The 72,089-nt window shown below is 32.5% G+C and overlaps 3 protein-coding genes and 1 long non-coding RNA gene across 4 annotated transcripts; all 4 read right to left on the minus strand.

Annotated features, from left to right (window-relative positions):
- Window positions 1-33,809: 33,809 nt before the first annotated feature.
- Window positions 33,810-35,059, minus strand: LOC115694768 (ABC transporter A family member 1-like). The gene is made up of 4 exons (XM_030621854.2): window positions 35,046-35,059; window positions 34,548-34,675; window positions 34,353-34,457; window positions 33,810-33,983 (listed from the first exon to the last, which is right to left on the minus strand). Exons 2-4 carry the CDS (start codon window positions 34,626-34,628, stop codon window positions 33,810-33,812), a joined length of 360 nt encoding a protein of 119 aa, XP_030477714.2. The 5' UTR covers window positions 34,629-34,675; window positions 35,046-35,059.
- Window positions 35,060-36,087, minus strand: LOC133038769 (uncharacterized). Its single transcript, XR_009688282.1, has 3 exons — window positions 36,002-36,087; window positions 35,840-35,905; window positions 35,060-35,700 (listed from the first exon to the last, which is right to left on the minus strand). It is a non-coding gene; the product is annotated as an uncharacterized LOC133038769 (long non-coding RNA).
- Window positions 36,088-46,328: 10,241 nt separating this feature from the next.
- Window positions 46,329-47,276, minus strand: LOC133039149 (uncharacterized). The gene has a single exon (XM_061117977.1). The coding sequence runs from the start codon at window positions 47,274-47,276 to the stop codon at window positions 46,329-46,331; it is 948 nt and encodes a 315-aa protein (XP_060973960.1).
- Window positions 47,277-68,630: 21,354 nt separating this feature from the next.
- LOC115695803 (uncharacterized) lies at window positions 68,631-71,475 on the minus strand. The gene has a single exon (XM_061117872.1). It carries the CDS (start codon window positions 71,349-71,351, stop codon window positions 70,779-70,781), a length of 573 nt encoding a protein of 190 aa, XP_060973855.1. The 5' UTR covers window positions 71,352-71,475; the 3' UTR covers window positions 68,631-70,778.
- Window positions 71,476-72,089: the final 614 nt, after the last annotated feature.

Raw genomic sequence — 72,089 nt, forward strand, 5'->3', positions numbered from 1 at the left:
TATCTTATGAGCTTCCACCATTGTTTCATAATTTGCAAGTCAAGTATGGTCGCCACCATTAGGGTGATCCATACCATACAAAACACTTACAAACTACTTATCATGCGAGGTTAAACGGTGCGAAATTGCTAATGAACGTTCCTCCATTAGGGAGGATTACTCACTAAAACAAACGCGGTGTAAAACCCACAATGGAGATCGAATGTCTCTTGATAATAAAGCTCATTATTTAAAAAAAGTTGTATTTTCTTTTATTCTTTTTATTTATTCTATTTATTTTAAATATATATATTTATTTAATTAAAATTTCCAATTTAGAATGAAAAATTCTAAATATAAATTTTAATTTAATATTTATAAATTTTACTTAGATGGATATGAAAATAACATGAATTATTTCCATCTTAGTAATAATTTCCAATAAATATTTAGAAAAAAATATTTAAGTTGTTACAAAATTAATTTAAATTAATTTACAACTCAAATTTAATTTTCTATAAATATATATATTGCATTTCGAAAAATTAAAGTATATAAGAATACAATTTTCGAAAAATGCATATTAAAATAAAAAATAAATCCTGGAAAAATTATTCTAATTTAATGTTGGCCCAAAATTAATTAATAAAATTAATTTACAACAAAAAATATAATTTTCCTATTTAATTAAATATATATAAGAAAAATTTCAAATATTTAAGTATGATGATGAAAATCAACTTAAATATTAATTTTCTATTTAATTAAATACACTAGAAAAATACTTCAAGCAAAAATATCACCTATCTAGATTTTCCTTTGACTAATTAATTCAATTTCTAATAATATATTTTAATTCAATTTATTTTTAAATTAATCAATAAATGAAAAAATCATTGATTTAAGTTGATCCAAGAATTAATTAAAAGAAATAATTAATTTACAACTTAATCTATTTTTCAAGATAAAATTCGAAATTCTAGCATTTAAGAAATGCAATTTCGAAAATTGATTAATAAAATAAAGAAAAAATATATATTTTGAAAATTATTTAAATTTAGTTGAAAAAATAAATTTCAACTAAAAATAATTTTCTATTTAATTAAATGTCATGAAAAAGAAATATTTAAGTATGATGATAAAAATCAACTTAGATATTTAATTTTCAAATTAATTAAATGTATTAAATTCAAGAAATAAATAATTAAGTGTAGAGAATGCTTAATTATTAATCTCTAGTTTAATACTAGGAAAAATATACTTAAAATAAATTGTACCAAAATTAATTAATAAATAATTAATTTCACAATTTATAATATTTTCCTATTTAATATTAGAAATAATAAGTAGTCTAGTAATAACTATCTAGAAAATATCTTATTTGACTAAGTATCTTTTCCACAAAATTTGAAAAAATATCTAATTTAAGTTGTACTAGAAAAATCTAGAACTTAAATATTTTCAAATTTAAATTTAATTAAATATCAAAAATTAAGTTGTAACCACTTAATTTGAAAATATTCCATTTTAAGTTAATATTTGAAAAGATATTAACTTAAAAAAATATCTAAAGAATCTTAATAACCAATGCCTAAAATTCCTCAACTTAATTTTGAAATTTTGAATTCAAAAGATATTCAGATTTAAGTTGGTTAGTTGAAGATAACTAAATATCAACTTAAATAGGAATATTTAATGAAAAATTTAAATTAAGTTCCGTAAAGAATCTAGATGGTTATAATTCTATATTTAATTAAATACAAGAAAATACATATAGTTTAGCTTAGAATATAAAATTCCTTAAACTATATTTTTCTTAAATTAATTTCAAAATAAATGAAATTAATTATGTTGCTAATCAATTTTATTAGGTTAAACTAGTTTAATTAACCTAGTACGATCATTCAAATCGTGCAAATGGGCCTTCACAATTGGGGTGGTTTGTGTGAGGGGGTCTTTGGGTTCAGTATGTCGTACCCACTTCTATGGCTCCCAACTCTCACACAAGGCCCAAAAGAGAGGAATTTAACCTTAATAAGAACAACTGTTATTAATTGAATAAGCCCAAAACTAAATGGGCCTAAATAAAATCTATCAATGACTATGACATTTTATTTAGCAACATTAACCTATATGCATCTATAATAAAATTAAACACATAGGCTCACACAAGCACACTTTGGATGGGTCCTATCATGTTGCTAGGTCATACACAGATGAAAGAAGATTGTAAAATTTACCTGTTACAAATTATTAACTTGACCAAGGGAGCCATCAGATCATTAGATCTGGCAAAAAGTAACCATGGCTATTTGCAATCAAGTAATAATAGGTTTTAAAAACTTACACATAAGCTAAAACACATACTCCTGCAACAAGGTTAGTTGGATAGTTGGATGTAGGATTTATTTAATTTTAAATTAAATATTTAATTTCGAAAATAATTAATTAAATAAAAAAAATTTTCGAAAAATTTAAAAAAAATTTGAAAAATTCGAAATTTTTTTTTTTTTTTTTTTTTTTTAATTTAAATTTAAAATTAAACCTACAATTTTTGAAAAATTAGGTTTCAACCAACCTAAATATCATTTCAAAAATTTGCTAGCTACTTTTAAATTTTAAATGTTATTTTATAAATAAAAATTAAATAAAAAATTAGAAAAGATATAAATATCTTTTTCAAATTTTAAATGTAATTTAAATAAATAAAATAACAAAATTTAAAAAATTAGCAAAATATCTTATATCATTTAAAAATTACATGATTATAAATATCTTATTTTTAAAATTTAAAATAAGATAAGATATAATCAAATTTTAAAATAAGATAGATTTTTTAAGCAAAAAGATAAATACTAATACTATTCAAATTCAAATTACACTAATATCTTGAATTAAATTAAAAAAAATTTAAATTAATTCAAAATGATAATTAGAATTGAATTAGGAATAGTAATAGTATATATACAAAACCATACAAAAAATTGGAAGCTAATTCCATGAAAAAGTATGAAAAATTGAAGAAAATAGGAAAAATTCGAAACTGTACGGACAGTTCTGCATGATCGCTGCGAAACTATCAAGATGTATCGATTTTGTCAAATCTTCAAAAATTCATAACTAATTCAAATAAAATCCAAATTGAGTTCTGTAAAAGGCTAACTTGCTTAATTTTTTCCATACTATCCAATAAAAATAATGCCAGAACCGAAATAATAATTATTTTTCACGAAAATTTCACAATCATCAATCAATCATCAAATAACACTCAATACAACATGATACCATCCAAAGAACATACAAACAATCGTTTTAAAGTCCAAATTACATGTAAGTAAATCAATTACCATGGCTCTGAGGCCAGTTGTTGGAAATTATTTTACCAGGATCTTAGATCTACTCACAAGTATGTTTATTAACATCCTAAATATGAACTTTCTAAAACGATAAAATAAACACATATAAAGTTTAAGAAACCTTACATTGGGTGCAGCGGAATAATATGACTCCTTCCGTTCAGATATCTAGCCCTTGATTCCTTTCTGTAGCAGAGCATTATCAATATCTGAACCTGGATCTCTTTCTCTGAATCTTTGATGCTGAATCTCCTTTGCTGATGATCTTTCTTCACGATCTTCCTCACTATGATTGAGGTATCACTTGATGTGTGGGGGCACTACTCTAATCACTAAGAGAGGTTCGAAATATTGAGGAAGAAAAGAGAGAGAGAGTGGCGGCTAGAGAAGAGAGTGGAGGCTCAGGTTTTTCTGATTCAGAAAGTGTGTTATTTTCCTGAAGTCTTCACTATCTATTTATAGCATTCCTCTAGGGTTTGATTTGAATTATATGGCATTAAAATAATGAAAAAATCATTTAAAAAAGCTACAAAGGTGGCCGACCATACACTTAATGGATTGGGCCTTGGGCTTTGCAATTTTGCAATTTTAACACCTTTTGTATCTGATTTTCTCAAAAATGCCAATTTCCTAATTCAATCATTTAAATGCCAATTCTAACTATTTAATAACTATAAATAATTATTAAATAATATTGTCATTTATCATATTTATTAATTGAACCATACAAAGTATCATAATTAACAAATATGCCCCTATAAACTCTTTCTTTACAATTTCGCCATTACTTAGTGAAAATTTCACAAATAGACATAGTCTAATTCGTGAATTATAATTGATTAATCAAAACCAATTACATGAGTCTTACAAGCAATATTATCTCAACTAGTGGGGGGACCATGGGTCTATATAACCGAGCTTCCAATAAGTAGATCAAGAATTTAGCACTAAAATTCACTAACTTATTAATTCTTCGTTGAATCCACGCATAGAACTTAGAATTGCACTCTCAGTTATATAGAATGCTCTATATGTTCCACCATATAGACACATCATTAGTTATCCATTGTTATAATCCTAATGTGATCAATGATCCTCTATATGAATGATCTACACTGTAAAGGGATTAAATTACCGTTACACCCTACAATGTATTTATTCCTTAAAACACTTGACCCCGTATAAATGATATTTCAGCTTATGTGAAATGAGTACTCCACCATTTATGTTCGTTTGGTCAAGCTCGAAGGAGATCATCCTTTGCTTACTATTCGCCAGATAGAAGCTATAGATTCCATGTTTATGCCAGCGCTCCCACTCAATTGCACTACCGTGTTCCCAAAATGTACGTATCACCCTGACCTAAAAGTAGGCTTAACTAACAAATCAAAGAACACGAATAGCCTTTCAAGATTGAGCCTAATCATAACAGGATTAAGAACATTTGATCTAGGATCAACTAGGCGATATTGACTTGAATAGATATTACGGTAAGTTTAATAAATCTAAGTCAAAGTTCAATATCGGTCCCTTCCGATGCATACTCCATGCATCCAACCTGAGCTTTACTTTAACCAATGTTCTGGAAAGAACATAGTATTTCTCCAAATACAAGTAAACTCTTGTTGTAGATTATCATATCAGTAAAACCCTGTGTCTGATAAATCTAGGAAACTTTATTCACATAGTCATGTTTACTTTCCAATGTGTTGACGGCACAATAAACAGGATCAAGTATGTGAAAAGGGTTTCAGATGAATTTATACATTATGTACATATAATCATGAAATAAATCATGTGAACCATGCAACATTAAATGTTATTTCTGATCTATATTAATAAGTAAATCTGATTATATTGAAATGAGTTTTATTTAGGGCATAAAACCCAACAGGTTGGTCGCCTAATATTCATGTTGCGGGAGGATGCTTGCATTTGGTGGGAGATCGTGTCCCAAGGTCATGATCTGAATACATTAACTTGGGATACGTTCTGAACCCTGATTTATGAAAAGTACTACAACGAATCTATCCAACTGCTAAGGCAAAAGAGTTCATACAATTGGTGCAAGGTAGTATGTCGGTGACTGAGTATACCACCAAGTTCGACCGATTGGCTAAGTTTACTTTTGATGAAGTTGTCACTGAGGCTACTCGAAAGGCCAAGTTTATCCGAGAGGTTTGGAAGAACATATTGTTGGGTTTTATGCCCTAAATAAAACTCCATTTCAATGTAATCTATTTTATTTAACATCAATAAAGAAACAGAAGTATTTTTCATTCATTTGTGTATGTTTTGGTTCACTTTATCAATTGCTTGTCTATTTGATTTATAAATTCATCTTAAACCCTTTTCACATACTTGATCCTGTTTATTGTGTTGTCATCACATACTTGACTCATGTAATTGGTTTTGATTAATCAATTATAATTCTCAAGTTAGACTATGTCTATTTGTGAATTTTTCACTAAGTAAGGGCGAAATTATAAAGAAAGAGTTATTAGGGGCATATTTGTTAAGTATGATACTTTGTATGGTTCAATTAATAAATATGATAAATGACAATATTATTTAATAATTATTTATAGTTATTAAATAGTTAGAATTGACATTTAAATGGTTGAATTAGAAAATTGGCATTTTTTGAGAAAATCAGATACAAAAGTGATAAAACTGCAAAATTGCAAAAAGTGAGGCCCAAATCCAATAAGCCTTGGCCGACCACTTTTATAGGAATTTTACCTCTGATATTTTCATTATTTTAATGTCAAATAATTCAAACCTCACCCTAGTGGAATGCTATAAATAGGTAATGAAGGCTTCAGGAAAATAACACACTTTCATTCAGAAAAACCTGAGCCTCTCTCTCTACCTTGGCCGCCACTCTCTCTCTCTTCTTCCTTGAATATTTTGAAACCCCTTAGTGATTAGAGTAGTGCCCACACACAGCAAGCAATACCTCAATCATAGTGAGGAAGATCGTGAAGAAAGATTTTCAGCAAAAGGAGTTTCAGCATCGAAGATTCAGAGAAAGAGGTCCAGGTTCAGATCTTGATAATACTCTGTGACAGAAAGGATACAAGGGTTAGAGATCTGAACAGAAGGAGTCATTTAATTCCGCTGCACCCAATGTAAGGTTTCCTAAACTTTATATGTGTTTATTTCATCGTTTTAGAAAGTTCATATTTAGGGTGTTAATCAACATACTTGTGAGTAGATCTAAGATCCTGGTAAAATAATTTCCAATACATATTGCTTGGGATGTTATTGTATCTGCTAAATAACCCGGGGTTGTTCGATCCTATGTGCAAGTGGATTAGTTGGCCCTTGCTACTGAGAGTGTTGAAGATCAGATCCGAAAAAAGAGCAATATGAGAAGGGATTCTTGGAAGTTTCCTTCCAATATTGGTGCGAGAAGGGGTGTTGTTATTTTTATCACAGATTATGAGCATTAAAACACACATATTATATACTAATCATCAATACTCATAATCATCAACCAAGATCAATATTTTATTTAGAGCATCCAAAATACGATAAATACACATACCTCTCATTGATGATCCATCCATGTGAGCCATTTTGATTCCAAGAATCTCCAATGAGGATTAACAGAAACACAAAATTGAAATAATATTAGAGAGAAGCAAAATGTGGAGCTATATCCTCTTTTCTTCCTATGGTACTCTCATGTGCCTCTAACATAATAAATAATTATTAACTATCTCATTATATTTGTTGACAAATATTAAGCAAATAATTAATGATTGTGGTTATAAAAGGGAAATTTGTTAAAATATACTTAAAAATTTAGACTATTCTTTTAATATACCACCTTTAAATAAATACTCTAAGTATTCTCCAAACACCCTAAAACCCCAAAATAACCCCAATTCAAAAGCTCTCTTCCCCCCTCTCTCTCTGTTACTCCCATCCAGCCCCAAACCATTCAAGCCCCGACTGTTCACGAGCTCCGACCGACCAAGACGACCCACGACCGAGAAGACCCATGACGACTCGTGACGACCCACGAGAAGCACCCAAGACAACCCACGACCACCGCATTTTTTTTTATGGTTTCTAACCCATCTAGCGCTTGTTTTTTTTCATTTTTTTTCTGATTTTTGACGATGTCGCGAAATATCGCTAGATGTCGCGAAACATCGCGAAATCTTGAAACATCTCTAAATGTCTCCAATTCACAGCAATGCTTGTTTTCTGCATTTTTTTTCTTATTTTTGACGATGTCGCGAAACATCGCGAAATCATGAGAACATCTCTAAATGTCTCCAAATCACAACATCGCGAAACACATCGCGAAATATCGCTAAACATCGCTAAATATCGCTACATATCGCAAATCATCACTAAACTTCATCCTTGACCTTAGATTTGTTCTATCATTGCAAATAGATCGTTAAATATCGCAAAAAACTAGTAAACCAGAAGAAAAAAATGCAAAAAACGAGAGAAGTTTTTTTGAAATGTAAGTCGGCCGAACAACACTAGTTCCGGTGATGAGTCGTCCGACTGGTAGAGTATGTGCATGTGTGTGGTGTGAGTATCCTAGAGAGAGAGAGATGGATGTTTGGTTTTTATTTATTTAGGGGTAAAATTGGATGAGAAAAATGGTGTAAGTATATTTTGCATGATGCAAAATATGCTAGTATATTTTTAGTAAATAAATTAATTTTAAGCATATAATATCAAATTTCCCTAATAAAATTATATGTCTATAATCATATTAGTCTACTATATTCTTCCAAAAAAATATTAGTCTACTATAATAATTTCAACATAGGCACAACAAGTCGTGCTGATTCTCTCGTGGCCAAAAATTGGTGCCGATTCTATCAAAACATCCCTTACAGAAATTTCCTAATTTATATTATCAACAAAATGACATAAATCTTGAGTAATTACAATGACATTAACTTTCGTGCATGCAGGGCTTTAAACAAAATATAGAATATTTTGATACCCTCATTCACATTTTAAAATCAACCCATAATATAATAATCCTTTTCTATAATATAAATTCACGGTTAACAATTTTACAAAACTTAATATATAAGCAAAAATATACATAACACAGATATTCAAGATGCTGGCAGAATATATTCTATTTCTTTGTTTAATTATCATTTAATCTATGGTTTGCTCCAGTTCTTACTAGATTTAGAGTTGGTGAAAGTTAAGATTATTCTAACGTGCACTTTTATGGTTGTTTATACTAAATAAGTCGGTGCTTTTTAGAAAATAAAAAATTAATATAGGGTAAAAAAGACTAGTAAGGAGCATTAGATTCCTCAAATCAACATACAAAATAATGAATTAATTATTTTATCTTTTCATTGGTATTAAGACACCATTTTTATTTATTTATTTTTTTGAAAAGGTATTAAGACACCATTTTAGGTAAAGCTCAATGATCACTTTAGTGTTTAATTAGTGGAAAAATTACAACTAAAAGATATATAAATGTTTGACCTTTTGGGTGTGAATTGTGAAGTACTCAAAAATTAAGCTATGAAAAAATTATAAATTTAATACAATGGTCTAGATTATATTTGAACTAATTAGTATTAATAATATATATAGTTTGTCTGGCTTGATACTCAAATCTTAAGCCACTAGCTAGAGAGTTGAAAAGAACAGTATATAATGCACAAATTGAAAAGCTTATCTAATTGGTATTTTAAATATTCAGTGGAGAAAACATAAAGAAAAACAGTATATATCTTAACCCATAAATTGTTCAATCAAAACCACTAACTTCTATAAGAAGTTGTTGCCCAATTGGGCCACTAGTCTTTGCTCTTTAGTCTCACCATCATATAAATATAATTTTGGAAAGAAAAATATATTTAAAACTTGACCATCAAGATTGGATCACTGTGACAAGTGTGACATTAAAAGTAAAACAAAATTAATTAAATTTATTAATGTTAAGGTTATAAATCATGACTAGAAAGTTGGGAGTTAGGCAGAGAAGATTGTGTAACTAACAACGTCCTCTTTTATGAAGTTTGACTAGAAGATTAGAGTGTTTGGTATTGTTTTCTATTTTTTGTTTTCAAAAAATTATTTTTAGAAATGAGAACAAAAGATAGTTTTTGAAGTTTTTAAAAACAAGTCATGTTTGGATAGTGTTTTTTAAAAGCAATATTAACTAAAAGTGAGTTGGTTTTTAAAACAGAAAACAACATTTTGTTGTTTTCAAAATTCTTGTTTTTTGTCACTTTATTTTCTGAAAACTATTTTCAAAAAACAAGGCCAAACAAGCCAAATTGTTTTCAAAAAATAATTTTCTGTTTTTAAAAACAAAAAACAGTTTTTTAATTATGATGCCAAACATGCAATAAAATTTTATTTCAGTTTTAATTATGATGTAAAACTAACCTACACATTAATCAGGATGAGCCTGAGAATATATGGACCGCTATGTAAATTTTGGGATCCGCAGTATTGTATAATATGTAATATACTACAATTAATTAAGAGAAAATTATACTATATACTTCTTTTAATTTGATGTTTTTAATTTTTACCTTCTCTTTTAAAATCTATTATATTACCTCTTTTTTCAATCATTCTACTAATTTTATTCTTATTATTTCACGATAGTTTTCAATTTTTATTCTTCTCTAATTAAAATTTTACCCCAACTTTCTCACAAACCTATACATTCATCTACAAATAACATAAATCTATTTTGTTTGAAATTATGTCTTAGTTATGTGAGTGTGTGAGGATAATTTAGGTACAATACTTATAAAAAGAAGTATATTTGAATTAAATTTTATTTGGAGGTAAATTTGGTTAATGTATAAAAAATGAGTTTTTTTCAACTTCTCTCATCAATTAAGCTATGAATATTTATTATTTATGAGATACTTATTTTTACTTATATAAAAGTCTAATAAAACTTTTTATTTTTTCATTTGGGTCTTTAAAAAATGTAAGCCCTAAATACGGGCCTAGCCCGCCTATGTCCAATCCTGACATTAATTCTTCTCACTTTTTATACTTTATACTTTTCCCTTTAAGATAAAACAAATCACAAAAGAATTAATATATATTTGACGTGCATTAGAGAAAGATTTATTAATCAACCACCAATTAATAATATAAAGAGTAAATATTATTTTAGCTCCTGTGTTTTTCAAAAGTTATCAATTGGACCATTTGTTTTGTTAAATGATAAAATAAACCCTGTATTTTCTAAAATAGTACAAATAGGACCCTGAATTGATTTTTTATCAAAATAAAATTTAATTATAATCCGATCTAAAAGTGTTATGATAAAATTGTTTACGTTTTCTTTATCTGTTCGTATTAGGAATTGTTTTCAAGTTGATTATATTAAAAAAAAAGTTGTCAAAAATTAGGCTCAGGGTCCTATTTTTACTATTTTGAAAAATACATGGTCTATTTTGTCATTTAACAGGGTCCAATCGGTAACTTTTGTAAAATACAGGGTCCAAAATGGTATTTACCCTAATATAAATTAAATTAATATGAAAAAGTTGATGATATATGATATATCACATTTGATAAAATTTGGGATAAGATGAATGAGGTTCCATCTCAAAATGATTGACAATGGGAGGAGTAGCCCATTCATATTATATATATATCACAATTTATTTCCGCACATTAGCAATGTAGGACTAACTCTAATATACCCTCCTCACGTTTAGGCCTGGAAAGTGTGGGTATAATGAACGACCTTTAAGAGACCACAGGATCGAACATGACATTTGAAAGAATTCCACAAGGCCAAATATTGGGAAATTTGTGGGTGTACACGTCGGAAAATTTGTGGATTTTTGAAACAGGTTAAAGACCCCAATATTGGAAACTGGCACACATTGGCCGAAAGGTCCTAAATGGAGGTTAAAGGGGTTCACAATGGATCACAAATGACTTTTTGGACCGGTGGCACTTTTGGACTCACAATGGATCACAAGTGGCTTTGATACCATGTTAGAATTTGGGGATAAGATGAATGAAGTTTCATTTCAAAACCATTTGGTAATGGGAGGAGCAGCATATTCATATTATATATCACAATTTATTTCTACATATTAGCAACGTGTGACTAACTCTAATAACATTCAAGAGATATACTAAAATGTATTAAACTTACAGGCAAAAAGGAAAAAAAATAGTATTTAATATCTTTATGGATAGAGAAATATATAATTTTTGAGAAAGATTCTTCATATAATTTTTTAAAACTTCCACTTCAAGTATTAGATTAATTGTGATTCACAACAACCCTTAAGATTAATGGTTATTGATAATACATAATTGATCATTAATAATCTACAAGTCATTGATAAAATTCTAATAAGTCATATTATTTAAAAATTGTTTATAATTGCTAAACTTCATGGATATTGAACTATTTGCCATTTTAAGAGTTTGTTGATTCATTCTTAAGATGACTTATTAGAACAATAAGATCAATAGTTTCTAGTAATTACACTATGTATAATAAGTGTTGGATTACAATATTCATTTGAGACACAAATTAAACTGTGGAATGCACAAAATTGAAATTGTAGTACAATATATTATGAATGAAGAAATGAATTCTAAAGAGCAATATGTAGATAAATAAATACTCATTAGGCAACTTGAAAAAATAAATAAAAATATAAAGCAAGATTCATTGCTAAGAAATTTACTTTAAACTAAGACTCAATAACAAAGGAGATTTACATTCTCAATTGTCTTAGTAACAATGGCATTGTTCTCATTTATATTCAATCAATTCTAAACAGTGAATTAGTGGATAAGGTATACATACTACTCTAAAGATTTTTTTCTAATAGTTGTGAACATATGCAAGCTTAATAAATATACATATAGATTAAAATAAACATCTCACAAATGGTATTTTCATTATGTCAACTTTTTCTCTAAGTTTGAAAAGAGCATTATGAAATTAATTATATACAAGAAGGTCAGTAGGAGTAATATTTATTTTATATATAAACAATATATTATTTGCAAGTGATGATAAAAGTTTCTGATATAAGGTGAAATAATTCACATCTCAAATTATTATTTTGAGATAAAGAATATATATGTTATATAAATAATTTTAATTAATTAGAGAGTAGCCACAACATCTCTGATTAAATAAAATTATGTATTATTCATCTTGTGTTATTTTTATCTTTGAGTGTGATAAATTTAATTCAAACCAGCATCTGTAAAATGATCTAGAATGTGAATACATTAAGAACATTCATTTGCTTCTATTTTTAGAAGTCTAATGTATGCTTAAGAGTCTGAATAAGACTTTGCATTGCATTTATTTCAGGATTGTTAAGTAGTATCAAAATAACTAAAGTTAAGACAATTTATTTTTTCAAATATAGTGATGAGGTATCTTTAAGATACTAAATATCATATTCATACATATTTTATTGAGATGAACTGACATTCTGGAAATATAGTTAACCAATTAGATTCTAACGTACTTTAATGGCTATAATCAACACTTGATTACGTCCTTAAGATTACCAGTAAGTTGTATTGTAGAGAACTTTAATTATTATTTCCATTATAGATGTCAGATTCATTTATTGTTTTGAGGATACATCTCGTATGGAGTATTATAGAGTTTCATACTAGGTCAAGAGTTCAGAATTACATTTTTATTAGGCCTTTAAAAAAAATTACAACAAATTCAGGTACAATATTTATGGCAAAAAACTATAAGAATATAGTCCTATGATTTAGGGCTATTTACTGTAATTTTTCGTGTTAAAAGTTAGATTCTAATTGGATTAGATCAGTTATTAGATGTCAATCTCAAAATCCAATTAAAAACTAATCCAATACATTTACATTTAATATATATTAAAAAATTATCAATATTTGTTATAATAATAAAAAAATATTAAATATATATTAGTTATATTAATAATGGGTGTTTATTTTGTTTTTGTTGAATTTGTAATACTTGATTATTTTGTTTATTTCTTTTATGATGTATTATTTTATTTTATTTTATTACTTTTTTTTTTGCTCAGAAGAAAAGTACTTCATTAAAACAGAAACAAAGTATCAAATGTTGATCACAAGGGGATCAACTTCCCAACTGTTCACAAAACCATTACAGCTAGAACCCAAACACCATTTAGCCAACCGGTCAGCATCCTTTTATTCTCTCTCTTGGTCCACAAAGCCTTTCCCTGCCCTTGGTTAAGTTCGTTGAGCATAGACTAGAAAGCACCCGCCACTCTCCAATCCAGGTTTCTCGAGCTATTGATTCCGTGCACCAGCTCCTGGCAATCTGAAACAATGTTTGCCGACCCAATCTGGAGCAGCTGTAGCGCTTCCAAGCCAGAATCTTCGCCTCCAGGGCTGACACCACCTTCTTCTTACGACAGAATAGGAAAAAGACCGAACCATCAGTTACCCTTCCCATCACTCCTACTGCACCTATACCGTCCTTATAAGCTTCGTCAACTTCAACCTTGTACGCAGAGTCCCTAATAAACAACTGTTCGGTCGCCTGTGGTATAAACCTCTCCTCCTCCTTCGCCATTTTCACATTTAGAGACTCTTTAGCAGCTTAATTGACTTCTTTTATAATTGTCCATGTGTTCACTTTGCTTCTCGAGTGGTAATGAAGGTTCCTATAGTACCAAACCTTATAAGATCATGGATGCAAAGACCGTAAATTCCCATTTATCTTCATCCTTCACCCCTAGAGAAAAGGATGATTAAGAATCCAATCCACCAAATCTTTTCTGGAGAAACCTCCCAGCTGTTCACTTTTAACACTCCATTTGCAAGAAAACCATATGGCTCTGGTTACCCCACACCTTAGAAACAGATGCTCAAAAGAATCGGCTCCCTCCGTATCACAAAGAGAACATCTACCAACTTGAATTCCAAAGAAGCTGGACATTCTTCCAATAGTTGGCAGAATATCATGAGCCAACTTCCTTAAGAACAACTTTAATTGCCCAGTACACCCGCTTCAGAGAGAAGCATCCGTCCTTAGAGTCACTCCAAATCAGAGAACCTCCTGGCTCCCCCAAGATTGGTGTATCCAAAAAAGCAGCAACATGTCTTTCTTGAAAAATTCTCTTTACCTCCTTGACATTCCACGAATTCCCTTATGCATTCATCAGATTTTTTGCCTAGAGTTCAGTCGCTACAATCGGATTAAAGGCAGCTCCATCCCTCCATTCCTCATTGCCCCAAGGTTCAGTCCAGAGGTTCATCCGAGAATTATTCCCCAACAACCATCTGTAGTTTCCCCTGAAGAAATTGCGGTAGCTCCATAAATCGTTGGCCATTTTGGATGCATTTGAAGGGATAGAAGATGACCAGTACGATTTAAGGTTGCAATATTTGGCATCTAAAACTTTGATCCACAAGGAGCTCTTCTTCGAAGCGAAGGCCCAAGCCAGTTTAGCAAGGAGACAGAAATTGATATCCTGAAACCTTCTAATCCCTAGCCTCCCACAACATGTGGGCTTGTAAATAGCGTCCCATGACTTTAAAGCCAGGAATTTCTTATCCTCCATTCCTCTCGTCCACCAAAAGCGTTTGGTGACTTTGTCCAACTCATCACAAATCCCAACTAGAAGCTTGAAGGTGGCCATTGTATACAAAGGAATTGACTGGACAACTTGCTTTATAAGGACAGTTCTCCCTGCCTGGGATAAAATCTTTGCCTTCCACCCCTCTAGTCTTTTCACCACTTTATCTACCACAAACTGGAAATCTTTCTTTTTGGTACCCCTTAACATCAAAGGGTTCCCTAGGAAAAGTTCATCTCCTCTAGCTAAAGGGTACTTGAGAATCCTTTGAATGTTCACAACCTCTTCATGTTGGAAGTTATCCGAGAAATCAACTTTGATTTTCCTTCATTTAGTTTTTGAGCAAACCAGGCACAATATTTCTCCAAACACTCCTGCACTTTCTGAACACAATTCACCTCTGCCTTCACAAAAATCATAGTATCATCAGCATACATAAGATGTGAGATTTCATGGCCATTACGCGAAGCAACATAAAGCAGAATAGAGCCCTCCCGTTCCAAGCACAATATCAAGCGGGACAAAATATCTGAGCAAAGAATAAAGAGGTAAGGCAAGAGGGGATCTCCCTGTCTTAATCCTCTGCTCGGAGAGAAGTTCTCCAGAGGTCCACCATTAAGAAGAATGGAATATCAGAAAGTTGCCACACACCACTTGATTAACTCTTTGAATTTCTCATTGAATCCGTGAGCCATCAACACCTGATCAAGAAAACTCCATTCTAATCGGTCATAAGCCTTTGGCATATCACATTTTATACCAACATACCCCTATTTACCTCGCTTCTTCCTGAAATCAAACATAATCTCTTGCGCCAAGATTGAATTCTCCGCAATCCACCTCCTAGGAACAAAAGCTGACTGGTAGGGGGGAAATTAATCTTGTAAGAATATTACTCAATCTCCTAGCGATGATTTTTGAGATAATTTTATAGGCCATATTGCATAGACTGATCAGTCGAAACTCATCAAATCTTCGAGCTCCCGTCCTCTTAGAAATCAAAATAATAAACGTCCGATTGATCACCCTCACAAATTTGCCCGTGGCAAAAAAATCTTGGACAAACTTTTTCGTGTCACCACCCACAATATCCTAGTATCTTTTATAAAAACCGCCTAGGGAGGTCATCAGACCCAGGTGACTTCAATTGAGGCATACTCCACACCATTTTTCTCACTATTCGGTAGAAGGAATCGCCACTAACATCCTATTCTCTTCCTCAGTGAGAGAGCTACCGATTAACTAAGTAACCCCATCCAAACCCACTAGATTCGAGGAGGCATAAAGCTCTTCAAACTTTGATGTAAAATACTCACTAATATAATTTTTTGCCCTCGATCCAGTCAGCTTCATCCTCTGAGATAGCCCAAATATGGTTTCGCTTTCTTCTCATTGTTAACGACGTGTGGAAGAATTTAGAGTTCCTGTCGCCCTGCTTCAGCCACAATTCACGAGACTTTTGCTTGAAAATACTCTCTTGTCTAGCTTCCACTTCCTCCATTTCCTTCAAAATAGCTTCCTCAAGTTTTATATTTTCTGAAGAGATAGGCTTGTTCTGCACCTCAACTAACAATTTTTCAAGTAGCAACTTTTTATGCTTACAAAACTCGAAAACTTCCTTGTTCCAAGTCTACAAGGCTTTCCTAGTATTCTAAATTTTATTGATAAGCACGAAGCTTCTCACTCCCCTAACATTAATGGTCCACACATCCTTTATAGTCTTCTTGCACGAAAGGTCCATCGTCCATGCATCAATAAACCTAAAAAGGGCCTTACTGGCTTTGGAGTCCATCTGAGTATCCAGGATGACCGCAGAGTGATCTGAACTCCATATAAGGCAGATTTTTCACTCCTGCCTTTGCGAACAAAGTATACCAATCCACCGACCCGAGGGCTCTATCAAGTTTCTCCTTCCCCAGACCAACCAAATCCTGGCCATTAGTCCAAGTGTATAACGCTCTAGTAGCTTCCAAATCAATGCACCCTGTGTTGAAAATAAAATCCCTGAGACCTTGCCCTTCAGACAAAGTAAACTGTCTGCCCCCCGTCTTCTCTTCTAGGTTGACTATACTGTTGAGGTCTCCCATTAAAATCCATAGGGAATCCCAGTGAACAACCTCTTCAATATATTCAGTCCAGAACTTCTTACGATCTTCACGACGCGGAGGCGCATAAACAAAGGCTCCAATCCAGGGAGGATAGGGGTCGTCAGCACCAAACAAAACTTTGATCCGATTACGCTCCGCTCTTAAGATCTTTACCTACCAACCTTATTTCCAAAATAACCTAATTTCTCCCGAGGCTCATGCCGAAGACACGACCTTACCATAAAAAAACCCAAGGTTTCCCCACAGATTCACCATAAAGTTCTCTAATTGTTTAGTTTACATAAGGAAAACTACATTTGGGTTTTTACTCTGAATCACCGTACGGAGAGCCTTGACTGTAGCATGCTTCCCCAAGCCTCTGTAGTTCCAAGACAGGATCCTCATGGAAACTTGGGGGCATGATTAGGCCCGCCTCCTCGGTCACAATAAAATCCTGATCTTTGTTGGGGGTCTTTGAGCTTCCTTCCTCACTCCCCAAAGACGTCTTAACAGTCTGTAACTCTATATCATTCCTCATTCCTGTATCCCCGACACATGGCCTCTTCCTACACTCTTGACAACCTCCCTCTTCTTGTGCTTCAAAATTATTTCCCCTGTCTCTGGACTCTCCTCCATGTGTCATGTTACTCTTCGGACCACTACTTTCATGACTGGTTTTCTTCCTTTTTGCCCCCACCCTTTGGGAGTCTCCCTCATCCTTCCCCCCAAAAATTGGGGTTTTAGGAATCCCTTTAGGTCCAACCTGCTTCAAATTCGTTCTTCTAGTTTTTGCTTTCCTTTTGGATCCCTTCGGAATAGACCCTTTAGTGCTCCCAAAAATAGTGTCTCCAAAAGCTTTCTTGAAAATTTTGGCCATATGTGCAACACTTTCCGTGTGTGCTCTTTCCTTTGGAGCCTCAACATAGTCATTCAGCCTCACTGAGAAATTATTGTCACTATTCTAAATAACCACTCCAACTCCGATGGGGCAGTAAGTCTGTGTCACCTCCTCCTCTTCCTCTGCAGCCTCGTTGCTCCCTTTCTTATCCAGGGGCTCACCTTTCCCATCTAAGTTTTTAGTCACGTACTCTGCTTCTTCCTCCTCAAGTCTTTTCCTCTCTTGAATATCTTCTTTATCAAGCAAGGCAAAGCTATTCTCTATGCAAGATCCTTCACCGTATAAAGGAATACTCCTCCCATCATCAAGGATCACCATCCTTTTCCTCCCTGAGCATCCTGAATCTTCATGGCCAATAACACCACTTTTGTAACACAAAGAAAGAAGTTTATCATACTTCAAGTAGCTCCAAACTTTCTTTTCCCCCTCCCCTAAAAGAGTGAACCCTGCTAGGATCGGTTTTTGCAGAGAGACACGAACCTAGAAATGTAAGAAGTGGTTTAGAAGAATACCCCTCCGTCTTACTTTGTTTTCCTGAATGAAAGTTCCCACCCTATTCGCCATGCTCAATACTGCATCATCGTTCAAAAACTTGGTAGGGACATCCATCAGCCGCACCCAAATCAAAAAACTGGTTAAATCTGCATCAGCCCACTTCCCACTCATCGGCATCGGAGTTACTAACATGAATCCTTTATAGGGAGTCCAAGTTTGGAATCCATAACAAACTTCGCTTCCTTTTCGAAGTGGAAACAGAAAACAAAGGTCCTTGTTTTTCTTTCCACTAACTGGAACCTCCAACCACCCTTCAACTTCCACATCCTAGTCAAAACCTTACAGAGCAGCCCATTTGATACCATTTCTTTTGAGAAGAACCAACCCACCACCGAGCTTGCAATCATCGCCTGGGCTGCGTCACAGTCAGCCGCTAAATCCAGAGAGAATCATCCAGGGAAAATTTCTCCACCTCCTCCACTGTCTCCTCCAAATTCACTGAGTTAACGACCTCCTTGTCAGATAGACGAATCGCCATTGTTTGAAACTATAAAACCTTATCCTCATTTGGAAAAAAGCTTAGACCAAGATTCTCAACCGCCAAATCGAGCAAATAGCAAGGAATATTGGGGAATAAAGCCCTGTCGTGAAAAGATGTAGGCCCTAATACCAAAAACGACACTCTTTTGTAGGAAACAGGGTTTTCAAAACCCTGAGACACCAGAAAAGGGTCCCATGAGCTGTACAACAGCCCTGCCAGCCACCATACCGTGGTGGGCACACCACCACCCGTCCTGGCAAAAGGTTGTTTCACTATCCTCATTCTCTAAATTGTAGGGAGAGCATATTCAAAAGTTGTACGAAACATATTCAAATGTGTTTTTTTGGGGACTCATAATTTTCGAATGGGTAGATTTTATTTTATTACTTGATCGTGTTGTTTTGCTTATTCAAACTTATAGTTGCATCAAATTTATAAGGATAATAACTTTATGGAGTATTAAACTAAAATGAAAGGTGCTATTTAGGTTTATATGCATTTTTCATTATGGTTTTAAGTTAATATTAAAAATCAATAGTGTAATTGGATATCGAATTGAAAAACTGATCCAATCCAATTGAAAAATCAATGGCGTAATTGGATATCCAATTAAAAATTTGATCCAATCCAATTGAAAATCATTGGTATCATTGGATTGGATTTTGAGGTATAGTTGGATTGGATCGAATGATGATTTTGTAAATCTAATTACTAATTGGATTGGATCAAATTAAGAGAAAAATATTGGATAGAATCGGATGTCCAACCCTACAGTGGCGGACCCATAATTTTAGTTGAGAAGGGCGTATTTTTTACTAAATGAGGGGGCGTACTTTTATTTTCTACATGATATAACATGTTAAAAATTGATACTATATTTTTATAGTATTAAATATAGTTTTTTTTTTAAAAAAAAAATAAATAATAACGATAAAAATGTTGGCTTAGAAAAGATTAGTAGAGGTTCAAGAAGGTAAACTTTAAATATTAACAAATAAAAATACTATTATTGAGAATTCACTCTTTAACCTTAATGACACGTTTACTATACAGTAATTAGAATCGGAATAAATTAATGGAGAAATGTAACGGAATAAATAAAAAATAATCGGAATCAATATTTGTAATATGTTGTTTACTAAAATTTTTTAGAAATGGAATAGTTGTGATTTATCTTGTTTACTTTATTAGGAAACGTAATCGGAATGCTTAAATTGAATAAATTGCCCTTTTGAGTTAAACTATATTATATGGTAGTTATTTTATAAGATATATTTTAAAGGATAAAATTGTCATTATATATTTAATATTAAAAAATAAAATAAAAATAATTAAAATCTATTACCCTTAATGGCATTCCTTATAAAATTGGTGGGGGAAGTTCTCCCTTTCTTTTCTCCCTTATTTAATCAAGTTTTCCCTTTCCTAATTTTAATAATGTAAGTAAACAAATGTAAGAGAATGATTACCTTACTATTGATTCTCATTACTTATTAGTAAACATGCCATACAAATAAATGTATAATAGTTTAAAAATTATATCAAAACTAATAATATATCAATATATATATATATTACTTTTAATTATAAATATATATTATAACTAACAAAAATACATGTTTATCTTTTTCAAGGAGCGACTGCCTCCTCGCCACTACGTGAGTCCGCCTATCATATATGTGTAGTAGACACCAAATTAAGACATTATTTTTTTTAGATTATGGTAAATAGTAATTATATATAAAAAAAATAATAAAAAAAAACTTTAGACAAATAATATACAATCAATGACTTTGATACTAGGGGGAGAGTAGGTAAGTCATAGTTAATATGTTTTATTAAGTGGAAAAAAAGAAGTCGGTGTGGTCGTTAACTATTGATTAGTGACTTTTCTGTTAAGTTCGTTGGTCCTAATTGTGTAGTTTAATAATCTTTAGATAAAGGGATTTTAGATTTAGGAATGCTTGACTTGTGTAGTATATTATTGTGTGTGATCTAATCTTTTTGCTAAAGGATTGTGTGATAATAAAGCCAAAAAATTAGGGGGCAAAAAGAGAAAAGAAATACACTAATAATTCACTTTATTATTTTTGTAAAATGGAATAATTTATATTATTCATACGCGTTTTGAGCTCCTTTAGGCTTTAAGGTGAGACAAAATTTAACAATTACTGATTAATTAATACTAATCTAGTTAGTTTGCATGTTGGAGGCTGTTGCTATTGCTTAAAAAATTAAAATAGATATGGTGAAAAATAAACTATAGGGCAATAAAATGATGAGTATTACAAAGTTAAGAAAACAAAAAAAGATATTTAAAAATCAATTTGCAGGTTATTATAGTTGTCCAACTAAACCACACGAACATATTTTAAATAAATATTGCATAACTCAACGTCCATTTACAATATTAAAATTGTTATTAGGTCGATTTTATAATAGAAAGAAAAACATACAAGATCGACATCTTTCCAAACAGCATAATTCTATGTTTGAATTTCATAAAATATAGAATACTATAAATATTTAAAAAAATATATATTAAAAAATTGTAAGAAACTATTTTTCAATACTCTTTTCCCTTATTAAATTTGTGAGATTCAACACCTAAACATTTCCTAAAAGACTTGCAAAAATTGACCTTAAAAGTAGAGTGTTCGCCCTAATTTATTAAATCTGTTTGCACATGCAGTTTGGGTAATTTTCAAACTCTGCACTGCATAAACCTAAAAAAATCCTCAAATTGTACTACCAAAATGTGATGTGCAGTGCTGTGTGTCACGGGCTGACCTTTTCAGGCAACAGAACACCCGTGCGGTACCTTGACTTCTCTAAGCTAATATCAGCCTTCCAACCATCCGAGTAACAATGGGCTCACTTTTCGCGCGACCGTGTGCCTCGTGCACACTTCGGTCTCTCGAACAACTCTTGTCGAGTCATGCTTGCAAGCATCCATGAGTGCATCCATGAATCGAGGCTCTCTAGCCATGATACTCGCACTGTCCATAGGTTCTCACTATGATAAGGCAAATCCCAACATCGTCGTTCACCTAGTCATTCGCGAACAAGGTAGCATGTGTAGCAAGATGCCAACACTAAGCTGACGTATCAATGATTCTAATCATGCCCCATTTGATACTGTCCGAACTCTCTCCCTCATCGCCCAAGAACTCCCATACGTCCATGGTCTAATCCTCAAAGCACCATGCATCCACTCATGATGGCAGGCCCTCGAGACAAGCCACCAAACTAGTAGCATATGTTAGACTTTTGTCTCTTATCAGCATGGTGCATTTGTCCCATGCGCGTATGCAAACCAGCCTACGAATGACTACCCGTGTCATCTCATGTTGAGACTCGTGGCCAAGGCGCACCACAACGTCTCTTAGAGGTTTAGGCAACGTCCAATGCAAGCGGCATACCAGCAAGCCAATGGAAACATACCCGCTAATCTCTGGCGGCATTCTTAGGTGCACTATCGGGTCAGCCCGTTAGTGTCCATGAGTACTCCAACTCACGGAGACATATGAGTCCCCTCGTGGTCCTCATATGTCTGCCCTACTAATCTCTAGTGGCATACCAGCAAGCCAATAGAAACGTACCCGCTAATCTCTGGCGGCCTTCTTAGGTGCACTACTGGGTCAGCCCGTTAGTGTCCATGAGTATTCCAACTCACGGAGACATATGAGTCCCCTCGTGGTCCTCAAATGTATGCCCTACTAGTCCCACTGACTAGTAGTAGCTCACTTAGTACCAAGGTGCTAGGAGATGGTGGAGAGCTGACACCAGGTACACTCCCCTTAAAAAACATTCTAAGCTTTTAGCCTTCTACTAGGAACATATATGATTGCACCATTGTATTCATAGATCCAAATAAATGGCAAATACTAAGTCTGGTTCCGATCCGGACAATATTGAAGATATTTACGAATATGCCACTACCGTACAAACTAAGCATCAGCATGCCGCCAGCATGCCCACCAACATGCGCCCACCACTTGACCACCACTTGGCCAGCTTGTGGGCATCACCTAGCTTGTAACGTACCATCTTGGCACACACGTTACATCTCTCTCACTTCAACATGTCAATGCCCTCATCGACGGACTACAAGTAAATCTTCCTGATCTCGACTCCTAAGCTTACTCCAAGCTTCATTTGAATCCTAGGTCTACACTGTCCCTTTATCTTCGTAGAACCACCCTCTTGGTGGAAATTTCCCTCGCCCTCTCTTGGACATGATCAAAGAACCTGTGCCACTATCGTTATTCAGAATCACCCATAGAGTAGTGCCTCCGCACTAGAATACTTCCCCCAACATGAACTCTTCCGAGTCAATCATAATTTCCCTCTAGCTAACCAAGTAGCCCTTGCAATACTGATGTTAAAGCTAACACTTCCTCTGATAGTATCTCACTCGCCAATTAACCAATGCATACTCCTTTTAACAAGGATTAAGTATGGTGCACCCCTTGGTGTGAGGTTTGCAAACCAACCGTACCCAACAACACCTACTAAGCATGCTTCCACTAAAGCCAAGTCCTTTTAAAAACTTCACAACCAACTCAATGGCGCACCATCCTCCTGATGGCAATTGACCAAGACACTCTTATTGCAGGATAAAATTTGATGCGTCCCTCATGGAGGAGGCTCGCAAGCCAACTGTACCTAATGCAGCACCAAGTACACTCTTGCACATAATCTCTTCGCAAAGTACTCAATATTGGCCCTCTGGCCCTACCGCACACCCATGGCTTCATGCAAAAGGTCCTTCTAAGCCATTGCATACGTGTTCCTCTGAGCTTTTTTCATGTGGTCAATGATCTAACAATCACCCAAAACCACGAATTTTCCCTCTGGCTCTTGCTCATGTCGACTCTCTAACACTGTGTCACAAGTCCATCACCTAAAATTAACCCTGCATCCTCTGATGACTCGCTAAATTTTCACAAAATTAATAACATAAAGTCTTACTCTTAAGACTCAAATCCCAATCTGCTATCTCCCATCGACATATGCTCTCTGAACCATTTGGCTTATAGTGTCCCATACAACACCAGTGTTACCATAAACACAAAGCACGCCCATAACATGTCGCAAACTAGCTCAGTCTCGATCTTAGCCTATGCCCATGCATAAAATCTATCTGTAGCTTGCAGCAATCATGAAAGTCTTTACACTTAACAAGCCATCTGTTGTAGTGTTTCCCTCTGGATTCACACACTAAAACTGAACAAGTACCTTGATTCTACAAACATATGAATTAGTGGGCTCCCCCACTTCAACTTGGGAAGAACTTCTCTCTTAGAGGAATACTTCTCAAGGTATAGCTCGCAAGCTAATCGCATACTCGTACACGGTCTCTCCATTCCAAATGTCACTTTGATGAAGATGTTGAACTAATGCCTCAGTCATTCTGACTCTTTCCCCCTCGACATTTCTATGTTGCCTTAGTACCTTAGTCTTGCTGACTTTCACCTTAGGCCAACATTGCCATGGTGTTACTGTTATCTTAGTACCTGAGTCCTGGTGACTTTCACCATAGATAATTGGCACTGCTTGTGTCCTAAACCTTCTTGACTTGCATCTTGAACAATAATTCAACTCCATGATACTGATCTCAATGCTTATAATGAATACCTAGTCTGCTGAGTTAACCACGAGGGTCTCTCCCCTACTTCATCTGTTTGTGTCCTCGACAACATGCCCACATGCGGATGCCTAATTGCCCAACTCTTCAACACACCATGCCATCTAAAAGTGCATCCCGCGGGATGTGACTCTCGAGTCAACTATCTCAAATAGTACCCTTGTTAATTTTTATATGCATGAATTCTCCACTCAACCATACAATTGATTCGCACTAGCATCACGCCCTTCTGGCTCCCTAGATGTACTAAGTTCCAATGATGCAACCCTCCAAACTTCATGCGAACTCTAACACCCTTCTTGACCTACGCAAGCTCACATGACTACCAAGTCTCACTGGCACAGCCCTCTGGCCTCCACTCAAACTCTAGTGCCATCTTAACGCTTGCGCTTAGTCTTCTTAGACCTTCTGGCTTCTTTGATGCATTCGTTCCACAACTCCACAACTCTAATAATGTCTTTGTGTGGCTTACGCCCACTAGCACTTTTACAAGCCAACACATCTCTCTCAACTATCTCGACGCTTCCCATATGGACCAAATAAAAGTTACTTGCAAATGCCACCAAGTACAATCATCCTTTGATGATTGCGGCATCTACCCTCTTGGTCTCCATGTGTGTCCCTCTTGAGAAACACATGTAGCAACTGAAGCATTCCATGTCTACCCTAATTTGAACCATCTCAGTCATCAACTCTCGATCACTATCGTGACTAAAAAGAATATGATGACCCCTGCAATACTTCCACACCCCTACCAACAAGCTTCCTTTTGAAAAAAAGCACCTTTTGCGGCTTACAATGTCACTCAGGCAAACTCAGCCTAGTGTACCAAGCATACAGTATGGACTACCCAATCAACCTTGTACTATGCCAATGAGTTTCAAACATTTTGTTGCACCTCTCTACAATTGTACATGGTAGTTATTTTTCTAGCATCCCTAAACTTAACTCGAAGCAACCATCATCATCTCCTCTCTAGGATGTCCAGTATTCCCACGAAGAAAAGCAACCCAGTCTCAATTACATCTCAATCTGATCCACTTTAGAAGACTAACTGGCTTAACGGCATCTTGTTCCAGCATTCAGACCATCTCGATCCTTCCACACGCCTACATCCCCTCTAGGATAGGCTAACCAGGTTCACCTCCCACTCAAATATACTTGGCTCTAATACCAACTGTCACAGGCTCACCTTTTCCGACAGCAGAACACCCGTGCACCACCTGGACTTCTCTAAGCCAAGGTTAGCCTTCTAACCATCTGAGTAACAGTGAGCTCATTTTTCACGCGACCGTATGCCTCATGCACACTTCCGTCTCTCGAAAAAATCTCGCCGAGTCATGCTCGTAAGCATCCATGAGTGCATCCATGGATCAAGGCTCTCTAGCCAAGATACTCGCACTGTCCATAGGTTCTTACTATGATAAGGCAAATCTCAACACTGTCACTCACCCAGTCACTCGTGACCAAGGTAGCATGTGTGGCAAGATGTCAACACTAAGCTGACGTGTCGACGCTTCTAATCATGCCCCATTTGATACTGTCTGAACTGTCTCCCTTATCGTCCAAGGACTCCCATACGTCCATGGTCCAATCCTCAAGGCACCATGCCTCCACGCATGTTGGCAGGCCGTCAAGACAAGCCACAAAACTAGTAGCTACGTTAAACCTCTGTCTCTACCAGCATGGTGCATTTATCCCATGCACGTATGCAAACCAGCCCACGAATGACTACCCGTGTCATCTCGTGCTGAGACTCGCGACCAAGGCACACCACAACGTCTCTTGAAGGTTTAGACCACGTCCAGTGCAAGCAGCATACTAGCAAGCCAATAGAAACATACCTGCTAACCTCTGGCGGCATTCTTAGATGCACTACCAGGTTGGCCCGTTAGTGTCCATGAGTATTCCAACTCATGGAGACATATGAGTCCCCTTGTCCTCCTCATATGCCCAATCTACTAGTCCCACTGACCACGAGTAGCTCACTTGGCGCCAAGGTGCCAAGGGGTGGTGGAGAGCTGACACTAGGTACACCCATTAAAGAGCATTCTAAGCTTTTAGTCTTCTACAAGGAAGATATATAATTTTTACTCTGTAGACATATGGTCATCACCATAAACCAAATCACCAAGTTTCTCAAATCTGATCGCACCATTATATTCATAGACCCAAATAAATAGCGAATACCAAGTCCCGTCCCGATCTGGATAATATTGAAGATATTTACGAAAATGCAACTGATGTACAAACTAAGCATCAGCATGCCGCCAGCATGCACACCAACATGCGCCACCACTTGACCACCACTTGGCCTGCTTGTAGGCATCACCTAGCTTGTAACGTGCCATATTGGCACGCACGTTACATTGTGTGGTCTTGGAGGTTTGTACTTGTTGATCCATAAACTTGTCTTGATGACGCATACGTTAATGTATGATATGTGGTAAGAAAGAAAACATCCCAGAGTTGAGTACTTCTCAGTTATAGTAGTCCACCTAGGAAGGGTCCCTAGCCTTGCGCCTAGGTTGATTTCGGGAACTTTGGAATGTGTGTTTGGATTCTGCCAAGTTATTTTTAACTCACTATCTTTCAGTATTCTTTACCATGAAAACATGAAGCATCCAAGTCCAAGACTCAAAGCTAAAAATACATGAAACAACAGCACAAAAATTTAACTAGGATGCCTTGGGTTTCACCGAGCGCCTAGGTTGACAATCCAACTAGGGTTTCAGTTTCTAGGACTGTCTTAGTGCAAATAGGTCGAATTTTGTATTGGGACATGAATTAGACATGTCGCGGACATATTTGAGGCATCAAAATTAGATTTAGAGCACTTTTGTTTTTGATCACCTGGAGCACTAGGTGCCTCAGGCACCCAACGCTCAGGTTGACATTCTATCAACCTGGGGCACTTCCAAGCGTCAAACTGAAGAACTATCTTGTGCCTTTTCTTTGTCTTTATCAAAAATGAGGAAACAAGTACTTTTAGGGAAGAAACAGACCGACTTGGGAGCCAAAAAGAGAGCCTAGCACCCAGGTTGACACTTGATGCTAGCCTAGTGCCCAGGTTGACATTTTGTCAACATGGGCCAATTCCAAGGAGTTTTCTTAGAGAAGTCTTCTGGGTATATTCTTCGTTTTCATCAAAGATTAAGATACAAGTGTACTCGGTAATCAAACAGAACCGTCTGGCAACTTGAAATTGGACCTAGTGCCCATATTGACACCTGGTGCTAGGCCCAGTGCCTAGGTTGACATTTTGTCAACATGGGCTGTTTCCAATCATGTTTTCAAAAAAGTGTTCCGAGCATTTTTTTGTCATCAAAAATAACAAAGATACAACCAAACTCGGGGAGAATTCCAAGGGCATGAAAATTGAACCCAGTGCCCAGGTTGACCTGGTGTTAGGCCTATCCCCCCAAGTTGACAATTAACCTGGTGCGCTAGTTTTAATCACTCAAATGCAAATTCTACTCCAAGAATTCTCACTGAAATGGTCAAAAATGAGGTAGGATACCCTGTCCTCAATTTCAAGAACCTTGAAAGTATCAAAAGGAATTCCCGAAAGCTTGAGAAAGAGCACCCAACGCCCAGGTTGACAGGTGACCTGGTGTGGTGGGTTATGCTTATCCAATTCTGAGTGCATCTCGAGCGTTTTTCTAGTTTTTCATAGTAACTGAAAGTTATGAAGTCAAACAAGTCAAATTCACAACTTCATATTTTCACTTTTTAGGCAAAGTGACTTACTCACAAATCAGGAATTTTGAGTCTTCAGATTCTACAAAACAACATCTTTGAAAACTGGTGAACAACTTCACTAGAACATAAAAAATAGCTAAGTGATGTTAAAATATCACTTGGGCATCAAAAAAAATATATCCCCAGCATGTTTCCCACTCACCCAGCGTCTAGGTTGATGTCATATGTTAACTTGGGTACTGGATGTCAACCTCGGCGCTTGTCCCAGAACAATCTTTATTAAAATAACCATAGCTCACTCAATATTGATTTGATTGATGCCATTCAACTTGAGTTTCAAATCTATTTAAATGCTCTATTAAATAATGTCTCACACTTCAATCACAATAATGAAGTTATTGACTCCAAATTTCACCCTCAAGAAAGTTACAAATTTAAGTTGCTTTGATGCCTATTTGACACAAACACTAAGTTCTCAACCACCCCAATTGCTACCCTCAACTTCCGTAAGAAATACGTCCAAGAGTCGTTATTCTCACTATAAACGATAGCATAAGCAATTGAAAACAATTGGTTGTTCGCATCGTATGCCACAACAACTAACATTATACCGCCATACTTCGTCTTCAAGAAGGTGCCATTGATACTCAAAATAGGACGAAAGAAAGTAAATCCCCTTCTACATGCATCTAGTGATATAAAACAGTACTTAAATCACTCATCCTATAAATACAAGTCAGTAACGGTACCTGAATTCTTCTGTTCTAGCATGTACAAGTATTCAGGTAGCTTCATGTATGAAAACTCTGGCGTACCCCTAGCATACGTAAGTCCCATCTCCCCACACCTCCACGCCTTCACATAATTCATCTGGATACCATATGTGTCAAACATACCCATCTGTATGTCTTTATCCTTGTACTTAGTTCCATCTTGGGTGTACTTCCCCTTAATAAGGTGGCCAACCACCCATGGTGCTGCTTGACGGTGATCTGAATGTCTCGCATTCAGGTTACATGTGTGTTCGTTGTGAAATACAGTTACCTCAAAGTTGTCAGAATACATCTTCTTTCTCCCCCTCAATCTCCATTTACAATCTGGAGACTTGCATGTAACGTACAATATATCGGGGCCTGACTTCTTCACCATCCACTCAAAATTGTTATTAAGTGCAAACCTACCCACCACTTGTCTCAATTATTCCTTGTTTTCATAAAAATTACCAAGCTCTATCACCCCTGATTCCTTACTTTGTAAACAAGTAGTTAGCTCATGATTTTCCATTATATCTTCCTTTGTCGAAATAGGAGCTTTGAACTTGGTACAAACTTCAAAAGACGAGAACGTTGAGAAGGTTGCATGATGAGGAGGAGCATGTTCTTCAGTTTTGCCTTGTCAACTACTGCTAGTTCCAGGTGTATTGCGATTTTCATTATGGGGTTTTCGTTCTCACTGTGTACCATGGTTGCTCGGTACACACTCTAACCTCAAGGAAGGTACTACTATAGCTTCATCGACTGCCAGATCATGTTCATCATTCATATTCAAATCTATAATAGGATCGTAATTGTAGAAGGGAGTATCGAACTCCTCAAATTGATCAAATCCTGCCCCTTCTTGCTGTTGATCTACATTGGTCGGAACCTCCTCATTCACACAAATCCCAACATATGTTTTGGGAACGAAAGACCCTACCACACTCTGAGGGAGAGGATTAGTAGGCGGCGTAGGCTCTGAATTCCTAACTTTTCTCACCTTAGTCACGAATAATGGCATAAAATCTATGTTTGACATTGTTGCCCTCATCTCTAAGAACGTTCTTAGTTGACGTTCTTTCTTAATAACCTCTGGTGGAACCATTTGTCCCATCATGTACAAGGAACAAATCTCAAATTTTAAATCATACGCCAAAGGATCAACCTCCAACTCTACATATAAGATTTGGCGCATTTGTTGTATGGTTGTGTCAGTTCTAACTGTCAACGTCAAACTTCCTTCGGCTTTATAAACCTAATTAAAACCCTTAACATACCAAACACCATCGTACGATACAACAAGAAACACAGTCAATCTTGCAATTTCAAACAAACAAAAGGTAAGTTAGAGAAAAATACCAAAAAATACTAAAAAACAGCAACCATTTAACATATTCAAAAAATATCAACATTCCATCGATATTCCATCGAAAAATATCGAAATTTCGGGTGGTAGTACCATCGATAGAATGTCGACATATCATCGATACCATATCCACAAATTAAGTTGTGGAATTTTGTAGTCCTATCGATATACTATCGACACACTACCGATATAAACTCGACAATACACATTGCATGTCAGACACGTGTACAATTAGACATTTAAGGCTAATTAATTTTTCCCACCTTTCCAATTTCCACTCTATCTGTTGAGACTATCGACAAGCTATCGACATAATATCGATATCGTATCGATAATGTGTAGACTAAATTTCTTTTGTTCGAGTTTTATTGACAAACTATCGACATTGTATCGACATTCTATCGATAAATACACATTGCATGCGTTACACGTGTACAATTACACATTTAATGTTAATTAATTTTTCTTACATTCTCAACAAGTATTCTACTCTATAAAAGCAAATCCCTTTCTAATTCATAAGTTTTCTTTTCTTATACTTCAAAAGTGTTCTTCTCTTATACTTCTAAATGTCTAGTAAAGAGAACAAACACAAACTTGTATCTATCGAAGAGATCAAATAGGAACCTAGTAACGAAATTACTCCAGAAATGCAAGAATATCTAGATTGGTATAACAAATTTGAAAGGGAAAGGATCGCAAACGAATGGAGGCTCCTACAACTTCAAAAACAATTTTACAAAACAAATGAATGGCCGCCAACAGCACCAGGATTCCCCGAAGGGTGTCGTCATTACAGATTAGGTTATTTTAATGGCGAATCGGTGAAGCCTGGATCTTTATGCCCGTATTGCGAGTCTCACACCCACAGTACAGACTTTTAAATTGTTATGTTATGATTGTTTAGTGGTCAGTTTTAATGTTTGTTTTTTTAATAAACTTTTTAATGTTTTAATGTTTGTTTAGTCTTTATTTATGTTTAAAAAAATTCATTTGTTTTCTGTCAACTGTTTGTTTTAATTTTTTTTATCTTAAAGTTGACAATATATCGACATTCCATCAATATATTGTCGACAAATATTGTCGACATACTATGACAAAGTGTCGATAAATTGTCAAATAAATTAAGTTATCATGTCGATAATGGTCATCACTGACCTTCCTTTACATAATATCGACGTAGCATCGATATTCTATCGACAAACTGTCGATAACATCTAGAAAACCTAGATTTGACAGAAAACTAAATCTACCATTTCAGACCAAAAAACACCAGTTCCAAACAAATACGACAGATATAACGAAAGCAAACTACATACTATTACTAATGTCTAACAAAATGCTTAAAACACGACTTACCCATTATAATGGTTAAAGATAAGTGATTGGGGGTGTGGTCTGGTTTTCCACCACCGAGAGAGAGAGAGAGAGAGAGAGAGAGAGAGAGAGAGAGAGAGAGAGAGAGAGAGAGAGAGAGAGAGAGAGAGAGAGAGAGAGAGAGAGAGAGAGAGAGAGAGAGAGAGAGAGAGAGAGAGAGAGAAACACACGAGAGGGAAGAGAGAGAGGGGTGGTAGTTTTCATTTTTTCTCAAAGTAGAGAGAGAAAGAACCCCAGGAGAGGGAAGAGAGAGAGGGGTGGACAATTTCATATTTTAACAATTTTTTTTAAAAAAAAGGGTAAAATGGAAAGTTCATGTAATCAAAGGAATTAATTTGTATAAATTAAAAAGGGGTCTAAAATTTGATATGGGGTATTTTATTATGGGTAAATAGTGAAATTTCTCTTCTAAAATTAGAGTAATTTATGTTGAATGAATTTTTAGTCAACTGACAATGAGTCATAATAAATGAGATTTAAACGAAAATATGAGCAATAAATGTCAATAATGACACCAGAATTTAAAGAGGTTCAGCCCCAAGTATTGGTAATAGTCTACTCCCCTTGTATTTTATTGATTTGAGTCACAAAGTTAAGAATAGACTCTTGAATGCAAGAAGTAAAAATGGAAGAGTTTCCACTCTCTAAGTGATAAAATTTGGATCCTCTTTCTAAGTCAAATGTGACCCCTTATATAATGGAAGGGTTGGTGCATCTCACTTCAGGACACACGACCTTAGTTCTAAAATATCTAAACTAGGGGTGTGTGCAGAAAGTCATCCAATCTTATTACATCCGGCCGATCCAATTTAAACCGATACAATAGAATCGAATATCCAATCTTAATTGGATCGGATCAGATGTAAATTTTGAAAATCCAATCAGAAGGTTATTGTACTACAAAAAAACTCATTTTCCCCGATTAGTTTTTTGGTCATTAAAACTCATTAATTAGTCACCCAAAATTTTTTGTGACTAATTATTTTTAGTCACTATTTAGTCGCTGAATGTCGGTCGTAGAAGAGATTTAGTGACTAATATATTTAGTCACAAATAATGTTATTTTCTATGACTAAAATTTAGTTACAAAATATATTAAAGTTAGTCACAGTAAGATTGATGTATTGGTCACATAAATACCAATATTCACTTTCAACAACTAAAAAAGTAAACTTTAACAACTAAAATTTAGTCACGAAAAAGCTAATATTTTGTGACTAAATAATTTAGTTGGCAATAATAAATAAAAAATTACATAAATTAATTATTTAATGACTAATAATTAGTCATAAAAACTAATTATTATTATTTTTTAATTTAAAATATATTCATTTAAATTATATAATAAAAACAAATTATTCAAAAAGCTTTATTTAAATAATATTGAACACATTTATTCATTACATAAAAATTACAATAGCAATCATAAAAAATTCAATTACATAGTCCTTGCTTGAATTGTATTGTCTATGAACTACAACAACAAACTCCATGAATCAGAGTTGCCAACATGGAAAACAGAAAAAAGTTACCCCAATACAAACCAAACTAAATGAACAAAAAAAAAAACCAACACTAAATTAGGCAAACAAACCTAAAAAAAATGATCTAGCTCCAACTCAAAAGCTAAAAGCACACACCCCTCAAACTCTTAAAGCATTCTTTGAGCATCTATAGGCATGATCTGTGAAAGATTACGCAAGTAAATGATAGCATTCTCAACGGAACCTGAAAGTACTCTGTTTCTTTCCATTGCCACATCTGTGTCTTCATCGAAGTCAAGAGCAACCTTTTCTGCAGAGGATCCCAAAAGTGGTTCTAAATGAGGATAACCATCACGTCGGAAACTTTTTATACTCCACCATTCCTTGTAGGAAGGCAAGAGTTCAAGCCCAAGTGTCAACAGGAAGTAACAAATGTTGTGACAAGTGCAAAAGCCATGTCAGATCATATCATATTTCTAAAGAATTCGTACTCAATTCTAACTTAAAAAATTATAAATGGCAAGATATCCAAAACAATTTTTTTTAAAAAAAAAATGAGAAGATATAAACCTCAACACCAAGATAGCATATAGAGGCACCAGTTACATTCCAATCAAAAGCTGCATCACTAGATTTATCTTTCATCCCTTGACGCAGAAGAGCTAGTGATGCAAGCCCATCAGCATAGCAAAACCCTGGAGATAGTCGGAAGAAATTCTGCAAGAGTAGAGTACACAAGTCGAGAATGATAATTAATTAATAATGTCCTACAGTGCATAGTACTGAATCACAAAAATATGCTAATTTAATGAGGTTCATTCCTCTTGTAGTGTAAAATATGCTAATTTAACAGTTTTCACAGCAGCACAGTTTCATACAGGTACTGAAAGAGAGTATTTTTCAGCTTAATTTTAATACATATTCCCCATTTCTTAATCAAAAATAAAATAGTTGATATTAGACTTTCACTCCTGCTTTTTCAATGAACAGGAAGGTTAAAAATTTATGCACAATCCAAACCTTAGTCATTTACTTTGATAGTAATGTCTGAAGAAACACTTCTCCAGTTGGCTAATAGAAACTCACCTTGAGAAAAGAATTTGCACTAACAGTTGACTTAATAAGCCCCATAATGAAAGATATGACCATAAGAATGAGTCCAGAGAAAAAGTTGATCAAGAGAACTACATTCTGCAGAGAATAAAATATTTTTATAAGCTTGAAAGCGTAAGCAGAAATTATGATTGTCCGGACATCGATAAGGATAAAAATATTTCTCACCTGAGCCATAGTATGGTCTGAAAAGAAGAAAGAAAGGCAATATGTTGACGATGCAACAGCTAAACCATATCCCAAAAACATGATGACTGTTGGCAAGAAACAATCCCTTCCGATAAACTGATCCAGACCTACAGACAATCAATTTTAATGTAAGTAAAAGTGAAATTGAACAGGCTTATTCTATTCTGGACAATAATGCATTGCTTAAAAAATACATGCATCTATATATTTATCTAAAACACTGCAGATGTAGACACAAGAAAAAAGAGCATTCATGAGAATTAAAAAAAAAAAACAATACATAACACTTTTAAGTAACAGATTTCTCAATAAATAGTTTGTATGCTTATCAAAATACATTAAAATAAAAAAAAAATTAAATTGATATTTGTTTTATGCATTTTGAATTGCAAAGTGATCTAATTTTTTTAACAATGATTTAGTAGTTCAAAATCAACAACTTTTCTCTATAAAATATTATTTAAAGATAAGACATACCAAATATACTAAAAAGACCATTCCAAGTACTCTCCCAAGACTATTTTCAGGTCAATTGAGGTCCCCCCATTATATTAATTTAGAGCTTGGCTCAAGCCAAGAAGACAAGAAAGCAGTATTACCAAACAGAGAAGCATCTTTATTTGCCATTTTATTTATAAAGTTATTTTTTAATTTCAAATTTCATCAATATACTCTCAACCCAAGTCCCCATGTTACTAACAATGTACTTTATTTCTATCTGATTAGGGTACTAAATTGAAGGAAACAGCAAAACATTCACTAGTTCAATTTCACATGGGGTGTTTAGAATTTTAATGTTATCATCACTTACTTTTATTACTTCTCTCTAATATCTTCTGTTGAAATTTTAGCTTCTAAATAAGCTTATCAATAATGAGCAAATACAATACTTTGTGTCATTAAATCTATAAAAATAAATAAATAAATAAATAATGAGCAAATACTAACTAAATCTAATCCCAGACAGCAATACATTTTGGGCAACAAAGAAACATATCAAGGAGCTTATGAATGGAAGTACTCACGCAATCGAGCAACCAGACCGTCGATGTCTTTTCTTCCGAACCATCTCCTTCCTTCTTTGAGGTTGAAGAACAACCTTAATGGCAGTATCAAAAACAGCTTTGACATTCTGAAGAAGAATATTATTTTTCAGTTTTAAGAAAACATTAACATGAATCAATACCCAACTGATAAACTGGTATGAATGTTTCAACAGAAAACATCATAACAATCTATGAACTCTTCTGTAAGCTGTACATAAATAATACCTGTTGAGTCTTAGAACTGCACTCAATATAAGCTGCAGCACCAATTTGCTTCCTTAGCTCCTCCCCCTATTTCATAAACGTTTGATTGAGTTAGCTTCATTCGTTCTTCAAAGGTAAAATCACAAACACACTTACACACATATATATGCTATGTATAAATACCTGAGCAGATGTTATGGCGTTGGCTCCCATATGATCAGCAAGATAACCCCTGTCATCACGAAGATCTGAAACATAGAAAAGAATGTCAATTTAATGACACTCCAAATTTAGTTTTTAGTGACTAACAGACATAATTTACCAATATTCCATTCCAAAAGTGAGTGAAAAGTCATCTACTCTGGCTTGTTGAGCAACCCCTTAAAAACTACAAACCAATATTTTATTCCAAAAGTGAGTGAAAAGTCATCTACTCTGGCTTTTTAATCTGTGCTAAGCCTCACAGCCTCCACATACTAGGCTCGCAATCGAGCAACCAGACCGTCGATGCCTTTTCTTCCGAACCATCTCCTTCCTTCTTTGAGGTTGAAGAACAACCTTAATGGTAGTATCAAAAACCCAGATCTGAAATCGATACATTTTTTGTAAAAAGGAATACTTGGGATATGAAATTGAACAAGGAATACCTGTAAAGAAGGAAGAGGTTGCCATCCGGGCATGGGGAGAAGCGCATTAGTCGGGTTGATTGAAGGCGGATGAATAATCGTCGCTACTAGCAGCGTCACCATCTCCCTATCTCTCTCTCTAGTTCACAGTCGAGTGGAATTTAGTAGAAGAAAAAGTTTGCCAACGTACAAAGGAAAAAGAAGAGAAGAGAGTGAGTGTTATTACATTTTCGGTTTACTGGGTGCGCCCGGGAAGCTGTTGAGACGGTGAGCTGAGCTGATGAGGTTAGAGAAAGCTGAGACAGTTTAATTTGGGGAAGAAGGCGAGAGAGTATGGTAACTGTAAGGCAATTGAAAATATAGAGGAAAAATTTGGAGTTTACCTCCAAAAAAAAATATTTTAGGTAATTTATTTAGTAGCAGTTTGTTTTTAATAATAAATAATTATATGTTTTAAAAAAACAAATAATATAATTATTTGTTATCTTTATACATTGGTTAATATTTTAATAAAAATATTTTCATATTATATTAAAAATAATATATCAAACTAACATTAATATATCCAGAAAAAAAAAATTAATATTTATAAATTGTCCATCCGTATATAAGCAAATATAATAGATAAAATATATAATTCAATGCCAAGTTGTCAACTCATTTGAACTAATAAATTTTATTATTAAGTTTGATTCATACTTAAAAAACCTTATTATTAAAAATTATTAATAAAAGTAAAAAAAAAAAAAAAGTACAGCTAAATAAATATAATAATAAATAAAAATTTATTGTAGTACTCACTGCTACAAAAAATTAATATAACTATAAAGTAAATCTAATATAACTAAAAGTAACGATCATAAAAATTGTATTCTGATCGCCATAACAAAAACTAAGTACAACCAAAAGTAGCGGTCATATAAAATTATATACCCTACACGTATAAAGAACTGTGCACTCATTCCATTAATATATAAGACTTCACAAAATCGGCCCATTCATCTCGTATTTCGTTTATCTCCTGGTTGTTGTAAGGCTTGTCATCTTTGAACTGTACAACCAGAGATAGATAACATTGAATTTATTTTAAATAAAAACTTTATCAAATGAATCATGTATGTCTAAATACCTTATCCTTCAAAAAAGTTGCAGGATTGTACTGAGTCATAAAGCTTTTGATAATCTTCATGCAGTAATATCCACACTGTTGATCGTCCGGTTGTCCTCGACACCTGTACTGCCTGATCTTTATCTCAGCCCTTTTTCGTATATTTTGCTGGGTCATGTAGGTTTCCTAAGCACTACACCAAAGAGAAGTTAATTAGTGAAAGAATTAGTAAGAAAAGTTAAATTAAAGAAAAAAAAATGATGACTTACGTTGTGACACAATTTCTAATTTCATTTTCAATTGGCTTATTCTTTGGGTCAATGAATACCACTGACTGAGTAGCAGCCTGGATGATTATCACTACCCAGTGTTGACTACTCCACATAATTAAAAAAGTTTAGTGAACCCCCTGATCGATCTATATTTACATATATTAAATTATAAATCTACTTACGCATGATTCCAGGGACAAATCAACCATTGATCGGGTTGTATTTCCTTCAACCGCTCAATGAGATTCTGTGTACGTCTATTGGGATCTTTATAAGATATTGAGGATACTAAAGCAGGATTTAAAAATGCATATGTATTATTCAAACCACTGATATTAAGTGAATGTTCCTGCAAATAACTGAATCATAAAATTTTATTAGTAAAAATTTACAAATATAATTATTAACTTAAATATTAACCACTATACCTGCACCAAATAGTCATGACATTAGTTCCGATCCATCTCAGCTCGCACACATCTATGACATCTTCCTTGTCGATCCAACACTCATGGCCAGGTCCGAACAATTCTTGTTTAAGCTCATGTTGTACTGTTTTCTTCTGATGCCATTTCTGAACAATCCCTAAAAGTGTCGTCAACAACAATGTCTTTTCAGGTGGAGTGTAGTGTGATTCATGAAACATCTCTGGCCTCTTCAAGTGTATCAGTGGCTGAGTAGGCGGAGCCAGTGAACAAGCTGAAGGCATATTTATTAGTTTCTTCGGCCAGAAGACGAAATGTTTCACAGCTGAACCCACTTTGAAGAAGCCTTCTGTAACGCCCCAATATTTTGCCTTATTTTACAAAATACTAATTTTGATGCATTAATTAAAAAGATTCAAAGCTGTTTGGAAATACACAGTGGGTTTTATAATAAATATGCAAAAAAAAAGTGAATGATCATTCATATTAAAAACAAAATAAGTAGTTGAGTGCAAAAAAATAAATTTGAAATATTCCACTGAGCTCAGATTACTTTACTACATAAAAAAAACAAAACCAAGGCTCCACCGGCGTTCTAGACCGTTTGCTCGTCCATAGCCCCTCGGAGTATACATACCAGAACTGACCCAACTCATCAAACTTACATTCAATGTTCCCTGTCTATTGCCTGTAGGGGGAAAGTAAGGGGGTGAGCTAAAAGCTCAGTAAGGAAATGCTTATCAAACAATACCATATAATATCACACATACCATTAATGTATTTATTAAGTTTTAGCAATATCATACATGCTCTTTTATAACTATAACCAAATAACTGTACATATGGAAACCTTTATCATACAAGTCTATACTATTTGTTCACACCGTACTCATATACAGAGATCATAACTCCAGTATCATACTCATAACATAATCATATCAATACTATAAATAATAATGTCATTATCACAACATTGGCATATCATAGCCATTACTTACATAACCCGGGCCTAGCCTGACCCTACAGTATCCTGGGCCTAATCTGCCCATATAATAACATGGGCCTATGCAGCCCTACCATTGTTATAGGATAGGGTATCTCTATATTCAACAGTAACATCACTGTATCATACCCACCATAACAATCTCATACACGACTCAGTAAAATGCAGGGTAGGGTATCTCTACATTCAACGGCCTTATCCCGTATCATACCCCACCATGGTCCCCCCACTTTACCTGAGACGTTAGCATACAACATACAACATGCAACATACAAATACATCATACAACATACAACCTAAAACATACAAATACAACATACAACATATACAAGTCATACAACCATAATCTATGTCAATTCACAAACTCATATTGTGTCCATACCATACATTCTCAGTACCATATACATATTCATAATAACAAATCATAAATCATATTTCAATACATAAAGATTAAATTTATGCAGATAAACACATACAAAACTATCTAATTTCCTTACCTCAAATCTCGCTGCTTAAGAGTTGTTATCTCGTCACTACTACCTATAATAAGACATGGGTCAAGGCCCTAATATTAAAATTCGTACTCTTACAGTACAGCAGAAAGATTACTATTTTTGACCAACAACTACACTAATTCAGTAAAAGTTGTCTTCATAAAAATTATAGAAAATTCCATTATCTTTCCAACGATATAAAGATCATTAAAAATGGATTAAAACTGAGGGAGTTATGATAGTTTTACTAAAACTATTTCTGAGAAGGAATATGGAGTAACGAATCACAGGAGACATCAAAAATACAAAGTTTTGATACTTAAATATTCCAAATCAGAGATTACTCTCTTCATAAAAGTTTTAGAAAATCGAATTCCCTTTCTAATGACACTAAAATCTTTAAAATCGGAGTTACAACGTAAGAGATATAGATATTATACCGAAACAGTTTTTTTTTTAGAAATCTTGAAACAAATGGATTTCGAACTACAGCAATAAAACAATAATTTTGACTTAGAATAATCAATAATTGGTGAATGGTTTCTTCATAAAACATTTAGAGAATTGAATTATCTCTTCAACAGTACCAAGATCGCTAGAATCGGATCATTATTCAGAGAGATATTTGGATTTTACTGAGACAACTTATATAGAAATTATGAAAAACGATTTACAACAAACAGCATAAAAATACTAATTTTTGACATAGATAAATTTCGATTCAGTAAAACCTTTCTTCATAAGAATTATGGGAAATTCAATAATCTTTCTGTAGACACCAAGATTGCGAGAATCGGATGAGTATTTAAAGAGATATGACAGTTTTACTGAGACATGTTTCATTCTGAAAAATAAGAAAAGGAGACCTACGAAAATTCTCCTATTGTGATCAATAAATAAGTAAATGTAGAGTTTCTTACCTCAAATACATCAAGCTACTTGGATCGATAGACATAAGATGATGGTGATCAAAGATGAGAGTGAAGAGTGGTATAGATTTTGCTAAGGATGTAATGGAAAGATGATTTGAAAATTTTAGGGTTAGTCTAGGTGGGAAGAATAGAACGATATAATTTTAGGGTTAATGAAACCTATACTATTCTGACTCTTATTAGGTTTAGTTTTATGAATAATAATAATATTAACATAATAGCAATATAAATTATTAAATAAAAAAAATATGCCTACACAGTTGAAGATGATTCTGAGACTGTGTAGGTATGGGACTACACAGTTGAAGATGGCTTAAATGGATTGATTGGTACTACCTATATCAACAAGGTGCATCTTGTTTTTCGGTAGGCCATCTCGAAAGAACTCCACAGTTAAGCGTGCTTGGCCTGGAGCAATTTCAAGGATGGGTGACCTCCTGGGAAGTTTTCTCAGGATGCGTGTGAGTGAGGACAAAGCACGCTGGAAACACTTGTGTTGGTCTGTAGGGTCAGTCATCAATCTAGAAAGTAGCCAGAGTGGCGTACTCGTGTATAAGAGCCATTAGTCCGTGGGTGTAAGGGCCCAATGGAGGCTTGAAGCGAGGACGTTACAGCATGGTAGATCGGCATTTTCTTCAACAACCTTTTCTATGAAGACACGTTTAAAGTCACAATGCTTCTTCTTTTCTCCATGTACCGTGATCTCACCTTTCGCATCCGATTTTTCTAATTTGAGATACCCAAATGCAACTAGGCCAGTTCCTTTGATGTTAGGATCAATCACGTGCAAACTGCACTCAATTGTCTTTATTTGCAAACCAAACAATAAACAAGCTTGTATTATAATATGAAAATTAAGTAAGTGAGATATGACAAGTCACTAAGTAGAATTATAATTGTTTTAAAACTCAAGTGAAAAATACCTTATCTGAAGTAACCGGAGACGGTGCTGGTGGACCAGATGCCCTAGCGGTTGTTGGTGATTGTGGAGAAGAACAGTCCCTAGCAGCAGGTGGTGGTGATGGAACAGAGGTAGTATCAACACGAGGTGGTCCAAACGATGGTGGAGATGGTGGAGGTGGTGGTGGTGGAGGCGGTGGTTGTTGGATGCCAAAAATAGGATGATTGTTGGGTATGTTCATAATATCTTTGAGTTGTTGTAAAAAATCTTGGCGTTCATTTCTTACCTCTTGAAGAATCTCATCTCGCACCTCATGTCGTATCTCATTACGCATTTCTTCTCGCATGTTTGCAACACGATCTTCAATTACTTTTTCAACTTGGTGGTTTGAGTTTTTTTTGTTAAGGGCAGGTCCTAATCCAGGTATATGACCACATCTTTCACTACCCAAAACCTCAGCACGGATTTCATCTTCCAGTATTTCCTCATTATTCTCTTGACGTTGTCGTCTTAACTCAACCATTCGATCCTGTATTTTTAAAACGAATAATTTTAGAGGAAAATTAAACAATTTATTTTGAAAGAATATAACAAGTTAAGACATACATATCGTGTTCTTGCTTCCTCATTACACCAACCATTTTCTGCATTCCAGTGGGTGTTCCTAAATAGCTCAATTTCTCCAACATCATTAACTAAAGACTATTTAACAAAAAAATTGTTAGTATAACCCTTTTTAAAAAAAAAAAAAAAAACATTATTATTCTTATGTAAATACTCTTACTCCTTTTGTTCGATGTTGAATAAAAGATTTTGATCCGCCTCGATGATTATATGGTACTTTAGCTTTATTTTTAGCTGCCGCAACCGAACGTTTCTAAATAAAGTAAAAATAAATGACATCATATGATGTTAATACTATATCATTAATAAACATATAGAAAGTATAAATTATACCTGCCAGTTAGGATTACCAAAGATATTGTCACACAGCCAGTGCCAATCTTGGTCCGTCATTCTATGATTTAAAGGTCGATTAGCCAGTGGATCCTTTCCTTCTTTTACAACATCTTTATAATGAGCATGAAGTTGGTTTCTATAATTTTTGTAACGATTTGAACAATGTCGTTCAATGACGTCATGCATGTGTCTTTCTTCCTTCGGATCAATTTTGAATTTGTCCTACATAAATAGATTAAAATAATTTCAATATTTATTGAAAGATAAATGTTATGTAAAAGAAATAATAAAAAGAATTATGTAGAAAAAAAATTATTTTTGAATAAGTTAAGTAACCTTAATACGAGTATGAATAAGTGCCTTATCCTCTGGTGGGACATTCTTCCACCCTTTATATTTAAGAGGTGCATGATTTCTTACTATAAAACCAATTTCTGATGCTAATTTTGAAGCATTGTCTCCTACCGGGTGAAGTTCTCCCTTTCTAGTCAGCATCGGCAACTTACTTTTTGTATCCGCAACTACTTTACTTGTGCCTTTACTTCTATTTTGGCCACGAGTTCTTTTCTTGGTTGGGGCTATAAAAATAAATACAAAATGTCTCAGAGAAATATTTGATAAAGATATACTAATACAAATTTATTAATTTACAAATTAATTAATAATAATAATTATATATAAAAAAGCATACCAGTAGATTCTAAATCCTCTTGTTCATTTTGAGTACTCTCTGTTGGTTGTGTTGTAGTGGAATAATTAACTCTTGAAACTGGTAAAGACGGAGTAGTAATGGGAATCTCAGATGATTGTTCTGAAATATTTCGCGTTGATCGGGTTTTATTAGGGATATCAATTGCTTTTTTTTCGGTCCCATGTTCCTATAAAATTCCAAATAACTAATAAATTTGAAGTGGTACTAAATTAAATAAATAAAAATTAATATAAAAAAAATTATGCAATAATATAAAATTATTTATAAACTGTCATCACTTTCATCTGTAGATGAACATTCAGAATGTTGTAATTTCTTATCAATATCCCCTATATCAGTCTCAGAATCTGATATATCATCATCGCTTTCCCTTACATTACTTTCATTCAAAATTTGATCACAATTAATTATTTCAAAATTAATATGTGATGAGTTAATTTCTATCAATTCTGCATTTAGATGGTTAAGAGGAATTTCGACGTTTGACTCATCAAATGTTATGTCAATATAATTTGATCTCTCTTCTTGATAAGCTTCTGTATAACTATTGGAACCATCTTCTTCTGCATCTACACTTTCAAGTATTACTTCTGGAACGTCCCATAAGTGGCGTTGATTCACCTTATCAACCACTCTCCATTTCGAACCAAACTTATCATCTTCCAAATATAATACCTGATTTGCTTGGTCGGCAAGAATATAAGGTTCTTCCTTATACCATTTTGAGCTGACATTTATACTTGTGATATGGTATTCTTGGTGTGTTCTTTTCTTTTTGGTATCAGTATCATACCAGTCACATTGAAAAAGTACCACTTTATGATCATATATATATGATACTTCTAAGATATCTGTTATGACACCATAAAAGTCACACGTACTGCCACCATGTTCACCTTCAACCCAAACACCGTAATTTTGAGTGGTTCGTCCGACGTCCCAAATTTCAGTATGATAGCGCACGCCATTAACTATACATCCATTATACGAGAAGATTCGATGATCTGGCATACTTGCAAGAGCTAAGACTGATTTTGTAATTTGATGAGGAGATAATTTATATTTTTCATTTATCTGTAAAAGTATTATAACTATTAGCTTTTAGTAGAAACTATACTTAACGCAGTTGTAAAAAAAATACTTACTTTTTCTTTGAACCAAAATGAAAATTCCAACTCTTGAGTTCGAATGATGTCTACTACGCCTTTAGATTGTAATAAAACTTTGTGCTCGCTATTTAATAAGAAAAAGATGATATAAATATTTGTGCAAAATGTATAAAAACTAAAATTTATACGATAATTATAAATCTTACTCGATGTAAGGTTGTAACTCCGGACAATTATTTAAAATGTACCAGTGCAGCTTGTTATACTCATTAGGTTCTAAATTGCGAAATTTCCTTCCACCAAATAACCTTGTAGGTTGATCAAAAACAGACAACGTTGATTCATTTTGTACCTCACTGAGATCCCAATTACGCTCTGGACGATTGAATTTTGTTTCAATCCCGTGAAGATACATCGAACAAAAAGTTAAGGCCTCCTTACCAACATATCCTACAGCAATTGAACCTTCTGATCGTGCTCTATTCTTAACTAAATTTTTTAGAGAACCTAAGAACCTAAAAAATTAAAATTCATCATTAGAAAAATATTCTTAATTTTTAAAATAAGATGGATAAAATTTTATTTTAAAAAATAATTAGTATTTTACCTTTCAATAGGATACATCCATCTTGTATGTACCGGACCACCTAACTTTGCCTCTGAAGGTAAGTGCACTGCTAAGTGGATCATGACATCAAAAAACGCTGGAGGAAAAATGGATTCAAGTTTACATAAGCACTTTACAATTGCTTTCTCTAGTGTATCCAAGTCTTCAACGTATAATGTTTTTGCGCACAACTTTCGAAAAAATAATGAGAGCTCGGAAATGGCAAGTATCACATCCTTTTTCACATATGGTCGCAACCCAACTGGTAATAATCTTTGCAGCAAAACATGGCAATCGTGACTTTTTAAGCCAATAATTTTACCTTCACTTATATTGACATTCCTTGAAATGTTTGCGGCATACCCATCTGGAAATTTGACCGACCCTAACCACGTACAAAATTTTCTCCGGTCAACTAATGGCAATGTGTAACATGCTTGTGGTTTAAACCATTTATCTCCTTGTTTCTTCAAGTGTAATTCTTTGCGTAGGTTCATCCTTTGTAAGTCAAGTCTGGCCTTTTCAGTATCCTTTGACTTCTTATCTATGCATAACATTGTACCGTAGATACTTTCACAAATATTCTTTTCAATATGCATCACATCTAAATTGTGTCTCAACTTTAATTTTGACCAGTATTCTAACTCCCAAAAAATACATTTTCGACTCCAAATAGGTTTATTCTTTTGGGTTTTTCCACCATTCACATCAACCTTTAATCTTTTTCTCCTTTGCACGACTTCTTCTAACAATTTTCCATTATCGTCTTTAGGTATTTTTCCTGGAATGAACTGATCAACTGTTTCCAATTGTTTTAAGATATCTTCCTCTGATAATATTTTAGGAGGAGGACGACTTTCAATTTTACCATCGTAGCGTTTATCTTTTCGCCATGGATGATCTAATGGCAAAAAACGACGATGCCCCATATAACTAATTTTACTTAATATGGGAAACGACAAAGCATCCACATTACAAATAGGACATGCCTTGTAACCTTTTGTGCTCCATCCAGATATTGTACCATAAGCTGGAAAATCATTTATCGTCCACAATATTGCAGCACGCATTATAAATTCTTTTTTATTTGATACATCATATGTTGTTACCCCTTCCTCCCATAATTGTTTTAGCTCATCAATTAGGGGTCGTAAGTAAACATCAATGTCTTTACCTGGAGAGTTGGGACCAGGAGTTAATAATGCCATTATGAAATTATTTTCTTTCATACATTTCCAGGGGGGCATGTTATAAGGCACTAGTACAACAGGCCATATGCTATAGCTTGTGCTCATGTTTCCAAATGGATTAAATCCATCGGTTGCAAGTCCCAATCTGACATTTCTGGGGTCTTTTGCAAATTATGGAAATTGTTTATCGAATTCTTTCCAAGCTTCTCCATCTGCAGGATGTCTAAGTACACCTTCAGTTTTTACACGCTTTTCTTTGTGCCACCTCATTTCATCTGACGTATGTCGTGACATAAAAAGTCTTTGTAGACGTGGAGTAATTGGAAAGTAATGCATTTTTTTTACCGGTACATTCTTTTTCTTCTTTCCTTTATGTTTGTACCTTGAAAATCCAAAAGTAGGGCATTCTGTAGCATCTTTATATTCTTTCCAAAATAGAGTACAATCATTTTTACATACATGAATTGTCTCATAACCCAATCCAAGAGTGCGTAACATTCGCTTAGCTTCGTAATGAGACTTTGGCAGCTTATGATCAGTCGGAAAAGCTTGACAAAGTAATTCAAGTATCATATCGAAACATTTGTCACTCATTTTATTAAGCACCTTGATATGCATCATTTTCACCAAAAATGTTAAAGAAGAAAATTGTGAACACCCTGGATATAATTCTTTCTCTACTTCGTCAAATAATTCTTTAAAATTTGTAGGTTCATTGTAATAAGTTTCCTCCCCTCCAATTTCATCATTTTGATTAGTTTCAAAATTTACTCCTCCAGTAATATCTTCAATAACGTCAAACATTTCATCATCCTCCTCCTCAGAATCTTCGTTGTCTTCATTTATGTCTGACTCTAAATCATCAATATTGAAGCTTGAAGCAGTTTCGTCCTCGCCGTGATATACCCAGTTTGTATAAGATTTAGAAAAACCATTGACCCATAAGTGTCGCTCTACTGTTTCTAATTCGTGATAGTAGAAGTTCACACAATCGGTACAAGGACAAGGAGTTTTATTCTCATCATTCAAGTGACTACGTGCGAGGTTAATAAAAGTACTAACCCCGTTGGTATATTCTTCTGATAATTTGTTATTAGACCATATCCAACTTTTATCCATTATTATTTCTACACAATAAAAATAATAATTATTAAACATGTGTAAATATAAGTACTCTTAAATATATAACATACAATGATAATTTTATGATAATATTTTAAGTTTTCGAATTGTTTATGTTTTCAAAATAGAATTTTATCGATGGTTTATTGTTGTTAGATAAATAATAAAAATTTATAAACCTAACTAATAAGTATAATGTCAAATTGATTATTAAGATATAATAAGGTAGAATACTTTGCGAACAAAGAAATAAATTGAAAGAAAAATAATTTTATTTATTAATTTTTAAAAAATATTGCTCATATAAATAAAAATATAAATGAAAATTTCACACTATTTTTTAACAAATATAAAGGTACCCAATATAATACATTAAAATTAATACAAAAAATTAATTTTATAGGAGTAAAACTAAAATTATTATAATTTTTTATATAAATTCTAATTTATGAAAACATGAGTGGGCCCAAAGATGGTATAATTTTATTTACATAGAAACCCATATAGTATTCAATGAAATAAAAGTAAAAAAAATAGTATTTACAGAAATTTTTTATTTTTTTTTTAAAAAAATATATTTAATTATCATATTTCTAGTCTCATTATTATTATTTTGTTTAAATAGTTTCCTATTATATATCTTTCCAAATTAAATAATAATAATAATAATAATAATAATAATAATAATAATAAATAAAATACAACAGATAACACCACCATCATAAACTCTTTCTCATTCGTGAAAACCTAAAAAATTGCCGTCACTCCTTCTCTCCTTCTCGTCTCGCTCTGTTCGACTTTGGCGTCCCTCCCGTTGTCGCTGTATTCCAATTCTCCGACGTCCGTGGCAGCTCAGGCAGTACACAGAGAGCGGTCGCCCGAACACATTCGAGGTTGGAAAGAATGGGAATACATGAATGATATTTTATTTTGAATCAATTTATCTTTTGTTTTTGATAGACACTAAATATCAATCCCTACTCTCCTTCTTTTTGGTTTTTGTTTATTTTTGCATCACTAAAATTTTTCAGGATTCATGATGACTTTTAATTGTTTGACCTTGTTTGAATATATGATTCCGATTTAAGATAATCATTTTTAAGCCTATTTAATCTCTCTAGAAAAGCCTATTTAAAATCTGAAATCGTGCACCTATATCTCTCTGTTATGCCTGTGTGTAATATTTCTAAGGTTTACTGTGTATGTGTAATTTTACTAATGTTTTGAGGGTTTATATACTTTTTAGTTTGGTTGGCTGGTGATACGACTATTAAATGCCTTGTTCTAAGTAGTTGGATATCTAATTCTTTCTTAGGTTTGAAGTTGTATTTTTGTTTGTCTCTGTTGATAGCCAAAGAAAAAACAACTATATGCATCCAAAAACGAAGATGATTAATCCATGTTAATCTATTTCCTAGTTAGTTACAATGCATATTGTTTTAGTGAAATAGGATAGAAATTTTTTCAAACCTGGTTGGATGTACCGACTCCTTCTATCTTCTTTCAAATCCCTAACCAGTTGAAACACCTGAAGAGTTTTTAATTAACAACCAGTCAATACAAGATTGTAAAGCCATCATAAATTTAATTTAGCTCATACCTTAACAAATATGACCCTGATTTGCTCTTCAGATTTGTTCAGGCCAATTAAGATTTGTTTGCGTTAAGAAAAATTAAAGTGAAAGCGAACAAAGTAAAGAAAAAAAATTAATTGAAGATAATTTGTGTATATATAGTATATATAAAGATATAAAGATACAGTACTGTTAAAAAATCAAAATTTAAATTTTAAATTTTGAAATATTTATTTCAAATTTTTGTTAAATAAATGCTTTTTTTACCCTAGATTAGTGCAATCTGTTATGAATTTAAATTTAAATTAATATCTTTATTTTATTTTAAATCTTTCACTTAATGTTTGTTACTATACGTGTTTTATTTTTCAGATAAGTTAAAGTTAATATTTATAAATTATTGTTAATTAGCCTCTTGTTTCTTGTATGGTTTTTGCACTAACACTGCCTTTTAACTAATTCAGATATTACGAATTGGATTCGCAACATCGAACAGCATGCTTCAGATAATGTCAAAAAGATCCTGGTAGGAAACAAGGCTGATATGGATGAAAGTGTTATCATTAATAAATTGTAACATTAACAAAGTATTATTATTGTAACCTAACTTGACTGAAACAGAAAAAGGTTCTGTTCTTTTCAAGTGATCTGGATGCTAAGGGAATTATAATAATAATATTAATAATAGTGTTGTGATTTACAGGATGTTAAGTTTGATGAGGGGCCAGGATTGTTGTTGTAGTAACTAAAATTAAATATTAAAAATAAATTCAACTTAAAAATCATAAATCAAATTAATTTATTTTGCAACAAAATTTTAGTAGTAAAATTCACTATTTGTTATGATATTTTGTTAGTAAAAATAATTTTTTTAACTATATATTTGCTACTAATTTAATAACTATATATATTTTTTTAAAAAAAAATATAATTTATGTTAATCATATTTTTTTAAGGATTAAATTAGTAGTTAATGTATATTCAATATAGTAATAATTAATCTTATATTTTAAGGAAACTAAATAATTACTTGGTACATATAAATTATTAATAATTGTAAAAATAAAATATTTTAAGACTAATATTTTAGTTGTAAAAGATCATTAACTTTTACTGACTAACTATTTCGTCACAAATTTTAAATTTTTAATGACTAAATAATTTTAGTCACCAAAAATTATTAGTCTCGCCACTATTATAATTTGGCGCAACAGTTTTAGTGACTAAATACTATTTTAGTCACTAAATATAACAAACAGTGACTAAAAAATTGGTCATTGATTTTTTTGGTTCCAAATAAACATTGTCTCGTGACTAAAATTATTTACGACTAAAAATTAGTCACAAAATCTAACTATTAGTGACTAAGTTGATTTGGTCACAAAAAATCTAGTCGCTGAAAATGTATTTTCTTGTAGTTGGATGGGACATCCGATCCAATAAATAACCGACCAAACTGATCCAATTATCATCCAATGGTCATCCAATTATATTTATATATTTTTAAAATACATTTATAATTTTATATATTTACTATATTTTATTTAAAAATATATATTAATTGATTTAATATACATTTAACACATGAGATTAAAGAAAAAATCTTAAATCTAAAATATTAATTTTTATCTTTCTAAACGCTAATAAATTGTCAATGCGTATTGAATAGATTTTATTTTTTAGCGATTTTATTATGAGATCATGATAATTAGGTTGGATTAAACTAATATTTATTATGTATGTTGGATTATAAAGTTTTAAATTATGTTTTTTATGTATATATATTTCTTTTTAATGAAATTAACTTAAATGGTAGCTAAAATAGATTGGATAGATCCAATCTAATCCAATAAAAAACCAATCAATGCATTCAATGGTTGGAACCGAACCAATCTAATTGGATCGAATGACAAAATTCAATATTCAATATAAAATTGGATTGGATCGGTTGGGTCCAAATCCATTGGATGTGGTCCAATGAACACCCCTAATCTCAACTATTCCCTTGATTTTTATGAGTGGTTAATGTCTAATTCTAGCAGTGATATCCTGCTATTTTTTGTTGGTTCGTAACCACCTTCGAGCTTCATGCAGAATTGGAGGGTGCTGGGAGAGTGTTGGATGTGTAAGGCTATGTGTGGATACCCCCTCGGGTACAATCTGGCTGACCGATCCTATGGTGGGTAGCACCTACTCTAGGGTCGTATCCTCATGGTAGTATAAAGTCTTGATACTTAAAGCAAGTATTTACACAATCCATCTTCATATGTAGGTAGGGTGTGACACGATGACCATAAGAGTGTAGGGGGTGAAAATTTAGTCACCTTGACTAAGCCACCTAGGGGTTAGTCACTTAACCTACCCCCTGAGGGTAGTCACTCAACATACCCCCAGGGATAGTCACTCAACCCACCCCTGGGGGGTAGTCACTTAACCCACCTGGGGGTAGTCACTTAAAATACCCATGGGGTAGTCACTCAACATAACCCCGAGGGGATAGTCCCTCAACATACCCCTAGGGGGATAGTCACTCAACCCACCCCCAGGGGGTAGTCGCTTATTATACCCCTCGGGGTAGTCACTTTACCCACCTTAAGGAGTGTATAGCTTTACTTCCCCCTGTACATAGTTCAAACCAATGGTTCATCCTTTTTTTTCTCTAGAATCCTTGTGTCTAGTGACTTTACACATTTCCCATTAATTTAATCTTGAATACTTTCGTGACACATGTCATCATACTCACCACGTCTCTCTTATCAAAATTTGAGTAAACAATTTATATAATTCATAATTTTACTTAGAAAATATTACTTTTTTTTTTAGTAATATCAAAACAAAAGGCAATTTTATTTAAACAACACATTTATATAATAGTTATCCAAACATAAAAAATAAGTTAAAACTTTAAGTTAGCTTATACTTTAATTTAGCTACAAGCAAAATTAGAAATTTATCCAAATGAGACTAAAATGTTAGAGAGTTTCACATTGATAATGTGTGGATGCATGTGTTACTTCTCTCATTGTCAAATAGTTTTGAAAAAGAACCTCGTCCATCTTACCATACACCACCTCACTCTATCCTACTTTCTCAACCATGCTTTCACATGTTAACATGATATCCAATCCAAATCCAATAGCCGATCTAAAAAGAATAGTTAAAAGAACCGCTTGTGATAGAGTTGTCTAAGATTGGTGAGCAAACAAAATAGTCACCATCTTGAGGGGATGTTAGAGAATCCTACATTAATAATGTGTGAAAACATAATACCATATATTAGATGCATGTGCTAATATTCTCATTACTACTTGATTTTGAGATGGAACTTCACATACATTTTGTCAATATAAATATATACATATGTATATAGTTAATAAAGGTAATCCCTAAACTAACTCATATTTTTAAGAAGACCAAATCAAATTCAAATTCAAATGAAATTATAAATTATATTAAAAAAAACATCATTTTTTTAAAATTGTGTTGCAATTTAAACCACATTATAAAAGTTCAAAACACACCTAATAATTTGAAGAAAACAAATTAATCTACAACACAAATAGTTCTAAACCGCACATCAAATTATATGCATGTGTTCATATTTATAAGTGCTAATTGCAACATTTTTTTTAACCTTTACATTTAAAAATACTAGAATATGTTTTTTTAATTTTTTATGACAGTGTTCCTTATAATAATTTACAGTATCAATAATAAATTTTTTAATATTTTAGTACTTTACCACACATATTTAAAAACTTCAAACATGTTTTCGATATTATAAATTATTTTAAATTTTTTAAAAATTTACATATTATAACCATAATGAACAACACTATCATAAAAAATTTAAAAAAAAAAAAATTATAATTATTACTCATCAAACCGAAAAATATACCTATCTAAAATGTGGAAATTTAAAATTGAAAGTGTGGGAGAAAACATGTAGGCATGTGGTAGTGTGATGTTCCTTTATGGGTGCATAGATTTGATTGATAATCTTAGTTATTTCAATAAATTTGTGGGGACAATGGATAACGATGTGATAGAGACTCTCACACGCTTTGGTTGTCGTTTTCATAATTTATAGTCCTTTATATAGAGACACATGTGATTGACCCTTTTGTTTTTATTGTCCATTCACTTCACTTGACTCCAATGAAGAAAATGGATGATAAATGAAATATGTATAATGTAGTGGGTAATTGGTATAAATAATATCGAACACCAAACAAAGCACTTTTCTGTTTCTCCATTCATTTCCTAGAATATATTTATCTTTTTCTTATTTCTTTCTTTGAGAACAAAAAAATAATATTAACATGGTAAAGAAAAAAGATTTCTAATATGTTACATTTTAGTAATTTATTATGTTTATAACACTTAAATATTTATTTATTTATTTATATATAGCAAAAATACTTATATTGTTATATTTGTAGAACTTATTTTGAAGAAAAGAGTATTTCATTAATAAAATAGATTAGACATGACGGTCATTACATAACATGTTTAATGAGATGGTAGATAGCGGAATATCACTAAATAACTTGTGGATAAACGCCCACTTAGCCACATTATGCGCGATAAAATTACAAGTTCTGCTAATATGGGAGAAAATACAACTCGAAAATAAAGAAGAGTGACTATTACAAAAAGAAACATAGTTTCCAATAACCTAATGAGACTCATTCCCATTGAGAGCATTGATGACTACCCTCGAGTCGCTCTCCACGATGAAAAACTTGGCTATAAAATCCAAAGCTACAGAAATAGCCAAACAACAAGCCGTCGCTGCCCCACAAAGAGCATCAGAAAAGTCAAGACAAGCCGTATGAACTTAAATACTCAAATTATTTCTTCGAAACTTAAATTTGCTTATATTGTGCCACATTTTCTTAGATATGTTCTCCGTTAAAAAATTAATTTGAGTTCAAAGTGTTATAAACATAATAATTTTAAGTACTTTTGCCGCTAAAAAAATAAATTTAAACATTTAATGCAAAAGAAATTTACGGAGGGAAATTTGATTTTCTATACTTAAAAAACCCTAAAATTATTTCCCTAAACCTAAATGTTATAACATAGGCAATATATGACTACTTTTGCTTTATCCCCATAATACCCCTCACATTTTAACCAAAGCAATTGTCTCTCTCTCGGCCAAAACACCTCCACAGACCACCGGTCACCTCCACCACCTCCAACGACGACGACGAGGACCACCCAACCCCCTCTCTCGGACCCGAAGCCTCAACCCACCCAGCCCCCTCTCTCGGACCCGAAGCCTCAACCCACCCAGCCCCCTCTCTCGGTCGCGAAGCCTCAACCCCGAAGCCTCAACCGACGGTGATGACGCACGGCGTAGCGGCCCCCATAGCCCCGCTCTCTCCGTGCACCAGCCCCTCTCTCTCTTCGTCTCTCTCAAACTGAAAAAAAAAACCCCAGGGGTCCGATGGTCGGACCATGGGGTCCGACCAATCGGACCCATCGGACCCCATGGTCCGACCATCGAACCCAGCCCCTCTCTCTTCCTCTCTCTCAAACCGAAAAAAATAACCCAGGGGTCCGATGGTCGGACTATGGGGTCCGATTGGTTGGACCCCATCGGACCCCATGGTCTGACCATCGGACCCCTGGGGTTTTTTTTTGTTTCGGTTTGAGAGAGACGAAGAGAGAGAGGGGCTTGTGCATGGAGAGAGGGGGGCTATGGGGGCCGCTGGGCCGTGCGCCATCACCGTCGGTTGAGGCTTCGGGTTCTCGGAGTTGAGGCTTCGCGACCGAGAGAGGGGGCTGGGTGGGTTGAGGCTTCGGGTCCCACAGAGGGGGCTGGGTGGTCCTCGTCGTCGTCGTTGGAGGTGGTGGAGGTGACCCGTGGTTTGTGGAGGTGTGTTGGCCGAGAGAGAGAGAGAGAGAGAGAGAGAGAGAGAGAGAGAGAGAGAGAGAGAGAGAGAGAGAGAGAGAGAGAGAGAGAGAGAGAGAGAGAATTGCTTTGGTTCAAATGTGAGGAATATTATGGGGATAAATCAAAAGTAGTCATATATTGCCTATGGTATAACATTTAGGTTTAGGGAAATAATTTTAGGGTTTTGTAAGTATAGAAAATCAAATTTCCCTTTACGGATTAGTCAAGCCTTTTTTTTTTTTTGGTTTTTTCATATTTACACTTCAAAATAGTTTTTTTTTTTTTTTTTTTTTTTTTGCATTTTTACGGAATTTTACATAGAAACTCATTTTGCAACTAGCGCTGCAACCTAAATCGCAACAATAAATCGTATGGAAATCCCTATTGCAACTAGGGCTGCAACCACTTTAGAAACTTAAACCGTAAATTTGAAAAAAAAAAAAAAAATATATGGAGTAATTCCCCCCCCCCCCCCCTTCCTCTTTTATTTTTAACTTTAATGTCTAAAAAATATTTTTTAAAATTTTCAATCCTTCATCAACATAATTTATTTTGGTAAAACTATTTTTTTTTTGTTTATAAATTCTTTTTTGTTGTCTTTTGAACTTTATTTTTTGTATTTAATTTAGTATTGTATTTGTTTTATTAGTTACATTTTCTATTTTTTTTTAGAGAAATTACCCCATATACTATTTTTTAACTTTTTTTTTTTTTTTCAAATTTACGGTTTGAATTTCTTAAGTGATTTTTCTGATAGTTTTTATGTGTTTCTATACGATTTGTAGTTGTAATTTAGGTTGCTCCGTTAGTTATAATAGGAATTTCTATGTAGAATTCCGTAAAAATACAAAAAAAAAAAAAAAAAAAAAAAAAAAACTATAACTATTTTAAAAAATAAAAATGAAAAAACCACTTTTTTTAATGAAAAAGTTGTCCACTTTATCTATTCAATGTGTTAATCAACAATTCATTCATTATCTCATTATCAATTATCAAATCTTTCTTTTTTTCTTTTACTCAATTCATATATTTTGACCTTTTTTCTTTCAATAAAATTAGGTTTATTTTTTAGAGTTCTTTTATTAATTTTATTTTTTAAAAAAATAATACTTTATTTTGAATAACTTTTTTTTTCTTTTGACTTTGTTCTTTATTATCTTTATTCGATATCTATAAAATATTTTTTTTTCAATTTTATATTAATGGATATTTACGAAGAACTTCACTTAATATTTGCAGTTGTTGCACATATGATCATAATAGAAAAGGTAAATAACGGCGTCAGTACCCAAAGTTTAATATTTGTAAGTGACATAAACCCAATATTTTTAGCAGCATAAGTAGTAGTATCCAATATTTATAAAACTGTAATTTTCTTCCAGTTTCGTCAGTATAGAATCCGTTTTAAATTTATTAAAAGAACTTTTAGAAGTAACTGATACTACATGTTTCTGTCTAGACCAAATGATCTAGAATCTGAGTCTTATATGTGTCCTATTTAAGACAAGAGTTGAGACGCAAAATGACCTTAAATTTGAAAACTAAGTTAGTAAATATGTCTTTTTTAAAAATTAAAAAAAATGGCAAAATATAATAAATTAGCTAATCATAATTATAAAAATACATTTACTACATATTATTTTTTTAAAAAAAATATACGATAATTAAATTAAGTTATTTAATTTTCTCAATATTGCATATTATTATATTGTAACAAAAATAAATAAATATATTAGATCATTGAATATATACAACAATATTTGATATATCATATCACTGATAATTAATATATTGTAGTAATAAAATTATATACCACAAAAAAATTATAATAATACTAAATTAATACTTTAAAAATATATATTATACAAATAAAATTATGTATACCACTATTAAATTATGCATACATACCAAAAAAATGATATATAATAAAACAAAAACTGAATATCATCTTAAATATATGATATACTATAGACAACAAAAACTATATACCATACAACAAAACATATATACCTATAATAAAAAAAAAAAAACAAAATTATATAATATTATTAAAAAAAATTGTATATACCATATTTAAAAAATTATATACAACCATAAAATAATTAGGGATGATTTCACAAAAATATAAAAACAACAAAAAAATTACAAAAATACGGTTTCACGGAATTTTAAACATTTTTACGAATTTTTTGATTTTATTTACAGAAAATACGGTCTTTTATGTTGTAATCTTGTTAATTTATTGTTGATTTTTTGTTATATGTATGTAATTTTTTGTTGTTATTTTAATGTTACTTTTATGTAGTTTTTTTGTTGATTTTATGTTGTTTTCGTGTTATTTTTTGGAAAACCGTAAAAATGTTAAAAAAAAACATTCTTTGAACGTAAAAATATAAATATTTTACAAAAAATGGTGTCTTATGTAATTATTCCAAATAATTATACAATATATACAAAATTATATATCACCTTTATGTATAACAAAATAAAAATTAAACATACATGATCTAAAATAAAATGATATACTGTATAATAAAATTTATGTATCATATAACAAAAAATATATACATTTCAATCAATATATATAATAACGATAAATAAAAATAAAATATATAAGATGCTAATAAAATTATATATCATGTCAATAATAGAACTTAAATATTAGTTAAAAAAATAATATATTGTATAACAAAAAAATACATATATCATTCACCAAAATATATATACTAACAATAATAATAAAAATATATGTATTATTAATATATATATATGTATACTTTACTAACTAAATTATATACCACAATTAAAATATATACACCATAACAACAAAAGTATATACAACCATTGTATATAATAAAATAGAAACTAATTAAATATTATTTAAATAAATATATCTGTTATAAAATATATAAAAATAATAATTAAATATATGTAGCATGCCAATAAAATTATATACATACATTAAAATATTTGTATTATAATAACAAAATTATATACCACTATTATACATAACAAAATAAAAAAATAAATATCATCTAAGAATAATAATATACTATACAACAAAACAGGATTATACTATACAACAAAATCTATATACCAACAACCCACAGCAACTCATAAAAAATTTTTAAAAAAAAATAACATAATTTTCAAATAACAAAGACTTTAACAAAACTAATATAGATATACCATAATCTTTAAGTAATTTGCTTCTAATACCAAAAATAAAATATGAAGAAAAAATTATTGATTTTTTAATGTGGCAAAAGACAATATAAATAATAAATAATCTAAAATGATCATTTTACTACAAATTTTAAAATGAGGACAATAGATGTACTGGCAGAATTAAAGAAAATTACAGTTTTACAAATATTGGGTACTTATGCCACTAAACATAAATATTGACTTTATGCCACTTATAAATTTGAAACTTTGGGTATTTATGTCGCTATTATCCTATTAAAAAAATTACGGTAAAAATACATCATCTTACGATTTTGTTACAGTAGTACCCTTAACTGCCAACTAAATTCGTTAAGTACCAATTCAAAAACACGTGACAACATATTATTGGACCACGTAATAAATAAAAAAAAAAGTTTTTATGTTTTCTCAAAAAAAAAAAAAACACTTTTATTTATTTAAAGAAAAACTACTTTAGGTTCTCCTATTTGTGAGAGAAAATGTAGAATCACTAAGCTATATCTATGAACACAACTAATTTAGTTATTCTATTCAAATTTATATATAGTCAATTAAAAAATAGGATAAATAATAGTTATTTAATACGTGGTCCAATAATATGTCGCCATGTATTTTAAAATTGACACTTAAATGTATAACTGAAACAAAATCGTAAGATAAAATATTGTTGCCGCCATTATTTTATTAAATATTTGTGAGTGACTACTACAAATATTAAAGAAATTTCGCCAATTTGGGATTCGCGATCCCATGTAAGATCAGTTCAGGATCATGTGATCCTTTTCTATCAGATAGGAATGACTATTGCACAAAATATATTTTAAAGTAATTGCTCCCTAAATCCTATATCTATCTATATGAAGAAGAAATCATGTACCGAAGGAGATTCTTATTTGTACGAATAGTACTTAGAACTTGGAACAAACATGAAGAAATTAACGATACTTCTTTATCTTCTGAGTTGTTCTGCCAGCACAAATATCCCCTATATTAATAACAATTTAAACACTACTTTCCCACCAACTAATCAAATAGAAAATATAGTTCCCAAATGTCATTACTTCAAATAAATTAATGTGACTGATTCTGATTTCTTCTTCTACTATACTATTTTCTTAAGAAAAAAGAAAGAAGGAAAAAGATAGCTGTTTTGATCATTACTTTTAAATAGGTTTATTTTCCCCACATTACAACATGTGGGTGGGTAGTTTGAAATTAAATAGGTCATTATCTCTGTTGACTCATTCTATGTACAAGAAAACATGGGTACAGTCCAAATCCAATCCAACTTTCAAATGCATTGCTTCCCCTAATGCCCAAATGTCTTGATTAGAACATGACTCCATATTATAAAAATTTAAAACAAACCTACTATCATCTAAACATGGGTATTTTTTAGCTTTTTTTTGATTGAGTGGACACTATAGTCCATTATTATTATTATTATTATTATTATTATTATTATTATTATTATTATTATTATTATTATTATTATTATTATTATTTTGAAATGAGTTATAATCAACTATTCAAATTGTATAAGCATTCCAAATTATTTTGTGAATATATTTTGAAATAAATCTAGTAATTTCATGTCTTCAAACCGAGATGAGCAAGGTGAGTCACTTATTAACTCCCTTTAACAGTGTTTTGACTCTATTCATGGTTTTTATGTAGTATTGGCGAACATTGTCTCACATATATTAAATGTAAAAGTATTGAGTCATATATAAGAACATGAGCTACTCCACTAATCACCAATTAGTTTTGAGATGGAACCTCATGATTCTCATCATGCAGACTTATGAGCTAACTCTAATCCCTACTCCTTCTCCTATCCAGGTGGAGGATTGGCGTCCTCCTCCTCAAGATTGGATAAAACTGAATTATAATATTAAGTTAAGCTTTCCACTAATTTTGTTGGTCGTGTATTTTCTTACATTTCCTGATCTTGTAATTTTATTACCCATAATGTGGCAAAGTGAGCTTTTACCCATAAACAGTTTAGTAACTTGCCTGTATCATCAATATCAACAAACTTATTTTGTAATAACCTTGAGATCTAATTTATGATCTAATGAACATTTTATTTTCAAAAAAAAAAAAAAAAACAAAGAAAAAACAAAACTCCCTTCAACTTCAAGCAATCACCCTAACCTCACCACATCATAAAGTGGGCTTCAACAAATAGCCCTCTTCCTCTCACTGTAAAGGAATAGCCCAATTTTCTTTTTGAGGAAATTAGGTAGTTTAAGTTTACTAGTTACATTTTTAGCAAATTTTTAATCTTCTTTCATTTCCAACAATTTTTATATTTGATGTCCTTTTCCCTATTTTACCCTTGCAGCCCTAGCCGTGGAATGCAAACTACTCAATCCAAAATGGAAACCACAAGTTTGGAAATGTAAACTACTTTCATCAAAATAAAAATGACAAGCCTTCAAATATAAACTAAACAAGTTTGTTATCAAGTTACGCCAATTTTTGCAGGATAAGTTAGGAAATACCTCTTTTTTGTATCCATTAATAAAAAATATCCTTATATTATATTTTATTAAAATATACCCACTTTTGTGAGCGAGTTGTCTAATATATCTTTACCATCCACTTAAGTTTAGCACATAATTTATATTAACCTAAAAGGTATAATTGAGATATCATCTATAAAAGTGGGTATATCTTAAAGCATATGAAAATAAGGGTAAAAATTTAAATAAATAAAGTAAAATGGACATACAATGTAATTTCCTCTATTTTTGCTTCATTCTTCATACATTTAAATTGGGGAAAAGTTGAAAAATATCCTTTTTTTTATACATTAACCAAATTTACCTCAAAATAAAATTTAATTCAAATATATATCTTTTTATGAGTATTGTACTCAAATTATCCTCTAACACTGACATAGCTAAGATATAATTTCAAACATAATAGATTTGTTGTAGATAGATGTATAAGTTTGTGGGAAAGTTGGTATAAAATTTTAATTAAAGAAAAATAAAAACTGTCATGAAGTGATAGGAGTAAAATTAGTAAAATGATTGAAAAAAAAGGTAAACATAATAGATTTCGAAATAGTGGGTAAAAATTAAAGAAATCAAATTAAAAGAGGTATCTAGTGTAATTTCCTCCAAGTATCACTTAGAAGAACTGGGCCTCTGATGTTTTTGGCTTACGAGGAAGCCCATAATAATAAACTCTTTTCATCAGCCCAAGCCCAGACCTTCAACAGTCTCATCTCGACCTACCAAACACAAATCATAGAAAGTCAGCAGCCAAATTTCCTTTCCCACTATTTCCACTTGTCCTACTTTTTCTCCCTATTTTCCTTTCCCACGATTTTTTTATGGCAAGAAATTAAGTATTGAACTTTCTCAAAACCCTATTTATTATAACATTATTTAAGACATTTTAAACTAAACTTAATTGTACAATTAAGTTTATTATTAATTTATTATATTTCTTACTTAAATTGATCACTAAAAAAGGAACAAAATCACTCCATCAACAAAAGTGTAAATCATATTTAATTTTTTTTTTTTTTTTAAAAAAGAAAGAAGTTATTGATGGCATGTTTATCTAAGTTGAGTGAAAGAGTAATTTAATCAATTCAAACATTAATTTTTCTAATTATGTTTCTTTTTTTTTTTTTTGACAAAGTTGTCAATCATGTTTCTTAAATATTACTTTCTCACAAGATGAAGTAATTTTGTTCTTCTTTCAAGTCCGTAAAATAAACATATTTTAGTTTTTTATTTTTATTTTTAAGGACTTTAATTTTAGTTTTGATTCTCCTTATTCCCAATAAATAATTATTCTAAATTCTTTTCCTTAGAAATTATTTCAATTATAAATGATTCCTATTTACCTAAACATGTACCATAGCGTAAAGTGTTAACCAAGTTAAATTATTAGATTAGTTCATCCCATATTTTAGTTGTGTATTATTAGAGGGATTATTGAATTTACTTGGTCAGAATCAGTCACAAAATATTCCACAACGATTTTTTTTAGGATAAAACCAAAATTTCAAATCTATTCATAACATTTTTCCAAATCATTTTATTCCAGAGCACACAATCTAAAAAACTATCCTACCAAGTCGTAAATAAATTATGAGAACCAATCAAATCAAGAGAATGCTAAGAGAAAACTAATCATTGCTGTAAGACATTAATACTTTTTAAGAGTGTAAGCATCTCTAATAATTACATTAATTTAGTACTGAATCTACACTAAATTGGTGTAAAATCTTTTATTTTTATGACATGTTTACTTAAAGAGAATGTGAATGAATAATATGGTATTGATTAGCATAAGAAACCCACACAAATTAGGGAGAAAACAAAAGAAAAAGTTCTCCCCATCTTTATAAGAATAACTTTCCCTTTCCTAATTATTTTAATTTTAATTTTATTAATTAAAAATGAAAAAGACAAATATACACTTTAAAAATCTATAAATAGAAAATAATTATATATTCTAATAATAACAATTTTATCAAATTAAAGCATTCTGATTACCTTTCCTAGTTATATAAATAAAATAATAGACAGTTAAGTAAACAACATAATAAAATATTATTTATTTTAAATCGATTTTTTTCTCTCATTGATTATTCTGATTCCAATTACACTTTAGTAAACGCGCAGTGAGCAACTCCAATGACTTACACCAAACACCACACTAAATATCCATCAAATAAATATTTTCCTTAAAATATTTCACATTTTATTTTATTTACATTATTAACCCATATGATATGATGACTATTAGTAAGAATTTAAAATCTTATAATAATTTAGTAAATAATATATTTATTAAATGAACTAAAATTTACACATTTTCTTTTTGAAAAAAAACTTAAATAAATTAACACCTCCATAATTTATTTTTCTAAATTGTTATGGTGTTCCCACGTATGATCAATGATACTATTGAAGGACATATTGAGCATCTGTATCCTTGATTTGTCTATGTCACCTAAGAAAATGTTAAATTATTTTGATATTTTTCAATATTATTCCTTAAATTATCAATTTGACTATTAAATTATAATTTTATTAATGTTTATTTTTATTTATTTGTTCTTTTAATTTTATAAGTTATGATGTCTTTATTTTATTTTATATTAGTATTTTTGTTATTGTTATTTTGTATTTTTTAATATGTTAGTTTTTTAAATCAAATCTTATTTTTATGATAAATTTTTATTTGAGGACTAAAATGTAAGATTAGTTTCAAAATAAATTAAAATAAGGGTTAGAATGTAAAATAAAATTTTTATACCAAATTGGTATAAATTCAAAATCCAACACCAATGTTGTAGAAATTGGTGCACACCAATTTGGTGCGCAATTTAGTGTGTCATTAGAGTAAACTAGTGTAAAGATTCCACACCAATTTGGTGAAATGGTGTACCAAGGTATCTCCAATGGTGCACTATTTTACCAAATTGGTGGGGAATCTTCACACTATTTCACTTCAATGACACACTAAATTTCACACCATTAATAATGTTGAATTTTGAGTCTACACCAATTTGGTGTTAAACTTTTTTTTTTTTTTGGCTATCTAGCCCTTATTTTAATTTATTTTAAAAATTAATCTTATATTTTCGTCCTCAAATTAAAATTTATCACAAAAGTAATAATTGATTTAAAACACACTAACATATTAAAAATACAAAATAATAATAATAAAAAAATACTAATACTGAATAAAATAAAAATAAGACAACATTTAAATTATGAAACTAAAAATAACAACATAAATAAAAATAAATATTAAGTAAAATAATAATTAAATAAACATAGTGTGATTTTATTTAAGTTTTCTTTTTTAATAAAAAATGTTTAATTAATTTAATAAATATTTTATTTTACGAAGTTATTTTAAAATTTTAAATTCTTACTAGTAGTTATGATATAATTATATCATAAATTAATTATTTTAGGCTATTAATGTAAATAATATAAAATATAAGATCTTTCAAATAAAATATATTTATTTAGTGTGATATTTAGTGTTAGTGATTGGAGTTGTTGCACCAAAAAGTAGAAGATTTTACACTAAATTAGTGTACGTTTTAGCGATACACTATAATAGCAATAAAATTAAATAATGTGAGAGCCGACCACTGGTGCCCATACTGTGGTTCCAAACTTGTTCGTGATTCAAATCAAATCAAACTGCCTAATTCTTGATATATACTATAATATGATTTTTTTTTATTGAATATTAATATTTAAGAATAATTTTATGCATAATATTAATATAATTATTTTTTTGATAAACGACATTAAAACTACATAGTTAGACCTCACAAAAAGAGAAGAAGATTAGAAAATATCAAAGGAATAAGATGGAAAAAAGATAAAAAAAATCTCACAAAAAGATGATATATAAAATAGAGAAAATTGTGCAAGAAAATAAAGCTAAAAACCCTCTGAAGAATGCCTTCAAAGGAACAATCACAACAATCAACCCTCTAGTTTTAAGACTCGAAAGGAACTGGACCCAGTCCCAAACCCGAGCTCCAGATTCGAGCACCAGATTAACTCCCCAGAGGGACGACCTCCATAGGTGACTAGAAAATTGCAATAAAGGAACAAATGCTCCATCATTTCCTCACCCTCCCCACAAAGAGGGCAAGAGACATCCTCAATGTTTAGTCTTCTAGCGAGGAGAGATCGGATAGGCAAAGTGTTTGAGAGGATGCTCACTAGAGAACTTTGTGACATTCTAAGATTTTTGAATTCCACAGTTTATTCCACAAAGCAGAAGCAACACTACACAAAGGGGCACGTTGTAAAGCTTGAATGAGGTAAGCGGATTTTGTCGAAAATTAACCATTTGATTCTTTAGTCTATATCCACTTATCTCTTTCTTGCCCACTAGGTTTATACCTTTGAGGATATTGAAGGTCGTTTCTTGATCAAAAATAACATGAATTAGTTTGGAGATGTCCCAATTCCCATTGTCTAGCAATAAATCTGCCACAATCTCTAGATCCTCATGCCGATTGTTATTAGGTCGAGGATAGAATGTTTGGCCATGTAAAATTCACGGATCCTCCCAGATCTTTGTTTCTTTCCCATCCAAAATAAGTTTACAGGCCCCGTGTTTGAGAATTTTTTTAGATTTTAGAACATTATTCCAGAATCACGAATTAGACTTCTTTGAGGAGAACTTCAAAAAATGCCTACCCCGTAGATACTTGGCCCTTAAAACCTTACAACATAGAGAATCTTCCTCATTGATTAGAGCCCATCCCCATTTAGCCAACATGTTTCATTTCCACAGTCTTTCGGAAGCCTAACCCTCCCCGGGACATGGGGAGACACAACTAATCTCAAGCCCTTAAGTAGATACCCCGGTTGCCTTGATCACAATCCCACCAAAAATCCCTGACCAAACATCAATTTTGGAGGCTAATTTCTTCGACAACTTTGTAGTCTGCATGTTGTAAGTTGGTAGTGAAAGGCCAACTGACTTGATTAGAGTAGCTCAGTCAGCCTTAGATAAGGATTTTAACTTCCAACCATATGTAGCTTCGAGATAAGGTTCTCTAGAATGAAATTGAAATTCGCGTCCTTATTGCGAGACCTAAACAAAGGGAGCCCCAGGTAGTTAATATTCCCAAAGTCATTGTTGAGCCCAAGTTCCTGCCTAATACCCCACTCCATCCCGAAAGTAGTATTATTACTGAAGAAGATAGAAGTTTTAAGCTTATTAATTCTCTGACTAGACCAATGACAAAAAATTTTCAAACACTGCCAAATACCCTTAGCTTCTCCCAAGCAGGATCGGTCCTATGTTAATTTGGGCCTTAGGCAAAAATAAAAAAGTGAGGCTATTGGGAATTGAACTCTCTGTTGGGTTTTATGCCCTAAATAAAACTCATTTCAATATAATCAGATTTACTTATTAATATAGATCAGAAATAACATTTAATGTTGCATGGTTCACATGATTTATTTCATGATTATATGTACATAATGTATGAATTCGTCTGAAACCCTTTTCACATACTTGATCCTGTTTATTGTGTCGTCAACACATTGGAAAGTAAACATGACTATGTGAATAAAGTTTCCTAGATTTATCAAACACAGGGTTTTACTGATATGATAATCTACAACAGAGTTTACTTGCATTTGGAGAAGTGCTGTGTTCTTTCCAGAGCATTGGTTAAAGTAAAGCTCAGGTTGGATGCATGGAGTATGCATCGGAAGGGACCGATATTGAACTTTGACTTAGATTTATTAAACTTACCGTAATATCTATTCAAGTCAATATCGCCTAGTTGATCCTAGATCAAATGTTCTTAATCCTGTTATGATTAGGCTCAATCTTGAAAGGCTATTCGTGTTATTTGATTTGTTAGTTAAGCCTACTTTTAGGTCAGGGTGATACGTACATTTTGGGAACACGGTAGTGCAATTGAGTGGGAGCGTCAACATAAACATGGAATTTATAGCTTCTATCTGGCGAATACTAAGCAAAGGATGATCTCCTTCGAGCTTGACCAAACGAACATAAATGGTGGAGTACTCATTTCACATAAGCTGAAATATCATTTATACGGGGTCAAGTGTTTTAAGGATAAAATACATAGTAGGGTGTTACGGTAATCTAATCCCTTTACAGTGTAGATCATTCATATAGAGGATCATTGATCACATTAGGATTATAACAATGGATAACTAATGATGTGTCTATATGGTGGAACATATAGAGCATTCTATATAACTGAGAGTGCAATTCTAAGTTCTATACGTGGATTCAACGAAGAATTAATAAGTTAGTGAATTTTAGTAATAAATTCTTGATCTACTTATTGGAAGCTCAGTTATATAGACCCATGGTCCCCGCACTAGTTGAGATAATATTGCTTGTAAGACTCATATAATTGGATTGTAATTCTCATATTAGACTATGTCTATTTGTGAAATTTTCACTAAGTAAGGGCAAAATTGTAAAGAAAGAGTTAATAGGGGCATATTTGTTAATTATGATACTTTGTATGGTTCAATAAATAAATATGATAAATGACAATATTATTTAATAATTATTTATAGTTATTAAATAGTTAGAATTGGCATTTAAATGGTTGAATTTGAAAATTGGCGTTTTTGAGAAAATCAGATGCAGAAAAGATAAAACTGTAAAATTGCAAAAAGTGAGGCCCAAATCCACTTTGTATGGCCGGCCACTTTTGTAGGCAATTTAAACTGATATTTTCATTATTTTAAATGCCAAATAATTCAAACCTAACCCTAGTAGAATGCTATAAATAGATAGTGAAGGCTTCAGGAAAATTACACTTTCCTTCTGACTTTTTCATTCAGAAAAATCTGAGCCTTCTCTCTCCCTATCTTTGGCCGACCCTTCTCTTTCTCCTTCCCTCTTCAATTTCGAAAATCTTAGTGTGAGAGTAGTGCCCACACACAGCAAGTGATACCTCAATCATAGTGAGGAAGATCGTGAAGAAAGACTTTCAACAAGAAGGAGGTTTCAGCATCAAAGATTCATAGAAAGAGATCCAGGTTCAGATATTGATAATGCTCTGCTACAGAAAAGAATCAAGGGCTAGATATCTGAACGGAAGGAGTCATTATGTTCCGCTGCACCCAATGTAAGGTTTCTTAAACTTTATATGTGTTTATTTCATCGTTTTAGAAAGTTCATATTTAGGGTGTTAATCAACATACTTGTGAGTAGATCTAAGATCCTGGTAAAATAATTTCCAACAACTGGCCTCAGAGCCATGGTAATTGATTTACTTGCAAGAAATTTGGACTTTAAAACGATTGTTTGTTTGTTTTTAGATGGTATCATGTTGTATTGAGTGTTATTTGATGATTGATTGGTGTTTGTGAATTTTCGTGAAAAGTAATTGAATATCTGTTTCTGGAATTATTTTTATTGGATAGTATGGAAAAAATTAAGCAAGTTACTTTTTTACAAAACTCAATTTCGATTTAATTTGAATTAGTTATGATTTTTTGAAGTTTCGAAAAAATCGGGGTTGAGCTGAATCCCACCTGCGCGCGCGGAGAGGCTGCTAGCAGCCCCCTGCGCCTAGGTTGCACGCCCAAGCACCCACCAGCACGCCCATGGACAGTATGCCAAGCATATTGTCCGTGGACAGTATGCCAAGCATACTGTCCGTACAGCTTGCAATTTTTTCGTTTTTCTTCGTTTTTTCATGCTTTTTCATGGAATTAACTTCCGATTTTTTGTGTAGTTCTGTATTTATACTATTACTATTCCTAATTCAATTCTAATTATCATATTGAATTAATTTAATATTTTTTAAATTTAATTCAAGATATTAGTGTAATTCGAATTTAAAAAAATAGTTAGTATCTATCTTTTTTGCTTAATAATCTATCTTATTTTTAAATTTGATTATATCTTATCTTATTTTTAAATTTAAGGTCAGATTTTAAAATTTTAATTTAATTTTTTTTTAAAAAATAATTTGACCTTATTTAAATTTAAAATAAGATAACTATAATCATGTAATTTTAAAAAGATGTAAGATATTTTGCTAACTTTTAAATTTTATTATTTTATTTATTTAAATTACATTTAAAATCTGAAAAAGATATTCATTTATCTTTTTTTATTTTTTATTTAATTTTTATTTATAAAATAACATTTAATTTTTAAAAGTAGTTACCAAATTTTGAAATGAAATTTAGGTTGGTTGAAACCTAATTTTTCAAAATTGTAGGTTTAATTTTCATTCAGAAAAATCTGAGCCTTCTCTCTCCCTATCTTTGGCCGACCCTTCTCTTTCTCCTTCCCTCTTCAATTTCGAAAATCTTAGTGTGAGAGTAGTGCCCACACACAGCAAGTGATACCTCAATCATAGTGAGGAAGATCGTGAAGAAAGACTTTCAGCAAGAAGGAGGTTTCAGCATCAAAGATTCAGAGAAAGAGATCCAGGTTCAGATATTGATAATGCTCTGCTACAGAAAGGAATCAAGGACTAGATATCTGAACGGAAGGAGTCATTATGTTCCGCTGCACCCAATGTAAGGTTTCCTAAACTTTATATGTGTTTATTTCATCGTTTTAGAAAGTTCATATTTAGGGTGTTAATCAACATACTTGTGAGTAGATCTAAGATCTTGGTAAAATAATTTCCAACACTCTCAACATCTTAGTTGTTAAACTAATCAAATTACCACTAGGCTACAACACATATTTAGCATTAAAAGTATTATTATTTATTTTATTACTAAATATATATTATTTTTTTAAAATGGACCCCTGAGTGGTGGGGGGCCTAAGGCGGCTGCCTCCTTCGTCTTAGCTCAGGTCCGGCTCTGCTCCCAAGGTGGCCCTACCAACTATAATAAGATCATCTACAAAGAAAAGATGAGAAAAGTCGAGGACCATTCCTGTCAACTTGATACCTTTAATTATTCTGGCATCTAGGGCATTTTCAAGAATACGGGTGAGGATGTTTGCAACCCAGATAAAGAGATAAGGGGACAGGGGGTCCCCTTGTCTAATTCCACATTCAGGAGTAATCCTGCCAATTGAACCTCCATTAAGGCAAATATTGAAGGAAGTCGAAGAAATGCATTGCTGGACCCAATTACAAAACTTGTCGAAAGCCTTAAAACTCTGAATGGTCAATAAATTGCCAGCTTAGCTTATCATAGGCTTTAACAAGGTCAATTTTTAGTGCAAAAAAACCCTCATTCCCCTTTCTTGGGTTTAAAAGAATGGATGATCTCGTGAACAAGAACATTATTGTCTTGAATATTCCGCCCTGGAACAAAAACGGCATGTGTGGGACAAATCAGCCTGTGAAGAATCGGTCTGAAATCCTATTTGCAATGATTTTCGAGATAACTTTGTAAATCACATTGCAAAGAGAGATAGGCCTGAATTGCGACATTTTCTTTGGATTGGGAACCTTAGGAATCATGACAACATTTGTTTCGTTGAAGCCTTTATGCAAAGAGCCTAAATGAAAGAAATCCACACAACAGCCTCACACAACTCCGCGCCAATTGAGTTTCAATAGTGTTTAAAAAACAAAACAGACATACTGTTCGGTCCTAGGGCCTTTACACTCCCCATAAAGAAGAGTGTTTGCCTAATTTCCTCATGCCATGGAATTAACTCTAAATCCATTTGCTCAATAGGGGAAAGGTGATCTGAAATTAAGTGGTCCAAACTCTCCATCGGACCTGGAATATTAATAATTACTTTAACATTATGTTAGGAATATTAATTTATTTGATTTCGAAAAGAATGAAAAACCAACATTACTTGTTTAGTTCGAAAAGAATAAAATCCAGACCAAACTAAACCATCAACAAAAATAACTTATAAATCTCTAATAGAGGCAACACCTATAGTTTTCAAAATATACACATCATTTTAAAATATTAATTTTTTTTATTTTGTCATCTTCTCTTAAAAAAAATACTACAACTAAGTTACCCATTATAATTCACACCATCAATAACTATTTAAGTAAAAAATAATTTTTTTCTAAAAAAAAATAACTTCTTTTTAATAAGAAAAATTAAAAAAAAAAAAAAATACTATATGGTCATTGTCAAGAGACCACATTGCATATGCATATGTGGGGGCAACCCCATGGAGATCGTCTAATGTGTTATAGAAATAAAAGATATTACTGCCTAGCCCGAAAAACGTCAGCTGCTAACTTAATTACGACGTCGTATGTACACTCATAATTCAATCAATTTCTCCATGCAAAACAAAATCCCACCAATAACTGACTGCCACGTCATCTCTTAAAAAAACTCTAATTAATCATATATAAGTTATAGTTATCTCCTCCCTCGCCCCCGTCGCCGCCGCCGACGACGGTGTCGGACTGTTCTTTTCTTCGTCTTCATCATTATCATCATCATCGTCTTCGGCATTGTTTGCAGCCGGAGGAGATTGTGGCAGTCTCGAGGAAAAACTTCTGAAGGGGAAACCATCGTCGGCATTGTGGGCGTCCTCGCCGTCGAAATTGCGCGAGTAGCTTAGCGCGTCGTAGTGGAAATCGGCGGAGTGGTGGCGGCGGTGGCGACCGTGCCTGATACGCGAGATTAGGGTTCGACACATGTTAAATTCATGATAATGATTTTCCCGGAATTTCATCCAGGCGGAGGAGCTTCGGCCGAGAATCCGAGACTTGGTGACGTGGACGGGGCTGATGGGATGGTGGTTTGGGTTTTTGTTTGGAGCGAAACAGCATGAGATGTTGGAGATGGAGGAATGGAGTTTTTGAGATATGGAGGTGGGAGAGTGGCTTTGGCTGTGTCTATGGTGGCTGCGGTTGGGGTTGCGGTCGTCGCCATCGCCGTCGTCGACCGCGAAACCGTTTTGATCGGTCATGAGGAGAGAGAGAAAGAGAAGATGGTTTTTGATGGTTGGAAAAGTGTTTTGTCTGTGTGAATTTATATGTGAAGATACTTTTTGAGGATACGGAGAGTACGGAGAGGAAAGGTTGAGAGAGAGGAGAGTCTAGGGCACTATATAACCGTTCTATTTATATATATTGCATTGGATCTTCTTTTGTTTATTTTTAAATATATATATTTTTTTTGAGAAAAAGATTTTTAAAAGTAATTATTAGTTGCATTGCACATATATATATAGTGAAGATATTTAAATGAAAATAATATTTAAAAATAGATAAATGCTAAAGGGCACAGTGGTATTTAGCATCTTCCTATGTACCTAATAGCAGTGTTCTTAAAAATAAATATGATAAGAATTAATTATTATTATTATTATTAGGGGAATTACTCCATATACTATTTTTTTTTAACTTTATTTTTTTAAAATTTACGATTTGGGTTTCTAAAGTGATTGCAGCGCTAGTTGCAATATGCAATAGGGGTTTCTGTAAGTTTTTTGTTGTAATTTAGATTGCAACTCTAGTTACAATAGGGATTTTTATATAGAATTCATTATTATTATTATTATTATTATTATTATTATTATTATTATTATTATTATTATTATGATGATGATATAATTATTATTTTTTTTAGAAAAATATCTTCGTCTTCTTTTTTTATTGAGAAAAATATCTTAAAATCACAATTTATCTTTATTATCTTTTTTATA

Source organism: Cannabis sativa, chromosome 6 (assembly GCF_029168945.1).
Source record: "Cannabis sativa cultivar Pink pepper isolate KNU-18-1 chromosome 6, ASM2916894v1, whole genome shotgun sequence".
NCBI classification, from domain to species: domain Eukaryota; kingdom Viridiplantae; phylum Streptophyta; class Magnoliopsida; order Rosales; family Cannabaceae; genus Cannabis; species Cannabis sativa.

What these genes read in the sequence shown, in the direction of transcription:
- LOC115695803 (XM_061117872.1), bottom strand. Translation starts at nt 71,351, where the DNA reads ATGACCGATCAAAACGGTTTCGCGGTCGACGACGGCGATGGCGACGAC.
- LOC115694768 (XM_030621854.2), bottom strand. Translation starts at nt 34,628, where the DNA reads ATGTTTTTGGGATATGGTTTAGCTGTTGCATCGTCAACATATTGCCTT. An exon ending in CAGACCATACTATGGCTCAG is followed by an intron (nt 34,458 to 34,547) that starts GTGAGAAATATT and finishes TATTCTCTGCAG; the next exon opens with AATGTAGTTCTCTTGATCAA. An exon ending in GTGCAAATTCTTTTCTCAAG is followed by an intron (nt 33,984 to 34,352) that starts GTGAGTTTCTAT and finishes CTACTCTTGCAG; the next exon opens with AATTTCTTCCGACTATCTCC.
- LOC133039149 (XM_061117977.1), bottom strand. Translation starts at nt 47,276, where the DNA reads ATGGATAAAAGTTGGATATGGTCTAATAACAAATTATCAGAAGAATAT.